This window comes from Lithobates pipiens, unplaced genomic scaffold, assembly GCF_037356315.1.
Source record: "Lithobates pipiens isolate NorthernLeopardFrog02 unplaced genomic scaffold, aLitPip1_a1.2 Scaffold_18, whole genome shotgun sequence".
Lineage (NCBI taxonomy): Eukaryota > Metazoa > Chordata > Amphibia > Anura > Ranidae > Lithobates > Lithobates pipiens.
In genome coordinates, this window is record NW_027507758.1 from 245,345,758 (window position 1) to 245,417,846 (window position 72,089).

A 72,089-nucleotide genomic window follows, 5' to 3' on the forward strand; every position below is an offset into this window, starting at 1 on the left:
TTTCTTCTAAGATTGCCCTGTATTTGGCTTCATCCATCTTCCATCAACTCTGACACACTTCCCTGTCCCTGATGATATGTTAAGGGTGATGTGCAGTGTTAGTTTCCTGCCACACATATAATTTTACTTTTAACCACTTGACCACTGGGCACTTAAACACCCTTAATAACCAGACCAATTTTCATGGACCTACACTGGACCAACACTGGACCTATATGAAATTTTTGTCCTTTTTTTCACACAAATGGAGCTTTCTTTTGGTGGTATTTAATCACCACTCGGTTTTTTATTTTTTGTGCTATAAAAGAAAAAAGACCAACAATTCTGTAAAAAAATGAATTTTTCTTCGTTTCTGTTATAAAATTTAGCAGATTAGTAATTTTTTCTTCATAAATTTTGGCCAAAATTTATACTATTACATATCTTTGGTAAAAATAATTACAAATTGGTGGCTATTATTTGGTCTTTGTGAAAGTTATAGAGTCCACAAGCTATGGTGCCAATATCTGAAAATTGATCACACCTGAAGTACTGATGGCCTATTTCAATTCTTGAGACCCTAACATGCCAGAAAAGTACAAATACCCCCCAAATGACCCCTTTTTGGAAAGAAGACATTCCAAGGTATTTAGTAAGAGGCATGATGAGTTTTTTGAAGTTGTCATTTTTTCCCACAATTCTTTGCAAAATCAAGATTTTTTTTACTTTTTTTTTTCACAAAATTGTCATATGATCAGTTTATTTCTCACACACAGCATATGCATACCACAAATTACACCCCAAAACACATTCTGCTATTACTCCCGAGTACGGCAATACCACATGTGTGAGACTTTTACACAGTGTGGCCACATACAGAGGCCCAACATGCAGGGAGTGCTATCACGCGTTCTGGAGCACCCAGGACAATTCTCACATTTCTCTCCTACATGTAAAAATCATCATTTATTTGCTAGAAAATTACATAAAACCCCAAAACATTATATATGTTTTTTTTAGCAAACACCCTGGAGAATACAATGGTGGTCATTGCAACTTTTTATCTCGCACGGTATTTGCGCAGCAATTTTTCTAATGCTTTTTTTTGGAAAAAAAAATGATTTGTGCTTAAAAAAAAAAACACACAATAAAGTTAGCCCAATTTTTGCATATTGTGAAAGATGAGGTTACGCTGAGTAAATAGATACCTAACATGTCACTCTTCAAAATTGCACACGCTCGTGGAATGGCGCCAAACGTCGCTACTTAAAAATCCCCATAGACGACGCTTTAAATTTTTTTTACTGGTTATATGTTTTGAGTTACAGAGGAGGTCTAGGGCTCTAACGTTCGCAGCGATACCTCACATGTGTGGTTTGAACACAGTTTTCATATGTGGGCGGGACTTACGTATGCGTTCGCTTCTGCCTGAAATAAAAAATAAAAAAAGATTCTGGCTTTGATCGTATTGGCGAGTCGGTAGAAGCACTGGAGGGCGGTGGGAGGGGGGGTGTGTCTATGGCTGGGTATCACCGACGATGGCTGGGTATTGCAGGGTATCTCCGAGTATGGCTGGGTATCTCCGAGTAAGGCTGGGTATCTCCGGGTATGGCAATTTATGGCAGGGTATTGCAGAGTATTGGCTGGAATTGTACTGCAGAGTATTGGCGGGTACTGCAGAGTATTGGAGGGTATTGCAGAGTATTAGCTGGTATTGCAGAGTATTAACGGGTATTGCAGAGTATTGGCGGGTGTTGCAGAGTATTGGGGGTGTTGCAGAGTATTGGGAGTGTTGCAGAGTATTTGCGGGTGTTGCAGAGTATTGGGGGGTATTGCAGAGTATTTGCTGGTACTGTAGAGTATTGGGAGGTATTGCAGAGTATTGGCAGGGAATTGAGGGGTTAAATTTCGGTGAACAGCAATGTGGGCACTGCAGATGCAGCCCACATCGCTGCTGACACCGATCTCTTCCCCCTCCGCTGTACCGATCGGTACAGAGAGGGGAGGGAGGAACCGGCGTCATAACATGTCATTTGACGGAGCGATCACGTGGTAAACACCCGCGATGAGTGGCCGTTTACCGTGATCCGTGATGTGCCGGGTCCTGTGGACCCGGCGGTAACGAATGCTCTCGAGTGCGCGCCCCAGGGGGCGCGCAAGAGCGGAATTCTGGGAGGACGTCATATGATGGCCTCCCAGAGTTAAACAACCGCCCTGTAGCCGTCATTCGGCTATGGGCCGGTTGTTAAGTGGTTAAGCCAAAAAGTTCACTTTTTGTCTCAACTGACCAGAGCATCTTCTTCCACATGTTTGCTGTGTCCCCCACATGGCTTCTCGCAAACTGAAAGCAGAACTTCTTATGGCTTTCTTTCAACAATGGCTTTCTTTTGCCACTTTCCTGAAGGCCAGATTTGTGGAGTGCACGACTATTAGTTGTCCTGTGGACAGATTCTCCCACCTGAGCTGTGGATCTCTGTAGCTTCTTAAGAGTTACCATGGGGCTTTTGGCTGCTTCTCTGATTAATGCTCTCCTTGCCCGGCCTGTTGGTTTAGGTGGATGGCCATGTCTTTTGGTAGGTTTCCAGTTGCCATACACTTTCCATTTTTGGATGATGGATTGAACAGTGCTCCATGAGATGTTCAAAGCTTGGGATATTTTTTTGTAACCTAACCCTACTTTAAACTTCTCCACAACTTTATCCATGACCTGTCTGGTGTGTTCCTTGGCCTTCATGATGCTGTTTGTTCCCTGATGTTCTCTAACAAACCTCTGAGGGCTTCACAGAACAGCTGCATTTACACTGAGATTAAATTACACACAGGTGAACTCTATTTACCAATTAGGTTACTTCTGAAGGCAATTGGTCCTAATAGATTTTATTAAGGGGTATCAGAGTAAAGAAGGTTAAATACAAATGCATGCCACACTTTTCAGGTATTTGTAAAAAATTTGAAAACCATTTATAATTTTCCGTCCACTTCACAATTATGTGCCACTTTGTGTTGGTCTATCACATAAAATCCCAATAAAATACACTTATGTTTTTGGTTGTAACATGACAAAATTGAAAATTTCAAGGGGTATGAATACTTTTTCAAGGCACTGTAAGATACAGTAGAAGATTGCCATGCCATATTTCATGTGAAACATTGGCCTTTGTTCGGGTATAATTGGTTGGTAAAATGCTTCCTGCCAACATTCCAAGTAGGCAATGTTGTTAGTAACAAAATTGAAAATTTCAAGGGGTATAAATACTTTTTCAAGGCATTTTAAACTGGTCTCAAACGTGAGCGAATGAGAGACAATAACTGTAGAATGATGATAAAATGAGATTAGTTTTATTCTGCCATGCTGTGGATCTTTCTGAAGTTTATTTCCACTGTTACATGTGAATATAACATTTAAAAAACATTTATAATATTAACAATATGTACAATACTGTGCCTAGGAGCATGTGTCTTGTGTTTCATTTACACAATGCTATACACTAGACATGTGCATTCGTTTTCGTCCGAATGCATTTTCGTCCGAATTTCAGCTATTTTCGTTTTCGTTTTGCCAAACGATAACGAAAGCACAAAATCCGAAAAACGAAAGATCCGACATAAATAAATGCTTTATTTTCGTTTTCATTGTTACAACAGTTCGATATAGAATAGGAGATTCGACGTGACTCTGACAACGTGTCTATAGAACCTGTGTTCGAATGTGCCTAACCTTACCTCTATTAGTCCAAGATTATATAGAGAAAATATTCGACAGAGAAAAAAGATTTGACAGAGAGAAAAGATTCTGCAAGATACTGTCCTAAAAAGTGTTTGGGGACCCGGGTCCTGCCCCAGGGGACATGTATCAATGCAAAAAAAAGTTTTAAAAACGGCCGTTTTTTCGGGAGCAGTGATTTTAATAATGATTAAAGTGAAACAATAAAAGTGTAATATTCCTTTAAATTTCGTAGGGGGGGGGGGGTTGTCTATAGTATGCCTGTGAAGGGGCGCATGTTTCCCGTGCTTAGAATTGTCCCTGCACAAAGTGTCATTTATGCAGGAAAAAAAGTCCTTTAAAATCACTCGCAGCTATAATGAATTGTCGGCTCCCGTAATACAGAGAACACTCATTGAAAGTCATTGATAAAAAAATAAATAAATAAATAAAAAAAAAAGCGTGGGGGTCCCCCAAATTCAATTACCAGGCCCTTCAGGTCTGGTATGGATATTAAGGGGAACCCTGCCTCAAATTTAAGAAAAAATTTGACGTGGGGTTCCCCCTAAATATCCATAACCAGACCCTTCAGGTCTGGTATGGATATTAAGGGGAACCCCGCGTCAAATTTAAAAAAAAATTGACGTGGGGTTCCCCCTAAAAATCCATACCAGACCCTTTATCCGAGCACGCAACCTGGCAGGCCGCAGGAAAAGAGGGGGGGACGAGAGAGCGGCCCCCCCTCCCTCCTGAACCGTACCAGGCCACATGCCCTCAACATTGGGAGGATGCTTTGGGGGTCTGTGACCCCTCAAAGCACCTTGTCCCCATGTTGATGAGGACAAGGGCCTCATCCCCACAACCCTGGCCGGTGGTTGTGGAGGTCTGCGGGCGGGGGGCTTATCAGAATCTGGAAGCCCCCTTTAACAAGGGGGCCCCCAGATCCCGGCCCCCCCCCCTGTTTGAAATGGTAAGGGGGTACAAAAGTACCCCTACCATTTCACAAAGAAAGTGTAAAAAATGTTTAAATAAAACAAACACACTTTTGAAAAATTCCTTTATTAAAAATAAAAAAATAAAAAAAAGATTCCAGCGGCGGTAATCCACTCTTGCTATCCATCGACGGACGGTCATATCTCCAGCGATGTCTAATATCATCCAGCGCAGCGCAGCATCCTTCTTCTGTCTCCGTGGAGGAGACACTACAGGCATTCCGGCGGCTGACGTTTGTTATATACGGAGGGCGGGGCCACCCGTCACCTGACCCCGCCCCCCTCTGACGCAAGGGGAAACCCGGGGTTCCCCGTGACGTAGGGGTGACCCGCACCCCTCTGATGTAACACAGGCAGGTTTCCGTTACATCAGAGGGGGGCGGGGTCACCCCTACGTCACGGGGAACCCCGGGTTTCCCCTTGCGTCAGAGGGGGGCGGGGTCAGGTGACGGGTGGCCCCGCCCTCCGTATATAACAAACGTCAGCCGCCGGAATGCCTGTAGTGTCTCCTCCACGGAGACAGAAGAAGGATGCTGCGCTGCGCTGGATGATATTAGACATCGCTGGAGATATGACCGTCCGTCGATGGATAGCAAGAGTGGATTACCGCCGCTGGAATCTTTTTTTTATTTTTTTATTTTTAATAAAGGAATTTTTCAAAAGTGTGTTTGTTTTATTTAAACATTTTTTACACTTTCTTTGTGAAATGGTAGGGGTACTTTTGTACCCCCTTACCATTTCAAACAGGGGGGGGGGCGGGATCTGGGGGTCCCCTTGTTAAAGGGGGCTTCCAGATTCTGATAAGCCCCCCGCCCGCAGACCTCCACAACCACCGGCCAGGGTTGTGGGGATGAGGCCCTTGTCCTCATCAACATGGGGACAAGGTGCTTTGAGGGGTCACAGACCCCCAAAGCATCCTCCCAATGTTGAGGGCATGTGGCCTGGTACGGTTCAGGAGGGAGGGGGGGCCGCTCTCTCGTCCCCCCCTCTTTTCCTGCGGCCTGCCAGGTTGCGTGCTCGGATAAAGGGTCTGGTATGGATTTTTAGGGGGAACCCCACGTCAATTTTTTTTTTAATTTGACGCGGGGTTCCCCTTAATATCCATACCAGACCTGAAGGGTCTGGTTATGGATATTTAGGGGGAACCCCACGTCAAATTTTTTCTTAAATTTGAGGCAGGGTTCCCCTTAATATCCATACCAGACCTGAAGGGCCTGGTAATTGAATTTGGGGGACCCCCACGCTTTTTTTTTTATTTATTTATTTATTTTTTTATCAATGACTTTCAATGAGTGTTCTCTGTATTACGGGAGCCGACAATTCATTATAGCTGCGAGTGATTTTAAAGGACTTTTTTTCCTGCATAAATGACACTTTGTGCAGGGACAATTCTAAGCACGGGAAACATGCGCCCCTTCACAGGCATACTATAGACAACCCCCCCCTACGAAATTTAAAGGAATATTACACTTTTATTGTTTCACTTTAATCATTATTAAAATCACTGCTCCCGAAAAAACGGCCGTTTTTAAAACTTTTTTTTGCATTGATCCATGTCCCCTGGGGCAGGACCCGGGTCCCCAAACACTTTTTAGGACAGTAACTTGCAAATTAGCCTTTAAAATGAGCACTTTAGATTTTGAACGTTGGAGTCCCATAGACTTTAATAGGGTTCTAAAGTATGCTATATACTAGCTCCGTCGAATCTTCTTTATACATTCGACAGACACCATAAGCCTTCAAAGACAGATTCGACCGTGATTCATGTGGATTTTCGGACGAATGCAATTTTTGAACGAAAAATGAAATAAATAAAAACGAATTTCGGGAGTAACTAAATAAATTAAGTTTTCAGACGAAAACGAAATTCCGAAACGAAATATTTTACTCTGCACATGTCTACTATACACACTCATAGATAATAAAACAGATTTAAAACAATTGCAGTTGTCATAACTTTTAAATGTGAAATATTTCCTCTTCTTTTGTGCCTCTTGAATGGTGTATTTGGCCATGCAGTATATGGACATGCAAAATGTCAGCAGCCATATACCAAACAGCATAACACACACTAAGGCCTAACTTCTGCATCCATCAGATACATATAATATATTTATATACATCCAGTTGTGAATAAATTACTTTAGGCCTATAGTATGGAAAATTGTTATCGAATACTTACCGTAATTTTCCTTTCCTGGCATACCCTCACATCAGCACACCATAGATTAGTCCTCTGTAGGTAACCCCAAGGACCCCCTCCAATAGATAGAATAAAAGACCCCACCCCCCTAATCCCAGGTGTTCTTTAATTTGATAGTGACAGGCCACCAGGGTGGGAAAGTTGTGCTGACGCGAGGGTACGCCAGGAAAGGAAAATTACAGTAAGTATTCTATAACAATTTTCCATATTCCTGGCTACCTCATGTCAGCACACCATGGAATTTAACTAGCAATAAAGAAGGGTGGGAAAAAGCAAAAGGACACCTAGCCAAGATAAGGAAAAAAACTTTATTTCTCTTGTAAGGCTGCCGAGACCACTGCTGTCCAAAACTTTGCGCATGCTGTTGCCTGAATATCCAGGCTATAATAACGAGCAAAGGTTGTGCAGGAACTCCAACTGGCAGTCCTACAGATGTCTTCTAGTGGAACTTTAGCGTATGCTGCTCAGGAAGCTGCCATCCCTCGCGTTGAATGAGCATGTGTCATTTCCGGAGGAGCCAGACCTTGGTTCTTGTAAGCTAGGGCGATGACCCTTGATACAGAGGAAGAGATCATTCTTGACGTTGCTGCCTCACCCCTTTTAGCACCCACTGGGAAGATAAATAGGTTATCCACCTTCCTAATAGGAACAGATCTCTTCAGATACATGGCCAGCCGTCTCACCAGATCCAGTGAGCCGAAATCCCCTGTTATTGCAAATGAAAGTATTTGGTCAAAATGTGGGAGGATTGCCTTCCAATTCTCATGGAAGCTAGATGCGACCTTAGACCTCAGACTTGGAGCAGATCGAAGAATAGCTTTTTCTGGAAGGATCACACAGTAAGGTTCTTTGCAGGACAGAGCCGCCAATTCTGAAACTCTCCTTGCCAAGACTATGGAGACCAAAAACACAATCTTTAAGGTCAGAGACCATAAGGAGCAAGAATCCGGAGGTATAAATGAAGGTTGTGTGAGTGACCCGAGGACCAAGCTGAGATCCCAGGAAGGTATAAGGCATTTCTTTGGTGTGTTAATCCTAATTGCAGCCTGCAGAAAACGCCTGATTAGGGGATCTTCAGCCCACCTATGCCCGGTGAGAGATGATAGGGCAGAGACCTGCACCCTAATCAAGTTATATTCTAACCCCTTATCTAGGGATGACTGCAGGAAATCCAGTATGTTTGGCCAAGAAGGAGATTCAGGAGAAAAGTGCTCACGTTCAGCGAACTCTACAAATTTCGTCCAAACGCGTTTATACGTGTGGTTGGTTGAGGTCTTTCTGGCCTTCATTAGAGTCTGTACCACCTGTGAGCAAAGTCCCTGAGGCCTTAATCGGGCCGATTCAGCAGCCATACCACTAGTTTTAGTTTTGCCGGGTTGGAGTGTAGCCTTCTGGGTCAAAGGGTCCCTCTTGACTGGAAACGGGATTGGTGGGGCTGACAACATCTGTACGATCAAAGGAAACCAAGGCCTCCTCGGCCACGGAGGAGCCACCAACACTGTGTGGACCTTCTCTGCTCTTATCTTCAACAGGATTCAATAATAACGGGATTGGTGGAAAAATGTACACCATCTGAAAGGCAAAGCAGATCGAAAATGCATCCTGTGTTAGTGCTCCTGCGTAATTGTATCTTGTCACAAACAGGGGAAGCTGAGCATTTTGTGAAGTCACCATCAAATCAACTGTGGGCATGCCCCACTTCCTGAAAACTGTCCGGAGGTACCTCGGTTGGAGTGACCACTTACTGTGTTTGGAAAAATGTCTGCTCAGCTGATCTGCCAGTTGATTCTGCCTTCCTGGGAGATATGCTGCTGTCAGGTCCTGAAGATGCTCCTTTACCCAGGCAAAGATGTCTACAGACAGGTGAAGGAGCATTAGACTCCTTGTCTCCCCTAGGTGGGCAAGATAAGCTACTAGCATCTTGACCCATGCTCCCTGAAGATCTTCCTGAAAGGCCTGTAGAGCAAGAAAGGCTGTCTTGAGTTTCAAATAGTTTGATTGTTTGTATAGTGGGTACAATGGTCTCTCTCTTCCCTGACAATGGGCCCCCCAACCCCGGAGGCTGGCATCCGAGGTGACAATAGTCCAGTCCACTAGATTAAGGGGTACCCCCTGGGATAGGTTTTCTGGCACGGTCCACCAGCCTAGATCTTAACGTACTCCTTCTGGGATATATATCTTTTGGTTCTTGGATAACCCGTCCTATTGGCTCAAGAAGGTTACCTAGAATGCCCTCATGTGCCACCTGGCCCATGGGACTACCAGAATTGTAGCGGTAAACATCCCGATCAGGAACATGCAGTCTTCGGCTGAGAGAAAGGTTGATCTCATTGTGCTTAGGGTACACTGGCACAACTGATAAATCTTCCTGTCTGAGAGATACAATCATCCCTGAAAAGTGGAGAAAATTACCCCCAAATACTCTATTGTTTGGGAGGGATGGAGTTGGCTCTTTTGCTTGATGGCCCCTTTGGAGAAGAGTTCATCTATATAGGTTCGCAAGGACTGTCTCTTCTCGGGATACTCCAGCCACTGAGTTCTCCCAAAGGAATTTGGAGGGTGGTGTAGGAACTCTACAGAGTATCCGATTTCTACAGTGTCCAGGGTCCAGCGATCAGTAACCTTCGCCGCCCAGACCCTCCACTAGGAGCTTAGCCTCGCCCCCACCGGACAAGCCTAGGCGGGCACACCCTCAAAAGGATTTTTCATTTGTCTTGGCTGCCTGTGCTTCCTTAGACTTGATGCCCGAGAGAAAGGAACTTTGAGTCCCTCTCCATTGAGGTCTCTCCTGTCCTGGCCTGTACCATTTTGCCTTCTGGAAGCGTTTGTAGGTTGACTGACTGGGTTGTCCAAGTGGTTTCTTTCAGCCAGGCTGAGGGAGAAGACCCGACTTACCCCCCCATGGCTCTCCTAATTGCATCATAGAAGGTCTTTCCAAACAGTGTGTGAAAAATAGAACAAACCCAGCGCCAAAATATATATATATATATATATATATATATATATATATATAAAACGTAAAAAAAACACTCTAACGCTGCTCCCCTGAAAAAGAGAATACGGTAGTACACTTCTCAATTCAGATTATAGATAACATATAGGGGGCGCTAATTAGCAAACAAATTAATCATCAACGTGAATAATACCCTCTCATTAACAATCAATAATTTGCCATTTTTTAACAAATATCATATGTGCAACTATTCATAGTGCATTCACCATATTATGTACACAAGATAAACTTAAACAACAGTTAACACATTCATGTGAAAACACCTCTGTGACAGCAATTGCTTGGACAACTATAGTGTAAAAGTCCTTGCAATTTAGACTATTCCAAAGAGATTCCTCTATAATGTGATGTGATTGTCACACACAAAACGATGACAAAATTTTTGTGTTAGAAGATTTAGCCACAACCTTCCAAGTGATCCTTCACCACAGCCTCAATCATCCACACCAAATAAGTGATTGTGATATGATTCAGCTTACCAGATTCTATTGACCACTTTATTGAAAAAGTTAGTCAGTGATCGCTTCTGCAGGGTTGTGCCTTCTCACATGCTTTTAACCTGTAGACAGTTTCAGCCTTCCTCCTCACAGACAAGTAGTGTAAGTGTGATATATAGAAAACAGATGGAGAGCCTCCATAGCGTAATTAAATTTTATAAAAAAAATTAAAAAATAACACACAGCCAAATGGCTCCCTACTTGAAAGGTGCCTTTCTCCCGGACACTGGGGCTGCTGGCGTTAATCTCGAATGAGTTGCAATACCGAAGGTATCCACGCTATCCACTACAGATGGCGTGCGTTCCACACACTCGCGCTGTTAGCCAGAACGACCAGATGTACGTCGGAGGCAGTGCAAGGTCAAGTAGGACGTTTCATTAGAATAACGTCTTCAGGGGGGTGTGCCTGGTCACTCTTCGTACTACATTTTATACTTGAATAGATCATACTTGAAAGGTAAGCAGTCCAGGTGGTCACCGGCCGATGTTTTCCATAGCCCAAAGAGGCAATATCTCCAAAGCAGGGAGTAACAAAGTTTTGATTTTGGATGAGAGCTCCAAAGAATATCACATAAACTGAAAAAAGAAAAAGAAGAGGGGGCTCCGGATAATGTAAGTCAAAAATAAACCAGATGGTTTTATTAAAATATAAGCATTTAACAAAAATATAAAAGTGATCACAGAAAGTAAAATCGATTCAAAAAGCAATGTGAGGTGCAAGAAATGCTGCCCAACGCGTTTCGACACAAGCGGTCATCAACAGGGGCATCAACAGGGGCTATGGAAAACATTGGCCGGTAACCACCTGGACCGCTTACCTTTGTCTGAGATTGAGGACGTCTATGGGAGGATTGTTGGTTGAGATCGATTTCCATTAAGAGCTGGAACACAGTCCCTTTGGGATTACACGCACTTTTGACCCACTGTCGTACCACAGGTGGGTCCAACATTTCCGGTAAGGGTATTCAACTTATCTCTATTGATTGCTGTGTCTTCAGACATTACTACAGACAAGCTGATCTCTGTCGGTGGTTTTCCTGTAGCCCTAATCCTGGGTCCCCAAGAGAGAATTGGTTGACTTTGCCTAAATATTATATGAGGACTCTCGTATAGATTGATACACTATTTATTGTTTGAATTGATATCATGTTTTTTCACATATAAGTTGTATGTGTACTCCACTGGGGATTGCACATTATACATATTGTTGTTCACACAGATAAGTGTGAGACTTCCCTGTGGTTTAACACAGGTTGCTTACACTTTTTGTACAAATTGTCTCTAGATTTTTGTACACTCATTTTTTCTTTTAGCGCTACATTTTTTGTTTCACATTTATTGTAACTTTGTTTGTTTGAGTGTTAGCTGCTTGTTGTATTATAGTAGCACAGTGTTTCCCCCCCTCTTTTCATAACTATATACGTTATGAACATTGAACTAGATTTAAATTGTTTCTTGTCTGATGATTAAAATAAATTGAAGTGGGGAGAATAGAGGGTAAAAAGAGGAGAATTCTTAGTAAATGAATGCCACTTGTGTATTAAGAGTCTTTAAATCTGTTCACATGAGCGCTAGTGTGCGCCAGCGCACTGCAGCTGCCATTCAGGGTTGAACTGAGTCAAAGATATTTACACTGCCATCCAGTGTTTAAAAATAGTGGTGAATCTCTAAGAGAAGAGAAAAAAATCTGGAGAAAAAATAGAGTATTAAAATATGCGTTTATTTTGTGTTTTAAAATGTATGAATTGGATACAGGGAAATTAAGTAGTTGTGAGATAAAAGCATGTTCGCAGGAGCTTTGCATTGAGGAATGTAACTGTCGTTTGGAAAGAAAAACAGCTTAAGCAAAATGCAGCAAAATTTTTTTTAATTTTTAATAAGAAGAGAAACAGTTAAATGTATATATATTGTTTATTGTATAAGGGTTTACAGAATGTATTTATTATTATGACTGTTTTGTAATGAAAATTATTGTGGAGAATGAAGTACGAACGTAGTACTGAGTGCCATTCGAATGGCACTGAGGCTGCATATTATAATTAGATAAATGAGAGGCGGATCTATTCAAGTATAAAATGTAGTACGAAGAGTAATCAGGCACGCCCCCCTGAAGACGTTATTCTAACGAAACGTACGTCAGAGGCAGTGCAAGGTCACGTAGGACATCTGGTCGTTCTGGCTAACAGCGCGAGTGTGTGGAATGCACGCCATCTGTAGTGGATAGCATGGATACCTTCGGTATTGCAGCTCGTTTGAGATTAACGCCAGCAGCCCCAGTGGGGGAGAAAGGCACTTTTTCAAGTAAGGAGCCATTTGGCTGTGTATTATTTTTAATTTTTTAAATAAAATTGAATTACACTATGGAGGCTCTCCATCTGTTCTCTATATATCGCACTTACCGTACTTGGAGGAAGGCTGAAACTGTCTAAAGGTTAAAAGCATGTGAGCAGACAACCCTGCAGAAGCGATCACTGACTAACTTTTTCAATAAAGTGTTCAATAGAATCTGGTAAGCTGAATCATATCACAATCACTTATTTGGTGTGGATGATCGAGGCTGTGGTGAAGGATCACGTGGAAGGTTGTGGCTACATCTTTTTACACAAAAATGTTGCCATCGTTTTGTGTGTGACAATCACATCACGTTATAGAGGAATCTCTTTGGAATAGTCTAAATTGCAAGGACTTTTACACTATAGTTGTTCCAGCAATTGCTGTCCCTGGGGTGTTTTCACATTAGGGATGAGCTTCGTGTTCGAGTCGAACATACGTTCGACTCGAACATCGGCTGTTCGAACGTTTTGTTCCGTTTGCGCCAAATTCGTGCGGCGCTCACGGCCCACAATGCACTGCGATGGCGCAGTGCATTGCTGGCTCATGATTGGCCAAGCATGCACTGTGACCCCGCATGCTTGGCCAATTGCAGCGCCAGCAGCGAGGAGAGCCATGATTGGCCACAGGCAGGATGCCTGTGGCCAATCATAGCTCAGGCTGTGTAGTGCACGCCCCATACTATATAAGGCCGCCAGCGCGGCGGCCTTGTGTAGTGTGTTGGCGTCTGAAGCAGTTAGTGGGTGTTCTGTGTACCTTCAACACAGTACACACCGATAGTTTTCTGCCGATTTGCGATCTTGCTGTTGTGTAGTGCTTGTTGTCTGCGTGCCCTGACCGCAGTATACACCGCTATATTCACCTCACCTATATAGCTAGTGATCTATCTTTTATAATAGAGCTTGCAGTCAGTAGTGTTAGGAGCTTGTGCGTGCTGTCTGCGTGCTCTGTACCCAGTACATACCGCTATATCCACCTACATAGCTCTTCTCTATTTGAGCCCACTTGCCATCTGCAGGAGTTATTGAAAGTTGTGTGTGCCTCCAGCACAGCACAGTATACATCTGTATATACCCCTTTATCTCTGGTGTTCTATAATAAAGGCATCTGCAGGAGTTAGTGGGTGTTTTGTGCCTCCAGCACAATATACACCTGTATCTACCCTTTATTGCTGTTCTCTAATGGAGTCACACAACACCCACTAAGCCCTGCAGATGGCTCTATTAGAGAACAGCAATAAAGGGTAGATACAGGTGTATATTGTGCTGGAGGCACAAAACACCCACTAACTCCTGCAGATGCCTTTATTATAGAACACCAGAGATAAAGGGGTATACTGTAATGGAGTCACACAACACCCACTAAGCCCTGCAGATGGCTCTATTACAGTATACCCCTTTATCTCTGGTGTTCTATAATAAAGGCATCTGCAGGAGTTAGTGGGTGTTGTGTGCCTCTAGCACAATTTACACTACCCAACTGCTTTTTTACCCAACTCCCTTCAGGCCATTACCATGTCTGGAAGGCCAGCAAGGAGAGGCAGAAAGGCGCGAGCCGATAAAAGAGGGCAAGCAGGCTCTGTGTCTAAAGACAACAGTGCTGGTCGTGGACGCGGTGCATTGTCATGGCCATGGGACACACTTGTCCTTCTTTTCGGCAGCTGGACATGTTGAGCCGCAACATGCCAACGACTTGGTAGAGTGGATGACCAAGCCCTCTTCATCCTCCTCATCCTCTCTCACCCAGTCTCAGGGTACTAGCAAAGCAGCTGCCAACGCATCGTCTTCCCTCCTCTCAATGTCATCATCAGTGACTCCTTCCCTAGACCCACCACGTCCTCCTGAGGAGTCTCCTGAACTCTTTGAGCACAGTGTTGGGTACATGCTCCAGGAGGATGCCCAGTGTTTTGTAGCCTCTGATGATGACACTCAGCTAGAGGAAGGCAGTAGCGTGAATGCAGAGAGAGGGGATGCTCAAGAAGGACAGCAATCTGGCAGTCATGTGCCACAAGCTGCAGCATACTGCCAGGTTTGCTACAGCAATGAAGAGGGAGGGGATGATGAGGGCACTGACTCCACGTGGGTGCCTGGTAGGAGAGAGGAGGAGGAGGAGGAGGAGGAGGAGGAGGAGGCACATGTCCAACGAGGCAGGATGCCCTCCGGGGGCCAGCTTAGGGGCAGCACACCGACTGAATCACACCGCAGAGCTCCGCCTGTGCAGGGCGCTGCCTCTGCACGTTATTCTAAAAGTTCTTTGGTGTGGGCCTTTTTTGAGACGAGTGCATCAGATCGCACCTGTCACGTACCTGGTGGGAGGAGCCCGGAGTGCAGGGAGCAGCCTCTCGTAAGCCTCTGGCTCGAGATTCCCTGGAAGTGGGGACAGGGATTCTAGAGTTCAGAGGGCACAAGTGCCAAGCAGGTGAAGAGTAGGACTGGCCCTGGAGCTGGCGGCAGACAACGGCAGACTCTGGTAGGTGGTTCTGGAACAACTGGTAAGCAGTCAGCGGCTGTCAGCGGGTACAGATGATCACACTGGAACAGCTGATAGGTAGGCAGCAGACAGCAGCGGCACGGGTGGCAGACTGGAACAGCTGGCAGAACAAGCGGGGTCAAACACAAGCCGGGTCGTCAACAGGCGGGCAGCAGCGGTACACAGGAGAAGGCAGAAGCGAGGTCAAAACAGTCCGAGGGTCAAAAGGCTGGCAGCAGGCAGGGATAGTCAGGAGCAGGCCGGGTAGAACAGAACAGGAACAATCAGGTAAGCAGGAGGCAAAGTAACCGGAACGCTGTAGACTGGACAGCACCGAGGCACTGGAACGGATTCCTTAAGAAGCCCTCTGGGCGCCAAGAACGGTCGCACGGCATGCCTGCGCGCGCCCACGTGAAACCGTGCAGCCGTTCGTGACCCCGCGCACCCGCGTGCGCTCGTTAGCAACAACGCGCACCCGCGTGTGCTCGTTCGCAACCTCGCGCACCCGCGTGCGCCCGTTAGTACCCACTCGCACCCGCGTGCGTCCGTTCACGCCAACCCGCGCCCATGGAAACCTATTAACGCTCAACGAGGGGATTCCGTGGATGGGTCTTCCATGAGCCACTGGATTCCGGAGACGACCATGACATTGCCCCCCCCCCCCAAGGGGCAGCCTCCGGATGCCCAACTGTGCCATCTTACCCGGATGGGCCCTCTCAAAGGCAAGTATCAGTCTTCTGGTGTGAATGTTGGATTCAGGTTCCCAAGAATTTTCTTCAGGCCCGTACCCCTTCCATTTCACCAAAAATTGGACTTGATTGCGTCTACACCTACAGTCCAGGATAGATTCCACCTCGTACTCGACTTCACCGTCGATGATCACAGGTTCAGGTGGAGCAACCTTCCGGTTGTCAAAGGGGTCTGGAACGGCCGGCTTGAGCAAAGCTACATGGAAGACAGGGTGAATCCTGAACGATTCTGGCAATTTCAGCTCGTACACCACGTCATTCACCTTTTTCACGACTGGGAAAGGACCCACGAATCTTGGACCCAACTTTTTAGTTGGACAAGCCATCTTCAGGTTCAACGTGGAGAGCCAAACTTGATCCCCGACTTTGAGTTTAAGCTCTCCCCTTCTCTTCTTGTAAAACACCTATTTATTATACCTCTGGGTTCTTGTCATGGTCTCCTGCAGAAGTCTGTTGTTGGAGCTGAAAAGGTCAATATTTTCCTGAACCGCTGGTACCGGGCTTTCTGGAAGGTCGTTTGACAGAAATGAGGGATGGAAGCCGTAGTTAGCGAAGAACGGGGACTGTTTTGTGGCAGAATGGATGGAGTTATTGTATGCAAATTCCTCTAGTGGAAGCAAAGGAGCCCAGTCATCCTGAGAAAATGACGAGAAACAGCGCAGGTACTGTTCAAACGTCTGGTTCGTTCGTTCAGTTTGCCCATTGGTCTGAGGGTGATAGGCAGAAGAGAAGCAGAGATCGATTTTCAGGGCCCCACAAAGTGCCCTCCAGAATTTGGACGTGAATTGTACTCCTCGATCCGATGTAATATTCGCAGGAATGCCATGTAGTCTCACTATTTCTTTGATGAATATCTTGGCTGTTTCCGCGGCGGAGGGGGTACCCTTCATTGGTAAAAAGTGGGCCATCTTAGATAGCCTGTCCACTACCACAAAGATCATGGAGCAGCCTTCTGAAGGTGGTAGCTCGACAATGAAGTCCATTGAGATCATCCGCCAGGGCCTCTCTGGGACAGGTAGTGGTTTCAACAGACCCCAGGCCCTGGACTTGTTACCTTTGTTCCGGATGCAGGTGACACATGCCTCCACATACCTTTTACAGTCAGACTTTAATTGCGGCCACCAGAAGGTTCGCTGAACCAGTTCGGAGGTCTTAAGGGCTCCAAAATGACCAGCCAGCAGATGATCATGACACGAGCTGAGGACTGGAACTCGAATTTCCTGAGGAACAAAAATTTTGTCTTTATACCAGAGGAGTTCGTCCTTGGCCAGAAGAGTGACGTCAGGTGGGGGAGCAGCACTAGCGGAAGCCTGCTTGATCTGAGACAGCAGATCTTCTTGGAGAAGGAGGAAATTCCCTGAGGTCAGAATGGTATCTGGATGAGGTGAGGTTTCGGGTTCGTTAAACATTCAGGACAGAGCGTCCGGCTTGATATTCTTTGACCCAGGGCGATAAGTTATGTGGAATGAGAATCGGGAGAAGAAAAGAGCCCATCTGGCCTGACGTGGTCTCAGTCTCTTGGCGGACTTCAAGTATTCCAGATTTTTGTGGTCTGTGTAAATGAGGATTGGATGCGCAGCTCCTTCCAGTAGATAGCGCCATTCTTCGAGAGCCACTTTGATGGCTAATAGCTCCCGGTCTCCGACGTCATAATTGGCCTCTGCCTCGGATAGCTTGCGGGAGAAGAACGCGACTGGATGCAGAAGAGATCTCGGTCCGTGTCTTTGTGATAGAACTGCCCCAACCGCTATCTCAGAGGCATCGACCTCCAGAATATAAGGCTGAGGCGGGTCAGGGTGCTTAAGAATAGAGGCCGACACAAACAAATCCTTCAGAATGGTGAAGGCCTCTTGAGCCTCTGGGGACCATTGGAACTTCAGGCCCTGCTTAGTTAATCTCGTGATGGGAGCAATAATGGTAGAAAATCCTCTAATAAACTTTCTATAAAAATGTGCGAATCCGATGAACCGCTGGACCCCTTTTCTGTCCATGGGAGCGGGCCAATCACGAATAGCAGAGATCTTCTGTGGGTCCATCTCGATGCCATCTACGGAAATTATCAGCCCCAGAAACTGAATACTTCGTTATTCGAAGGTACATTTTTCCGGTTTGGCGTATAGCCCGTGAAGTCGAAGTCGGGATAACACATTCCTAACGTGTTCCCGATGTTCAGCCAGGGAGGAGGAGAAGATCAGGATGTCGTCCAGATAGGTGATGACGAACAGATCTAGATAGTCTCTGAAAATGTCGTTGATGAAGTGCTGAAATGTGGCAGGGGCGTTACATAAACCAAAGGGCATAACCAGGTACTCAAAATGCCCAAAGCGAGTATGGAAGGCAGTCTTCCATTCGTCACCATTTCGGATGCGAACAAGATTATAGGCACCCCGAAGATCCAGTTTCGAAAGCACTGCTGCGGACCCCAGTCTTTGAAAAAGTTCCGGCACAAGTGGCAAAGGATAACGGTTCTTAATAGTTATTTTGTTGAGTGCCCGATAGTCAACGCAGGGGCGCAAGGTTTGGTCCTTCTTCTCCACGAAGAAGATTCCCGCGCCCACCGGTGAAGTGGAGGGACGTATGAATCCCTTTCTTAAGTTGTCATCCAGGTAAGTTTTCAAGGCCACCAACTCCGTTTCTGATAGTGGGAAGATTCTCCCAAAGGGAATTTCTGCACCTGGAAGCAGTTATATAGGGCAATCGTATGGCCTGTGAGGGGGTAAGATCTCCGCACCCTTCTTGCTAAAAACATCCAGGAAATCGTGGTAGACAGGAGGTACAGCCTGGCGGGTTTCTGCGTCAACTTCCAGGCAGAGCAAGGAGGAGGAGGCCTGGTCGGTTCCCAACAAGCAGTGCTGGAGACAGTAAGGAGAAAGGAATTTCAATTCTCCAGTGGACCAGTCAATCTGGGGATTGTGTGCCCTCAGCCAGGGCATGCCGAGTATGATAGGGAAAAGAGGGGACGTGATGACATCCAAACACAGCAACTCTTGGTGGATCCCGGCAATGGAAGTCAGTAAGGGCTGAGTCTCCTGGGTTACAGGACCGGACTTGAGAGTGGAGCCATCGGCCAGGTGTATAGAAAGTCCCTTTGCCCTCGGAGGAAGGGGAACGTTATGTCTTGAAGCGAAGGATAAGTCTATAAAGCCACTGCAAGCTCCCGAATCAATAATGGCGTTGGTCCGGACGTTCCCTCCTGGTAGCTGCAAGGAAATGGATAGAGTCAGATGGGAAGTAGTACTTGGTAAGTCAGAAGTAAGGGCAGGAGACACGGAGAGGCACTTACGGAGCTTGGCAGGGCAAGTGCGCACAAAATGTCCTGGTTCTCCACAGTATAAACAGAGGTTTCCCACCCGACGGCGCTGGTGTTCTTCAGGCGTCAAGGAAGGTCTAAGTAGGCCCAGCTGCATGGGTTCGGGAGGATCCTGATTCACCGTAGTGGCAGCAGAAGAGGTTGGATGAGGGGAGTTAGAAACCTGGGGAAGCATCCACACTGGACGAGACCGCTCCAAACGACGTTCTCTTAGGCGTCTGTCTATTTGGATAGCGAGATCCACTAAAGCTTCTAAAGTCTCTGGAATGCCCACTCGGGCTAGCTCGTCTTTCAAGGGTTCCGAAAGACCCATACGGAACTGGTAACGTAGTGCCGCATTGTTCCAATCTGTGTCAGAACTCCAGCGTCGGAACTCCGACACATAGTCTTCTACGAGTCGACGGCCTTGCTGTAGTGAGTGCAGGGCCGCTTCAGCGGTGGCGGTTAATTGTGGATCTTCATATAACCGTGACATGGCCTGAAAGAAGATGTCCAGGGTTTCAAGAGAAGGATCCTTCTTTTCTAGCAAGCGGTGAGCCCAGGACTGAGGTTCACCAGTCAATAGAGAGATGACATATCCCACCTTGGTGGCTTCAAGGGAGAAGGTCCTAGGTTGGAGAGCAAAGAAAAGCTCACAGGAGTTGCGAAAGGTCCGGAATTTTCCACGGTCTCCAGAGAATCTCTCGGGTGTGGGTACCCTAGGTTCAGGGGGCAACATCACCATGGAAGGTGTAACAGAAGTCCCGGAAACAGCTGGAGTGGAAGTAGACAGGGCCTGGACCCGTTCCTCCAGCTGGCTATAGCCCTCCTGTAGATTCTTCACCGCCTGAGTGAGTCCTGCAAGGCGGCGGCAGAGCTCGTCCATAGGAGAGGCTCCCTGCGTGGGCTCGGACATGGCTGTACAGTACTGTCACGTACCTGGTGGAAGGAGCCCGGAGTGCAGGGAGCGGCCTCTCGTAAGCCTCTGGCTCGAGATTCCCTGGAAGTGGGGACAGGGATTCTAGAGTTCAGAGGGCACAAGTGCCAAGCAGGTGAAGAGTAGGACTGGCCCTGGAGCTGGCGGCAGACAACGGCAGACTCTGGTAGGTGGTTCTGGAACAACTGGTAAGCAGTCAGCGGCTGGCAGCGGGTACAGATGATCACACTGGAACAGCTGATAGGTAGGCAGCAGACAGCAGCGGCACGGGTGGCAGACTGGAACAGCTGGCAGGCAGGCAGCAGACAGCAGCAGCACGGATGGCAGACTGGAACAGCTGGCAGAACAAGCGGGGTCAAACACAAGCCAGGTCATCAACAGGCGGGCAGCAGCGGTACACAGGAGAAGGCAGAAGCGAGGTCAAAACAGTCCGAGGGTCAAAAGGCTGGCAGCAGGCAGGGATAGTCAGGAGCAGGCCGGGTAGAACAGAACAGGAACAATCAGGTAAGCAGGAGGCAAAGTAACCCGGAACGCTGTAGACTGGACAGCACCGAGGCACTGGAACGGATTCCTTAAGAAGCCCTCTGGGCGCCAAGAATGGTCGCACGGCGTGCCTGCGCGTGCCCACGTGAAACCGTGCAGCCGTTCGTGACCCCGCGCACCCGCGTGCGCGCGTTCGTACCCACTCGCACCCGCGTGCGTCCGTTCGCGCCAACGTGCGCCCATGGAAACCTATTAACGCTCAACGAGGGGATTCCGTGGATGTGTCTTCCATGAGCCACTGGATTCCGGAGACGACCATGACAGCACCGCTGCTATTTGCAACATATGTCTCCAGCGCATCTCGCGTGGCCAAAACATCAGCCGCTTGGGCACCACATGCTTGACCAGACCTATGTTGACCTGCCATGCAGCTCATTGGCAAGCGTACCTCAAAGACCCACACCAAAGAAAAAAGCGGACCTCTCCTTGCTCCTCATCAGCTGGCATCTCCAACCCCACTAGACCTTCAGTCCTCTCTGAAACCTGCTCTGAGAGGAATGAAGGTGTAGAATTAGGTGTGTCACAGCCAAGTGTTTCCGGGCACTCTGCTAGCAGTACACCCACGTCCGATTATAGCAGGCAAATGTCCCTGCCCCAGCTGCTGGACCGGCGAAAGAAGTTCACTCCCAGCCATCCACATGCCCAGCGGTTGAATGCTAGCTTGGCTAAATTGCTAGCACTTCAACTGCTGCCTTTTCAGTTGGTAGACTCAGCCCCCTTCCGTGAGTTTGTACAATGTGCGGTTCCTCTGTGGCAGGTCCCCAAACGCCACTTTTTCTCACGGAAGGCGATTCCGGCTCTCTACCGGCATGTGGAAGGCAATGTCCTTGCCTCGCTGGAGAGGGCGGTCAGTGGTAAGGTGCATATTACCGCTGACTCATGGTCCAGCAGGCATGGACAGGGACGTTACCTGTCTTTCACGGCCCATTGGGTCACTCTTCTGGCAGCTGGAAAGGATGCAGGACAAGGTGCAGTAGTGTTGGAGGTTGTTCCGCCACCACGCCTCCAAAATGCTACTATTGGTTGTGACACACCTCTCTCCTCCACCCCCACCTCTTCTTCTTCCTCCATGGCCTCTTCCAGTGCTCTGTCCTCAGAACCAGCGGTGCTCCGTAGGCGTTCCAGGGGCTACGCAAGTAAGCAGGCAAAACGATGCCATGCCGTGCTTGCGCTGGTTTGTTTGGGGGACAGGAGCCACACTGAGGTGAATGTTTTGTCAGCTCTGCAGGGGCAGGCCGAGAGGTGGTTGACGCCACGCCAGCTTAAGCCAGGAATGGTGGTTTGCGACAATGGCACCAACCTCCTCTCCGCCCTCCGACAGGGACAACTGACCCATGTGCCCTGTGTAGCTCACGTCCTTAACCTGGTGGTGCAGCGGTTCTTGGGCAGGTACCCTGGCTTACAGGATGTCCTGAAGCAGGCCAGGAAAGTCTGTGTGCATTTCCGCCGATCATTTAATGCCTGTGCTCGGCTGGCTGAGCTCCAAAAGGAGTTGAACCTGCCCAAGAAGCACCTTATATGTGACATGCCCACCAGGTGGAACTCAACGTTGGCCATGCTGCAGTGGCTGCACACGCAGCAGAGGGCCATCAATGAGTACCTGTGCGACTACTGCACCAGGACAGGGTCAGGGGAGCTCGGTTTTTTCTCACCACGCCAGTGGGGCATGATCAGGGATGCATGCACTGTCCTGTCACTGTTTGAGGAGGCCACAAGGATGGTGAGCAGTGACAGTGCATGCATCAGTGACACTGTACCTCTTGTCCACCTCTTGGAGCATACGCTGCATGGAATAATGGACAGGGCACTTGAGGCAGAACAGAGGCAGGAAGAGGAGGACTTCCTTGCCTCTCAAGACCCCCTTTATCCAGACAGTGTTCCTGCTGTGCCACCCATCACACAGGAAGAGGATGAGGAGGAGGAAGAGGAGGAGGAGGAGGAGGATGATTGTGTCAGCATGAAGGTGGAGGCTGGCACTCAGCATCAGCAGCAGCAGCAGTCTTGTAGGTATGATTTACAGTCCCAAGAAACACGTGGACTTATACGTGGCTGGGAGGAGGTAGCTGCGGATCATGTTGTCCTTAGTGACCCAGAGGACTCCGGACCGAATGCCTCAGCTAACCTACGCTGCATGGCCTCCCTGATCCTGCAAAGCCTGCGGAAGGATCCTCGTATTCTTTGGATCAAGGAGAGGAACCATTACTGGCTGGCCACTCTCCTTGAACCACGGTACAAGGGTAAGGTTGCCAACCTTATCTTGCCATCGCAGAGGGAGCAGAGGATGAGACATCTCCAGGAGGCCTTGCAGAAAGGTCTGTGCAACGCGTTTCCAGAGACTGGGAGGTTACAAACTCCTGGTCCTGGACAACGTGTTGCTGAGGCATCAGTCAGAAGGAGCGGTGGAGAAGGTGGCCGTCTGACTGATGCTTTCAGACAATTTTTTAGTCCGCAGCCCCAAGGTATGATCGGTTCCAGCAACCATCACCAGCGTCTGATTTACATGGTGCAGGAATACCTAGGGGAAAGTTCAGACTTGGACACCTTTCCCACCGAAAATCCTCTGGCTTACTGGGTCTTGCGGATGGGTCACTGGCCAGAGCTTGCACAGTATGCAATTGAGCTACTGGCCTGTCCTGCATCCAGCGTTCTTTCGGAACGCACCTTCAGTGCTGCTGGTGGCTTTGTTACCGATCACAGGGTGCGGCTGTCTACCTAATCAGTTGATCGACTGACCTTCATCAAGATGAATCAGTCTTGGATCACCCACAGCTACCAAGCACCTGAAGCTGATGTAACCGAATAATTTTTTTTGAAATATCACATCCCTTCAAGACTGCCTATGCTGATGCTGAGTGACTGTCCTGTTATGTTGATTGTCTATCCTCTTCCTCCTCCGCTGATATGTTGGAAGAACATTTCTGGTTCTGGGTGATGCCATCAGCCCAATTTTTCTGCCCCTGTTTAACAGGGGCGTTTAAGTACAATTTTTGATGCAATGCTTTGCAGCAGGGCTAATTCCTGCAATAAAACAAGAGTATATGGGAGAGGTTGCGGTGTCGTGGCACCAGCACCAGTGCCTAAGGCCCAATTTTTCTGCCCCTGTTTAACAGGGGCATTTAAGTACAATTTTTGATGCAATGCTTTGCAGCAGGGCTAATTCCTGCAATAAAACAAGAGCATATGGGAGAGGTTGCAGTGTGGGGGCACCAGCACCAGTGCCTAAGGCCCAATTTTTCTGCCCCTTTTTAACCGGGACATGTAATTACAATTCTTGATATAATATTTCACAGGAGGGCCCGTTCCTGTGCCCACCCAGAGTAACTGTGAGGACTTATAGTGTTGTGGCACCAGCACCACAACCACCAAAGGTAAATTTTTCTACCACTGTTCAACAATGGCATGTAATTACAATTCTTGATATAATCGTTCACAGCAGGGCGCTCCAGCGCCCACCAAGAGTCACTTTGAGGGCTTACAATGTTGTGGCAAAACCTTGTTTCGCCACACCTTGTTCCGCCATTTCTGCAGAGCATATACTACTTTCAAACATCCAACTTACAAACATCTCCTACTTGCAAACGGAAGGAGACAACAGCAAGTGAGATGAATTAAAAAGATGGACGACAAAACAAATTATACAGGGGTGATAACCCTTCCCTATGTTTTCCAAAAGCTTAAAAATAGTTTTTTTTGACTGGAGCTACACTTAAAAAATGTACCAGTTGAAAATTACAAACAGATTCAACTTAACAAACCTACACAGTCCCTGTCTTGTTTGCACCGCCTGTATACTGCTGTTCTGAGTATATAGGGCCTGGGGGCCACACGCATTTCCTTTTTTTAATATGGGTACGGGGTTCCCCTTAATATGCGTACAAGACCCAAAGGGGCTGGTAATGGGCAGGGAGGGCTACCCATGCCATTTTTCTCAATGATTTTCAACCATATTGCAGGAACCAGATATAACATTAAAACCGCAAGCAGCTTTAAATGACGTTATTTCAGTTAAATGTCATTTTGTGCAGGGACTGTTCTAAACACGGGAAACACGTGGCACTTCACAGGCATACTACAGACACCCCCCAGGCACCATATTTAAAGGAATGTTTCACTTTTTTTTTCCACTTTAATCGTCATTAAAATCAGTGCTCCCGCCAAAACGGCCATTTTTAAAACTTTTTTTTTGCATTGACCCATGTCCCCTGGGGCAGGAGCCAGGTCCCCAAACCCTTTTTAGGACAGTATCTTGCATATTCGTTCGTACGAATTTGGGGTCCGTTCGAAAGTTCTGGTGCGAACCAAACCGGGGGGTGTTCGGCTCATCCCTATTTCACATGAATGTGTTAACTGTTGTTTAAATTTATCTTATGTACATAATATGGTGAATGCACTATAAATAGTTGCATACATGATATTTGTTAAAAAATGGGAAATTATTGATTGTTAATGAGAGGATATTATTCACGCTGATGATTCATTTTTTTGCTAATTAGAGCCCCCTATATGTTTTCTCCTTTCCAAACAGTAGTTTGCCATTGTATGGTTGCGCAAGGCCTGTTTGGAAGTCCGTCTGCCATCAAAAGGCGGAGGCACAGGGCCCTCCTTGCTATAACAGCACTGGCTATAGCATCTGGCTAACAGCTTTACTAAATCTACCAATGCCTCCGCAAGGAAATTCACTGAAATGTTTGGCTCTTCCAATGCTGTACCAATCTTTGAGGGGTCTAGCCCTGCGTTTAAAGCAGTCTCAACGTTGGCCAGCCATGTCTACAAGTCCAACAGGGCAATGGCTGGGCAAAGGGCCGACCCAGCCATGGAATAAATCCTTTTAATATCTGTGTCCACCAAAAAAATTAAGAATCACTGCATGAAACAGGGAGCACAGAGAGAAACACTCTTCCCCCTCCTGTTTTTCTCCTTAATTTTTTTGTGTGCCATGTCCCCTTTAAGCAGCTTACAGTGAGGGAAGGCAGCAGGGTGCAACGGTGGCTTGCTTAGTCCACAGGCAGGTCACTAATCAGTGAAAGACTACAAGAAAAAAAAAAAGAAAGATTACTTATACTACAGTCTCTCTGATAAGAAAAAGGAGGAAGGGACGTGGCTTGGTGCGCAGAGGAAATGGTTGCCTGAGAACGGAGCTCCCGGAGACTCACAGCCCGATAGCAATATCCCTGGCCGAACGCACATCCCACTATGAGCAAACCGGCAAGATACAACTCCGGGACCAGATCGTGGCGACAATCAACCCCGTCCCAGACCCGCAGCATCCAGGTTATATTCCTCACACAGACCCGTTCCCGGCCGCAGCACACCTCACAAGATGGCACAGGCACGAGGAGATGAGGAAAAGCTGAACAACGGCTCTCATTGCACTGCGGTCGATCTGGTAAGCGGGATAAGTAACACTGACTATCCCCTTACGCTGGGTGACATGACATCCATTGCCTCAGACATTAAAAACACGCTCTTTACAGCGATCACAGACCTAAAGGCCAATCTCCTATCTTTAAATTAAAACATTTCCACCCTAGAGAGAGCTGAACATAGGAGAGATAAGGCTGTACACAGACTGGAAGCAACGGCAGTCTCTCACACTGCGCATCTGATCACTATAAACAGACATTTGGAGGACCTTGATAACAGGGGCAGACATTGCAACATCAGGGTGAGAGGGGTCCCTGAGATGGTGGGTCCTGACCAAATACCATCTGCCTTACTCTCCATATTTAATAACCTTTTGAAAAACCCGACTGACACCCCTATTGATTTTGTGCGAGCACACAGAGCCCTACGAGCGAGACCATCGGATGCTGCACCACCTAGGGACATAATATGCTGCCTTCAGAGCTTTCCTCTAAAGGAAGAGATTCTCAGCCAACCAAGGAAGAATGCACGAATCCAGTTTAATGACAGTGAGCTCACATTATATCAAGACCTGTCCCCCATCACCCTGCAAAATAGAAGGGCCTTGCGTACTCTCTTGGAAGTGTTGAGGGAGAGGGGAATCGTTTACAAATGGCGCTTCCCTTTCGCACTCCAGGCAACCCTTAACGGGAGGCAACTAACACTGCGGCTGCCGGAGGAGCTCCCCGATTTTTGCGCGGGCCTGAACCTCCCAGGCATTGACCTCCCCGACTGGTATGCGGAGTTCAAAATCCCTCCATCAGACAACAGTCCGGATGGTTCACCGCATTCTTAACCTGCTAAACGCCCATTGAAGAAAAGCAGGGGCGGAAAACTTGGCGCTTTCTCTGGAGGTCGCCTTCAATTTTCTGCCCAGCAGTCCAGGAGCCGAGATCACACCTGAGGGAGGGACAGGATCTTGTTTACTTTGGTTTACTTTTGTTGGAGCTCATCTTTAACCTCTCACCAGGACGAACTTGCAGTTACATACCTACCCATGATGATGATACCACCCTGAGTGTACTGCATCCCCTAGAATGGTTCCCTGAACCACTTTGAGACCTGGCATTTCCCTTCAGAGGCTTTACCCCCCTTTTTTTTCTCGCCCTCAAGAGGCACCCATGCTGATGCTCACATACGACTGTGCAGCTACTACTGACACGGGAACTTGTAGTACCTTAATTTCCTTTGGTATTCCTAATGTTGGTAGGCTGCTTCCTTTAGCCCGGTATATGTCTTATGATGTTTATCGTAAATCCGAGTCAGAGGTTTAGTGAAGACTGCTTAGTTAATGTCCGGTTGATAATCCCCGGCCAGGGAATATGCATATGCTTTGTTTTAAACTACATTTAGGACTGTGGGTCTCCCTTATGGTGACTCTGGTTTTTGATATTTTGGTTATTTTTTTGTACTTTTATAACTTTACCCATAGCAGCATCTTGAACACCTCCCCCTTCAGTGGAGTTCCTCCCACGACCCCCACAAAAGGGCGGAGCCGTGCTGTTGGTTTTACCGCAGGCACTGCTTACTGCTCCCCCGACAGATTGCGGCATAGAGGTTTGCAGGCAGAAGTCGACGCCTTTGGGTACACCCTGCGATCAGGGAAACCTCCTTAACCCTTCTTACCTCTACCCCTACCCAATACCCTTTTTCTTTTCTGGCCTCATTCTATACCTCTTTTCTTTTCCTTTTTGTGCTTTTTCTTTACAGAGTGAGCTTCCTGCGGAGGGATTAGACACTCCAGCCATGGCGTATTCTTCATTGGGCCATTACCCGACTCTGATCTCTCATAACATCCGTGGTTTGAACTTGCCTGAAAAGCGCACCTCCATTCTCAGGGAACTAAACAAGGTAAAACCAATGTTTGTTTATTTGCAGGTGACACACTTCCAGAGCAATCAAATTCCCAAAATGTCCAATAAGAATTTCCCACGGATGTTTCATGCGACAAACCCCTTGGATAAAACAAAAGGGGCCTCGATCCTCCTCCACAAAGCGGCAGGTTTTGAGGTCACCCAGCAGCTATCAGACTCGGAAAGCAGGTATTTATTTTTAAAAGGAATGTGGGGTAATACACCCTTGACATTGGCTAATGTATATTTCTCCAATAGCGCCCACGTCTCTTTCTGTAAGCAGGTAGTAGAGGATTTAAAGAGCTTTGCTACAGGTTGCATCCTATTAGGAGGGGATTTCAATGTACCGCTCAACCCAGCTCAGGACACCTCCATGGGCAAATCAAGTTTGACTTACCGTACACTGAAACAGATCAAACGTTTGTTGCACTCCTTGACATTGATAGATACCTGGCGAACGTTACACCCGGGGGGCAGGGACTTTACCTGTTACTCGGCACCGCATGACAAATATGCACGCATTGACTATACTTTTATTACACAGAGGGACCTGCTAGAGGTACAGGGATCCCTTATTGGTCTTCAGACTCTCTCGGACCACGCACCTGTTTTGCTCTTGATTGTGCACCCAGACTTGAGATCCAAGCCCTGTATGTGGAGGCTTAACCCCTCCCTATTGACCGACATTGAACTTCTCCCCACACTAACCGAAACTCTACATAACTACTTTCGAGAAAATGATGCGGATGACCTCTCACCCCTGACCATTTGGGAAGCACACAAGTGTGTGACGAGGGGGGAGTTCATTAGAGCTAGTGCATCCCACAAAAGGAAGACAGAACTACAGATCAAAACTTTGACCTCGAAAATTGCCCAGCTCGAAACTCAACACAAGCATTCCATGGCTGCTTTGAAAGCCCAGGAATTGCATCAGGCAAGGTCGGAGCTGCAAAGCATTTTAGAGGCCAAAAGTAAACGTGCCCGCTTTCTAAAAAATAAAATTTATTACGACTGCGGCGACAAAGGGGGGAAATTTTTGGCCAGGGCTTTAAAGGATGCCTCTTTCACTAATAATATCTTAGCAATCAAATCTGCGGATGGCTCCCTGACAAGCCACATAGATAAAATTGCTGACAGCTTTCGCCAGTTTTATGCTAAACTTTACAACATTCCACCTCAGCACAAACCGGGTGGACTGCAGGGGGAGAGAGGTCAAATAATTCAGGACTACTTAAAATAGAGTGGCATGCCTACACTCTCCCTTGAGGATGTGGAGTCCCTGGAAGGCCCAGTCTCCTCGGAGGAACTATTAGCCACGATTAAGAGCCTTAAATCGGGAAAGAGCCCCGGTCCTGATGGGCTGCCAGCACATTATTATAAAGTCTTTTCTGATTTACTAGAAAAACTACTCCTAAGAACACTTAACTCTCTCAGAGAACCCCACCAACTCCCAACCTCCTTCCTGGGGGCTCATATAGCGGTGATCCCCAAACAGGGGAAGGACCCTACAGATTGTATTAGTTATCGCCCCATTTCTTTACATAATTTGGACTTGAAAATCCTGTCAAAAATTATCGTGAACCGTCTACGCCTCTTCTTGCCACAATTAATTGGCCCTGACCAGGCAGGATTTATGCCGGGGAGGGAATCCAGGGACAATGTGACGAAGGCTTTGAACCTGATCCACCATTGCCATAACGCTCAGCTCGAGGGGTTTCTCCTGTCCACAGACGAGGAGAAAGCCTTCGATAGAGTTGCCTGGGACTACCTGTTTGCCACGTGTACACACGCTAGTCTGCAACCTTGCATGCTCTCCTGGATTTCCTCCCTATACCAGAATCCAACGGCACAAATAAAAGTTAATGGGACTCTGTCCGAGCCAGTGAAATTAAGAAATGGGACAAGACAGGGGTGTCCGCTGTCCCTGCTCTTGTTCATCCTTACCCTAGAGCTATTTATCTGCACGGTCAACAAAAACCCCTCGATTAAAGGCTTTCCCGTCGGTCAGAAAATCTACAAAACCTCTGCTTATGCAGATGATTTATTATTTTTTCTGACACACCCACATACGTCAATCCCAAACTTACTGCAGGCCTTCTCAATCTATGGATATGTCTCACACCTCAAGATTAATTATACCAAATCTGAGGCGATGAACCTGACACTCCCAATAGATAACGCAGGCCCAAGCAAATAACTCTTTTAAGTGGGTTATGGGATCTCTGAAGTACTTAGGAATCAAGCTCACCCCCCAGCTAAACAATATTTTTTCACAAAATTTCAGGCCCATGTTGAGACAGATTGAACTAGATCTAGCAAAATGGTACCTCGGTTTCTTTTCATGGTTCGGAAGGGCCGCTATAGTCAAGATGGTAACGCTTCCGCGATTACTCTACCTCTTCCATACCTTACCCATTAAGGTCCCGGCCACTTTCTTTAAACAACTACAATCCTCCCTATGGATATTCCTGTGGGCCCAAAAGCGCCTGTTGATGAACTCAAAAGAGGCAGGTGGGATGGGATTCCCGAATTTTAAACTTTATTATTATGCCACACATCTAGCCAGAATTATAGATTGGAATTGCCACGCGGACAGCAAAGATTGGGTATCGGTGGAAGAGAGTGTGTCAAGGACACCATTACGATTCTCCCTTTGGATTCTGTGGACCAGGTGTCCAACGGAACTGTCACAACATCCTCTCATTGGGGCTTCATTGAAGATCTTTCATAAATTAGCTTCTTATAACAATTTTGCTTCCTCCCCCGGCTCTCCCACACCCCTCCTACGTAACCCAGATTTCCCTCTGGGTATGATCGCAAACATCTTCACATGAGCAGCTAACGACCCCCTTTTAGCCACACAATATGGAATGGACGGATTCTCCCATTTGACGACTTGTAAGGTGTCCTTTTGCCAGGGAAAATGTCCTTTTGGAACTACAGACAGGCATGTCACTACCTACTGGCACCCATAAGAAAGAAGGCCGTACTGAGAGACCCCACGCCCTTTGAGTCGGTCTGTTTTCAGGGAACACGCGTTGAGAAAACAACCTCATTTATATATGCATGTCTCCAGCAGCTGGATTGCACTGAGTCGGATAGATTTAGAGACCAATGGGAGATGGCACTCCACATTCATTTTACTGACGCACAATGGCATAACGCATGCATCCTGGCCCATAAATGTACTATCAGTACTAGGCTACAAGAAAATTCATACAAATTGCTCTCACAGTGGTACGCCACACTGGCTAAAGTGAAACGGTGGTATCCGACGTCCTCAGATATTTGCTGGCGATGCGGGGAAGCTAAGGGAGACATGCTACATATTTGGTGGAGTTGCCCCTGGATATCTAGTTTTTGAAGCCAGGTATGCAGACTAATACTACATGTCACCAACACTAAAATTAAACTTACACCGGCCTGTTGTCTCTTGCACATATCGGACCTACCATTAAGTAGGTAAAATAGATCCTTGACAAAATACCGGCTGATAGCGGCAAAATCCCTGATTCCTAAATACTGGGAACTCACAACGGCACCCACAACCAAGGAATGGGTGCATTCAGTTAACCATATCTTTTCTATGGAAGAAATGCTTGCTACTGCCAAAGATTCGGCTGACAAGTTCCACAAAACATGGTCCCCCTTTGTTCAGTTTAAATTCTCGGATGCTTTTGATAGATTATCTTAGGAGATGGGAACTCATCCTGTGGATAAAGAGCTGAATAAGATGGGGGACTCTGACTCTGGACGGAATGGTGAAGATGTGCCGTTCGACTCCGTGGGTATAGTAAACTTCACACTGCACTATGCTTACTCTCTACTTCTCTACTACCTACCCCTTTTCTACCCCTTCTACATTAATCTCTCCCCCCCTGATCCCTTACCAATCCCCAAAATAATTTGTAAAAGGTTTGTTGTACATTCAAGCGAGCTCAAATGCAGCCTTATTAAGGCTTATAAATCAAAATATAACAGTATTTTAGTCTGAGCTATTCACACTTACTAAACTGTAGTTTGCTTAAGCCTATGAGTGCTGATGTTGTTTAATTTGCGAAATGTTATGGCTAACTACACAACTGTACCTTGATTTTGTTTATGTGACTCTGCATTTGTTCAATAAAAATTTTATTGATAAAAAAAGAAAAAGGAGGAAGAAAGAGACTGTCTTACCTGGAACTAACATGCAGAGAATACAGGAAGCACGGCTGCTCAGGCCATCTGACTCTCTGCCTTTTGTTTAATCAGTTGCCAGGTCATTGGAGGGGAACCACCCTCCAAACAGGATAAGGAAGAGAGAGAAAGCCCCACACGCTGCTAAGGAGACACAGTATGGGAGAAAAACAAGGAGTGCAGCCACAGCATCCCTGAGAAGCACTGATAGGTCAGTAAATAATGTGCTATCTAAGCAACAATGCCCAATACCCAGGCAAAATGGTACCCTGGCTTATGGGGGATTTACTACCCACACACAGTGTCTTCCAACCCAGGAGAGGCAGAGAACCTGGGGGGAGGTGCAGTAGGGGGATACTGCTCACCGACATCCATCCGATCTGGAAACCTTTGGTGGGTGGCCTGGAGCGACCAAAAATGAACAACACCCGGGATTAGAAGGGTGGATCTTTTATTCTACACATAGTGTGCTGACGTGAGGTAGCCAGGAATAGCAATTATACAAACACCTTTGACTGATTTTAAAGTTTAATACTTTTACATCTTGAATTAATCTATTGCTAATAAACTCATAATACTTAATACTGGTGTTTAACATAACATCCATCATTGAGGAGCCATCATGAGTCTTTTACATATAAATTGATGTCATTAAAACTGTTTTGCATACCTGTAGAATGATGATAAAATGAGAGCAATTTTACTCTGCCATGCTATGGATCTTTCTCAACTTTATTTTCACTGTTGGCCAGAACGTCACCTCCCCCCTCATTACAGTAGTGTAATGCAACTGCCCATAATCTGCAGCATCTCTAGCTTTTTTAATACATTGTTTGAATTCTGTGGAAAGGATGTTGGTCCTGAAACTATGTACCTGATCTTGTTATCAATGTATTCACTCCAGCATGCTACCCATCCCTGAAATCGTTGGCCTTTGGTTGGTCTTTTTTTTTGTTATGTACTTTGCAATATAAATAAAAAGGAGTAATGTACTCATCAAAAATGAATATGGGTAACAATGGTTAGAGAAGTACATTTTTACATTGACCAATTTTGAGACCAGGTTATACATGAATTTTTAATAGCAAGTATGATCAGGCAATTGTATGTTTATTTCAGCCACATAGTCAGATTTGTGTAGAAAAACAATGTTGCCTTCCTTGTCACTGGGTTTTATAATTGTACCCTTCATGATCTTTGAGTACTGCAATACACTTCTCTCTCCAGGGGTTAAATTGTTCCTGTCCATTTCTCCTCAGTTCTATTTCCAGAGATCCTTAGCTACACATTCAACAATGTCTGTAGATAATAATACATCTAAACAACAATTGTTGAGTTCTAAGAGTGGATGGGGATCTAATAGAGTTAAGGCTAATCATGTTTCTTTCTAAATGTTTTCTTGTGTATCTAAATGATACATATCTTGTTAACTTATGTTAGTCCACATTTATTTCCATATTACTCTGTTCCTTGTCATAGTACATTTATTTAACATTATCCCTTCATAGAAAGAGAATAGTGTTTTTATATATTTCAAATTGATCTCCTCTACAGGCTTTTAGTGAGGAGGGTAATATAGTAATTTGATATATTGATTTCCGTTAAGTTATTAATATTGTTATTGTAATTCATAGATTCTTTTTTGTTGGATTATATCTATTTTTTGCTTGACCCCCTCAATGTTGATGGCATTTTTTGATTATTGACTGAGTAATCAATAATTAAAAAAGTACACCCACTTCAATCAACATTAGAAAACACACAAAAAATATTCAATATTTCCAGTCTTAAATTCCCAAAATTCCATATTGATATTGACCAGGGTCTACTTATCACAAATAGTACCTACGTACATAGAGTACATTGAGTACCTACTTCAGTACCTAGAGGTAAACGACTACAATATTTACCTATACCTATTTACTTTACCTATTACCCAAGGTACATAAAACAGGGAAAGACCTTATGAAAAGGCCAAACATTTCAAGGATGGGTAGTCCACTTTAAAGAATAGTGAAAATGTAGCGCTAGTGTCACAAAGCCATATGGTAAAGTGAACCCAAAACAAAAAGGTTAGATGCTCTGGTAGAAGTCCAATCGGACGAAACGTGCAGGGACCGGTTTCTCCGCTCCTCAAATTGCATTTAAAAAATTTGTGATCACTTTTATTTTATTTTTGTATAATTTTTGATAATTTTTATGGAAATAAATAGCCATTTTTGCCTTTCGATCTATACCATTGGGAACGTGTGTATTTTGTTTTACATATCACCTGCTCCAAGTGTCCAGTGACCACCTTTGGGTGGCATATCTCCTGCTGGTATCTTCTTTCCTTCCTGAATTCCATCATCCAGAGGCCTCCTGAGGACATCACTGTTTGGCCGTAGTGTCGGAGGATCCACGATCCAGTATATCGTTTCCTCATCACCGAGAGCCTTATATGCCTATATGATCTGGTGTTGATGACACGCAGATCCATCAACTCTGGTAAGAGTATCCATCTATATTATCCTTCTGATGTTATCAACGTAAAGAAGTTTATGCATCTGCTGAGCTCATTCCTTTAGAAGCTGGCTGTCTCTTGTGGTGGATTCTTCTATTACTTTGATGGATACTGTTTGGACTTATTGTTGCATGTTTATTTAGTCACTAATTAGCATTTTTGTTTTGAGTTTACTTTACCATATGGTACTAACATATGGCTTTGTTACACTAGCGCTACATTTTTTTCACTGACCGTTTTCACATGAATACTTGTCAAATTCGTATGTAGCAGCTTTTCCTTTTTTTCTTTTCACAGATTAGCACAGTATTGTTTCTTCTTTTTTTTTAATCAGTGTAAAGAATAGGAAAATACATTGATAAGAAAATCAGAAGAGCAGAGGCACATAGTTTCATAACTAACATCCTTTGGCTTGAATTTGAATGATATACTAAGGAAACTTAGCCTTTGTACACACGGTCGGACATTCTGACGGAAACTGTCCGTTCGGACCGTGTTGTCGGATAATCCGACTGTGTGTAGTCTCAGAGTATCCAACGGACCAAGTTTTCCAACTTGGCTATAAAATTTCCCCACAACATGCTCCGATCAGACATAGTCCGATCATGTGTAGCTGACTTCCGACGGACAAGGTGCCACGAATGCTCACAATCAAATTCGGACACGGAAGCGCTTGCTCGGGTAAAACTACCGCTCGTAATCGATATAGCACAAAAATTTTCATGCAGCGCATTCTCTTGTTCTTTACAATGCTGCAAGAATGAACTTGTTTTGATGCTCATATTCACACACACTTCTCCCGAACGTATTTCTTTATTCGTTTTACTAATTTCAGCAATACAATATTTAAAATCGTCACATCTACACAATCTTTTTTGGTTGTTTTTTTTTTTTTTGTGGTTGGTTTTTTTAATCAACATCTCCTTTTTTGACAGTTTGCTCATCTTTAAAAAATTTTGGGTGTGTTTTGTGTGTCAACTTACCACAACACCATTATTATCTTTTTTTAATTTTGTTTTTCTTTTTTAATCTACAGGAGGTTGTTTGGTGTTTGTGCCCCTTGTTATTTATTTCACTTTATTTGTGAGCAGGCAGGTACATTTCAAAAATACAAACTGTCCTTTTTGAAGTAAAACACATACGTAAGTATTTCTTCAAACAAAAAAAAACTTTATTTAGGTGTCGACAAAAAAAGAGGGAGGCAGCGCTGGAGAAACTTGTTAATTTGGCGAAGCCTTTGGCCCCCAGGGCAGACATGAACTAATTAGAAAATGCAAAATTGGTGGCCTGAGGAGTACATATCTCAGGGAGAGAAGTCTGGTCCAGAAGTCCTAGAGATCAGGAAATCAGATGCCATTTATGTCCCCAGGATGTGGTTCTTCAAGAGGCTGCATCTTCTGGCAGACCAGACTGAACCCAAGCCATCACTCACTCGTCTTCCTTATGCACTTCCCTCCAGGCATCCTTTGAGGCTGTGGCTGGGCTCCTGTAGTTGGGGCAGGAGGAGGAGAAGGAGGGCGATGGTCAACCTCCTGGCTGCCACTTGCCACAGCCCCCCCCCCCCGACTGAGGTCTTCCTGTGTATGAAAAGGGGACATAGTTTTAGTTTTTTGATCACCAATCACACCATTTTGTGCTCATGACTGTTGCAAATTGAATGTTACCAAATAGAACAGACTATCATTCTGAGCCCAGCATTTTTCATTCTTGTCCCAAACATTTTTGGTCACTACTGTCTATTGAGATGTAAACCACTTTGTTAAATCACAACTTACTGATCAATAATAACATCTAGTTAACATCATTAAATGTACGACAAGAAATATGTTCAACAATGCTATACCTGGCTCAAGCTGGGCCCCTCCACATGTTGCCTGGAAGGCCCAGGTTGGACATCAGAAGCCTCAGCTGGGGGTGAAGGAAGCCTTGAAGGAAGACAGTAGAGTGGTGGCGTGGGTTCCAACTGGTCTACCAGAAAATGCAGCCTCTCGTAGTACACCATCCTGGGGACATAAATGGCATCTGGATCGCCTGATCTCAGGGCTTCCTGGTGCTTCTTTCTCTCCCTGAGATATGTACTCTTCATGGCACCAATTTAGGCCATCACATAGGTCATGTCTGCCGTGGGGACCATGATCTTCACCAAAGCAAGAAGTTTCTCCAGCACTGCCTTCCTCTTTCTTCGGTCATTATAAAATGGGTTGTTCATCTGCCACAGGCCCTATCTCCCATCATGGGATATCAATGTACGTGTTTGGTGTAAAGTGGCTGAGATAAAGGGGTTGCACCCCCAAAACATGTACATTGATCCCCCATGATGGGAGATAGCACATGTTGACACACTGTGTGCATCTTCCAATTTTGGCTTTTCCAGAGGTGACACCCCATGTGATGAAGGCAATATCAACCCAGTTTGTACATACTCATGTCTGATATTGTCTTCACTTTTCAAAGTTGAACGTTGTAAGTTCCTGTGTTCTGTATGTTACGCTATGATACATGCCTGTTTACACAAAAATGGCAAGTTACAAAAAAGTTACATAAAATAATGTTTTTGATACACCCAATATGTTGGTTTGTTGTAAAACCCTTTTTACTATTACTATTACTATTACTTTATTAAAAAGTTAAATTATCAACAATGTGTGGCTTCCTTTTTCAATGCGCAAAAGCAGTATTTGGAGTCAAATTGTTGTTTTCGGTGACAATGGGTGTTATTTACTAAAGGCAAATCCACTTTGCACTCCAAGTGCAGTTTCAGGTGCACTTTTGAAGTGCACTTTTAGTGCATAGTGGATGTGCCTTTAGTAAATAACACCCATAGTGATGTGTAAATTTCCCCAATCACGCCATTTTCCTGACCCCACATATTTCTGCCATGGTGCTGAAAATGAGCAATATTTTTGTCAGTAATGCACTACATACATTAGTAACAAAAACAAGGTGTGTGTGTAGCAGACCCACAATATAATAAGATTATCTGAAGAAGAGACTGTCCCCTCATCTCGCTCAGAACTTGGGTTTGCACTGTTGTAGCAAAAATACCTAGGAGACAGCTAAAACCAAGCCAGGCAGTAAATGTTTCAAAGCAAAATGTATTCAAAAAATGCCTCTCAGACATTGTCTGGTATATTAATGGCCCTCCTACCCACAAAGTACTCCATGTATTGGGTTCTGACCTCGTGGGTGCTTTGGGGGGGCAAGCCAGGACGAGCAGCTTCAAGGGCCGTGAGGTTGTCATTTTCAGGCAAGTCTGCATCTGGGCCAACTGAGACCACATAGTTTGCTGAATGTCTTTTCAAGAAATTGTGCAGAACACAGCAGGCAAGCACAATGTGATTGAGTTTATATTCCGCAATGTGGATTGGCGTCAAAAATAGGCAGAACCGGCTGGCCAGTATTCCAAAAGTGTTCTCTCTACTCTTCTGGCTCTGGCCAGCCGGAAATTAAAGATCCTCTGGTCCGGAGTGAGGGTCCTCATCAGGAAAGGCCGCATCAGATGGTTTGCCAGGGCAAACGCCTCATCCGCGACTAATACAAACCGGAGTCCTTCTACATTCTCCTCTGGGGGTGGCAAGCCCAGACTGCCACTCTGGAGAAGCCAGTAGAATTCCGTCTGTGAGAACACTCCACCATCCGACATCCGGGCATTTTGCCCCACGTCCACATACAGGAAGTCATAGGTCGCTGACACCACCGCCAACATCACGATACTATTAAACCCCTTGTAATTATAATAGTAGGACCCCGAGTTGGGGGTGGGACGATGCGGACGTGTTTCCCATCAATTGCACCTCCACAATTGGGAAAGTCCCAACGGCTAGCAAAGTGGGAGGCCACAGTCTGCCATTCCTGTGGCGTTGAAGGAAACTGTGGAGTGAAACAAGAAAAAAATTATTCATTTGGCAGATCAACACTGCAAGCAGCTTAGACACCAACATTTTGGGCCAAGATCAGTATAACATTTTGTGAAATGAGTATTTAAAGCCTAAAGTATAAGGTCCCCTTATCAGAGTCATCATCCCCCCATCCCCCCCATCTGATGGGCCCTTGAAAAAAATGAGGGGGGGGGGTGTTTTGGACAGGTAACCCTCTCCACTTGAGTTAGAGCTGAATGCATAAATAATGCGTGATACTTTGGGCAGCCAGTCCTTACTTACACTATTGGCAGCCCACCAGACAGGTAAGAAGTGTCATAATACCAAAAATAAAACAAAATGGAAGCACATTTTGACATTCTGCTATTATCTATCAAGATAATACTTTCAAATGCTAATTTTTTTGTTTCTCCTATTATTAAGGCAGGCCCTTGCACTACATGCTTTGGTGAATTCCTCCATAAATGTGATCAGAAAAAAAGGTAGGTAGAGTGTGTATTGGGTTTGGTAAAGTCAGCAAATAGAGAATTTCTATCAGCTGACCTAGCAGCTGGGGGGAGGGGGGTTCATAATGAGTTTGGCCCAACCAAAAAAAAAAAATGTCACTCTGCATGAATTGAAGCACACACATAACATTTGTAGACATTTTAGGGGGTGTTTAGGGGAAAGCAATACTATGGAGCTGACAAAAGACATTGGTAAGTGACTAGACTATAGTTTTATGGGCCCAGAAGAGCATGGTGGGGAAGTTAGTGAAGGCAAATATGCATGAAGGACAAAAAAGGAACTTGAAAAGCTTCCAGCATGCATGAGGACAAAGGGGCACAGCATATAAATTAGAGCATATTGCAATCATGATAATTAGGGAATGAGGAAAGAAATCCAAGACATTAGCAATCATTAAATACATAGAATGTGATGTTAAAGGATAAAACTTACCTTCATATAGTCCTTCTGCAGGACCTGAATGATGGCAGAACAGGTCTCTGGAATAATGATCCCCAGAGCCTGGGGGGAGATGCCTGGGGAGAACTTGAGGTCCTGAAGGCTTCTCCCTGTCGCCAAGTAGCGCAACATGGCGATGAGCCTCTGCTCTGGAGTGATGGCTTGCCGCATGCAGGTATCCTGCCTGGTGATATAAGGGTCCGTCATCCGGAGATAATTCCTGAAATTATCAGGATTGTTCTCCCGGATCTCACGAAGCAAAGGCATGTGCGAGAACTGGTCATGCTGGCGCAACCAATTCTTGGTCCACAAACGCCTCCTCTCCCTGTTCATGGACCAGGCTTGTGTGAAAGCTAAAAGCCCAACACCAAGCCCCTGCACAACACAAACTGTATGACGAGTACGTACACGAAACATGGTTTAAAACGGTCGGCTTGTCAGAACGGACAACAGAAAGCACCGATAAACAGCAATGCCTGAAAGAACGACCTGAAAAGCAGAAGGAAACAGACAATAAGCAATGCAAATCAAAGCGTACTATACCAAGATATAGTCCACAATGAGAAACAAATGCTTACTGACTACACGCACTGATAATCAGATACGCAAAGACAAGCACAAACTGAAGAGCAGTACCGAACTGAAGCACAAATCTGAAAAGCGCAAATCGTCTCTCACCAAACTTCTACTAACACGCGATAAACACGAGATCAGCAGAAGGAGCCCAAAGGGTGCCGGACGTGGTGCTGAACTTCCTTTTTATAGTCCCGTCATACGCGGCTTACGTCACCGCGTTCTTGGCAACCGGAACTTCTGACAACTTAGTCCGACCGTGTGTATGCAACATCATTTCCGGACCTCTTCTGGACTAAATCCGTCGGAATTAATCCGACGGATTTGGTTGCCGGAATGTCCGACCGTGTGTACGGGGGCTTAGAGGTGACAAATTCTGGATGTATAGCTGTAGAGTTACATCATTTCAGCATGAGATGAGGATATGAGCAGTTGGCTTAAGGCTGGAAAGAAGATAACCACTGTCTGGAGCCCAGAGTAAATTTCTGATTAAAATGTTGGAAATAGTTTAGTATTTAAACATTATATATTTATTGGGTAGTATTACAGAGAGGGGTGTACCCATGGGCCCTATGTCTCTGTATACTCCCATTCTCAGTGGAGGAAAGCCTAAACAATTTCAAATTGTTTTTTTATAACATTTACAGAACTTACAGAAAAAGGAAATAGGCCCTCCACAATTAGAAAGTCCACAGAGAAAAACATGCTCCTTTATGCTACCTGACATCACCCATGGCAACTGATTAGGGATATCTATATTGGTTGATGTCTGCAGTCACACAGATTGTTGCAAAAAAGGAGATTTCCACATTGAATAAAAATATTTGAAAAAGTGGTTTAAAGAAAGAGGGTATCTTACTAGACTCCTTAAAATGATTAAGGCCAAAACGTTGTGTCAAAATAGGTCAAAGATGCTTAATTCTAAAAGGCAGCAGAAAAAAGTTTTTAGTGGGGATGGTCACAAAGTTTAGATCCCATTGGTATAAATTACATAATTTACTTGAAAAACATTGAGCAATATTGTTGTTGAATAACAAACTGGCAGACGTCCGGAGAGAAAAACTAGACCTTGTGACTTGATGAGGCACAAATCTTAAGGATATCTTAATCTATTGCGAATATTTTCCAACCAATCAACAAACTTGGAATTTTACTATGCCATTAAAAGTGATGTATACGTGTCATCACTGTAAAGTATATACTTAAACAGAGAAAGAGAGAGCAAAAGTATTTTGGGACATTTCCTTTGACATCAGATCTTTCTTTAATTGTACAACCTAGAGTCATCTATATGATCCTGTGCCCATGAAAAAAGATATACATAGGAAAGAACAAAAGGGAATCAAAGAAGAATAGGAGGACATTTATGTGACATACTGAGTTAGGCCGCGTACACACGCGCGGACTGTTTGCCCAACCTTGTTCGTCAAACAGTTTCGGCAAACAGTCCGCTCAAAATTTGCATGAGCGGACTTGCCCACACACGAGCGGACTGTTTGACGAACAAGGTTGGGCAAACAGTTCGCTCAACTTTTGAAATGAACGGACTCGCCCACGTAAGGAGGAGGCAAATCCGCCCATTTCGAGCGCGTGTACAGGTAGGCGGGGCCCGCGAAGGAGACGTCGCGGGCTCCGCCGCCTGGAATGGGCTTAAAGGGGAACCCCAACGCCGAAAAAAATCGGCGTGGGGGTTCCCCCCAAGTCCAGACCAGACCCTTGTCCGAGCACGCTACCCGGCCGGCCAGGAAAGGGGGGCGAGCGAGCGCGCCCCCCCTCCTGAGCCGTACCAGGCCGCGTGCCCTCAACATGGGGGGTGCCTTGGGGAAGGGGGGGCCGCGCGGCCCCCCCACCCCAAAGCACCTTGTCCCCATGTTGATGAGGACAAGGGCCTCTTCCCGACAACCCTGGCCGTTGGTTGTCGGGGTCTGCGGGCGGGGGGCTTATCGGAATCCGGGAGCCCCCTTTAAGAAGGGGGCCCCCGGATACCGGCCCCCCACCCTATGTGAATGAGTATGGGGTACAATGTACCCCTACCCATTCACCTGTGAAATAAAGTACAAAAAAAAACACAACACATGGAAAAAGTATTTTATTGCACAGCTCCGGGGGTCTTCCGTCTTCGGGGGTCTTCTCGCCGGACTCCTCCGCTATGTGTGTGTAGCTCTTTTACTAGCGGAGGAGTCCGACTTTCTTCCTCCCCGCCGCCGGCCTCTTCTCCCGACTTCGGGGGTCTTGTCCCCCTCTTCGGTTCTTCTGCCGGGCCACCGCGCCTGGTCCGGTGGCCCGGTCTTCTGTCGCCGTCTTCCGTTCTTCTGTCGCCGCCTTCGGTTCTTCTGCCGGGCCACCGCGCCTTCTTGTAGCTCTTTTACAGGCGGTGGCCCGGTCTTCTGTCGCCGCCGCTGTCGTCGTCGTCGCCGCCGCCTTCCGTTCTTGTTCTTCTTCTTGTTCTTCTTCTTCTTCTCCTGGAGATGTTGACTCGACGAGCTCTCCGGCCGGAATGCCAGGGACACGCTCCGCTGCCACTTATATAGTGACAATGGGGCGGTGTCACATGGTATATGTCACATGGGTTGGTCACATGGGTTGATGTCACATGGGGACTATGACATCGTAAGGGGGCGGGGTCACCATGTGACCAACCCATGTGACATATACCATGTGACACCGCCCCATTGTCACTATATAAGTGACCGCACAGCGCGGCTCTGGCATTCCGGCCGGAGAGATCGTCGAGTCAACATCTCCAGGAGAAGAACAAGAAGAAGAACAAGAAGAAGAACAAGAACGGAAGGCGGCGGCGGCGACGACGACAGCGGCGGCGACAGAAGACCGGGCCACCGCCTGTAAAAGAGCTACAAGAAGGCGCGGTGGCCCGGCAGAAGAACCGAAGGCGGCGACAGAAGAACGGAAGACGGCGACAGAAGACCGGGCCACCGGACCAGGCGCGGTGGCCCGGCAGAAGAACCGAAGAGGGGGACAAGACCCCCGAAGTCGGGAGAAGAGGCCGGCGGCGGGGAGGAAGAAAGCCGGACTCCTCCGCTAGTAAAAGAGCTACACACACATAGCGGAGGAGTCCGGCGAGAAGACCCCCGAAGACGGAAGACCCCCGGAGCTGTGCAATAAAATACTTTTTCCATGTGTTGTGTTTTTTTTTGTACTTTATTTCACAGGTGAATGGGTAGGGGTACATTGTACCCCATACTCATTCACATAGGGTGGGGGGCCGGTATCCGGGGGCCCCCTTCTTAAAGGGGGCTCCCGGATTCCGATAAGCCCCCCGCCCGCAGACCCCGACAACCAACGGCCAGGGTTGTCGGGAAGAGGCCCTTGTCCTCATCAACATGGGGACAAGGTGCTTTGGGGTGGGGGGGCCGCGCGGCCCCCCCTTCCCCAAGGCACCCCCCATGTTGAGGGCACGCGGCCTGGTACGGCTCAGGAGGGGGGGCGCGCTCGCTCGCCCCCCTTTCCTGGCCGGCCGGGTAGCGTGCTCGGACAAGGGTCTGGTCTGGACTTGGGGGGAACCCCCACGCCGATTTTTTTCGGCGTTGGGGTTCCCCTTTAAGCCCATTCCAGGCGGCGGAGCCCGCGACGTCTCCTTCGCGGGCCCCGCCTACCTGTACACGCGCTCGAAATGGGCGGACTTTCCGAGCGGGAACAGTCCGCTCATTTCGAAAGTACAGCGGACAAGCCCACACACGGGCGGACTGTTCGCTCAAACACAGTTTCAGCGGACAGTTTTTCGGAATTTCCGAAAGACTTTGTCCGTCCAACTGTCCGCTGAAACTGTCCGCTGAAAGCCCACACACGAGCGGACTGTCCGCCCAAACACTGTTCAGCGGACAAGGTTGGGCGAACAGTCCGCCCGTGTGTACGCGGCCTTAGATGTATAAGAGTCTGTTGGCTGAATATTTCAAATTGTTACATAAATCATCAGTAGAACCATTTAAATGTTGTGGTATATACCATCTAAAATTTACTAGCACGCCAAGGGGATAAAGACAAAATACATCTCCAAAAAGAGGCATGCTGGTGTTATATTCTCTTAAATTCTTTATAGATCTTAAACGCTTAAGAGTTTCAACAATGAGTTAATGAGTTTCAACAATGAGTTAAAATTAGAAGCCTTCCTATAATAGGAACCCACTTGCAATTGATTTGGAAATTAAATTATGCATATATTTGAAATGATTTGCTCGTTAGAAGGGAAGCCTGTGATGACTGCACACAGCACACTGCACACAGCACAAGATATCAACAAATACATTTGAATGTTTATACATGTTCCAACTTGTTCAAATTGGTTAGGCCGCTAACTCTGGCCCAATCAAAAGTGAGTGTTGCCGCAATACAGTCACTGAAATTTAAGATGCAGTACTTCTTGAAAAAGTCCTTATTAGATAACATGCATATATGTCACTACCTACACCCCCCCCCCCCCCCCCCCCAGGCTTCGAAAACTCATATGATAAATCATAGAAGGAAATTTCCGGAGGTCCACAGCATAAAACAAAGGGGAAAACCACAAACACTGACATGGTAAAAGGCTAAGAAGTAGCTGTTTTTATGTGTGCACCTGGGAGAGGTAACATTGCAGTCAAAGATTAAAGTCATGGTGATGCCTTAGAACAAAGTTTGGCCAATGACACTGTTAAATATATAAATTTATAAAAGGATGAGTATATATAAATGAACAGCATTGCATAGAGTGAAGGATTTATGAAACACTGCAATTGAAATGGCTTTGATAAGGGGGCATGTGTACCATCTAATAGTACCATTAAGGTTTATTCATAATTGCATGCATTTAAGCCATGATCCCAATTTGTGAACATCGATAAGCTGACCTCAATGCACTATTTAATAATGAAGCTCACCCTCTTTGTAAAAATAATACATTAAAGATGGACATTCTGCCTAAATTGCTTTATTTTTTCCAGAGGGTCCCTAAATCCTTTTTCCATGCCATGCACACTCTCTATCCAATTTATTTGGAACCATGCATTCTCATCTTTACATTATAAACTTCTCATACATGCCAAGCTTCAGAGTGGTGTTGGCCTCCCTGACATTGAATTATATCAGCAGATCTGTGTATGTTAGAATGGTTTTGCTGTCCTTTATCCAAGGCCTCGACTATCGTTGGAACAGCAACTTTCACTTTGCCATATGACTTGTGAGCTCTGCTGTGGGGTTTTAAATACAATTTACCATTATCCAGGCTTCCTCCCCCCTGACCATAGTTACCCTCCGCATGTGGTATAAATCAGGGTTCCTGAATCTTTTCTCATCGGATCTGTCTCTTTTGACTTCCCTATTTAACAACCCTGATTTTCCACAAGGGGAAGGCCTTTCTTCGTTAGGTCCTTATCGTAGGTCTGCCTGGCCGGCGGCACATACCTTTCTCAGAACACAAATTGGTGAGCCCCTCTACCCCCTCCCGCAGAAGCTGAATCCAGGAGATTGGCTTACTAATTCCCATTTGTCAGCTTTTTATGGGAGGCTGCATTTCTCCAGACAAACCACTCTCTCTTTTTCAGAATTTGAGAAGCTATATTCTCTTGGCAAGATGCCTATATATACGTTTTCTACATTATATAAGCTACTTCAAGTTACCTCAATGGCGAACTACCGACTTATACAAGAGCCTGGTCCAATAAATTGCCATGTGAACTTTCAGCTGTTGATTGGTAGACTTCCTTTCTGTCTACCAAAAAGTCTACCATTTCCAGATATGCCCAGATCCTTTTATGTTGGCACAGGGACTCAGTTACTCTCCGTCAAGCCTTCCCTTCCACTTATGGAGCCTTCTGGAGGTGCGGTTTTGAGAGGAGTTCTTATCTGCACATACAGTATGGTGAGAATGCCCAAAGATGAGGCCTTTTTGGTCAACAGTGTTTGCAACATATAACAGGGTCTATGACAAATCCTTTACCTACCCCAGAAATTGCCCTGCTTTCAATTTTACTGGATTAAGTTGCATCTCAAAAACTAAAAATGATACCTCAATTCTGGAAGTCCACCAAAACACCTCTTATCACCTTATGGGTAGCTACTGCATGGAGGAGATGCTGGCGATGGACTCTGATTATTTTGATAAATTTAAGGATCTTTGGTTTATTTAATTTTTTTTTCCTCAGACTCCATACAGCCCTTTCTTTCGTACCCCAGTTCAGAGGGGAACCATGTACCTACCCCCTGTGACAGCTGATTGTGAGGAAACATTTATTTAATATAAATATTTATCTTCTATGGGTTTTTTTTAATCCCCCTTCACTCGGATTTCTGTTTCACTTAGATAGAAGATAATGCACCTTCTAGGATCTACACTACTCTCTTTTTTCTACTGTTTTCTTTCCTATTCTACTCACCTTTGTGACTTATATGTTTGATTTATTCCTGTGCTCTGGTTTCCCTTTTATATTATTTTTCTTTTTTCTTTCCTCTTTTATATTTTATCCTTGGTTCTATGGTACCCTAGAGAACATTGATTTCTGATAGAAATTCGGGTTTTTATAGCTGACACTGGTTGTCACTCATACTCCCTTTTTTTTCTAATTACCTACTAGATATATTATGATAACCTTTGTTGGAATAATACCTTTTATAGTGTTTTTGTGCAGATTAATTGTATACTATGAAACCATATCAAGTTCTCTGTTATTGTTCACTAGCAGGCGCCATCTTTACATGACTCTATATGGTTATTTTTCCTTAATTTCCTATGTTCTTATTATTCATATTTATACTGTAAATCAATAAAAGGCATATGCACCTTTAAATGAATGATGTCTTATATCGTCCAATCCTTAGCAAGCAAAAAATGCTGTTTTTTTTATTTTCCTTGCATGTGATTGGGTATTCTTTGCAAAGTGAAGCTTTACCTCATTTACTAAGCTTTGGATAAATTGCACTTACAGAATGCAGCTGCACTTGCAAAGTGCACAGTCTATTTACTTTTAATAAATCAACCCCCTTGGACCTTCACAGCATCGGTTAATCCTTTGCTTACATTTGTTACAAAACAAAACAAAATGTGGTATCCAGTGAGGTTTAGCAAAAACACTAAACTGGAAATCCCCACAGAACAGCACTGCTGGTTTATTAAGTCCCCCCCCCCCCAGCCAGAAACTGTATTAACACTCTGAGAATGAGATGCAAGAGTTGCAGTTGCCTCCATAAGACCCCTTTCACACTGAGGGAGTTTTCAGGTGTTTTGCAGGCACTAGAAATAGCACCTGTAAAGTGCCTGAAAACCGCCTGAAAAACAACCTCCCATTTATTTCAGTGTGACTTTTCACACACGGGCGGTGCGTTTGCGAGGAAAAGTTCTGCAAAGAGAATCTTTGGGGCAGTTTGAGAGTGCTGTATTTAGCAATCCCAAAATGCCCTGCCCATTGAAATGAATGGGCAGCGCTTACAAAGCGACTGAAAGGCACTTCGGAAGTGCCACAACATGGGCCACAAAAAGCACCGCTTATTCAGCCCTAAAGCACTGCTAAAACAAGCGGCGCATTAGCACTGACTCAGACGCGGCTAAGTGTCAAAGGGATCTAATACTAGAGCTGCACATATTAGAAGTAGCCCTACTTCTTAACCACTTTGCGACTGGCGCACGATGATGTACATCCATTTTTTGAAGAGGGATATCTTGGTAATGGCAGCAGCTGCTGCCACAACCGAGATGTCATCTCTTCAGGCGCCGGTCATGTGTACGATAATGGTGGTCTCCACGGCAGGTTCACCGCAAGATCACCATTATCGGCGGCGGGAGAGGTGCCACCCCCCACCGCTGTCCCGCGCCCTCCGCCGCTTACCGGAGCAGTCAGTAGCAGGGGAGGCGATCGGGACCTGTCATGTCCTGAGTATGTAGACGAGTGAGGCTAAGATGGCCCCCACCTGTCTCTATACCATAGCAGGGCGGAAGCGACATCAAAACATCACTTCCGTCCATACCTCTTAAAGGCACATTTTTTCAATGTAATCTTTTCAAATGGCATTTTTTTTATTGCATTTAAGTCAAAATATGAGATCTGAGGAATTTTTGAGCCCAGATCTCATATTTAAGAGGACTGTCATGCTTTTTTCTATTACAAGGGATGTTTACATTCCTTGTAATAGGAATAAAATTGATCCAATTTTTTTTTAAACAGTGTAAAATTAAATAAAATCAAGTAAAATAAATAAGGAAAAAAATATTTTTTTTAAAAAACACCCTGTCCCGACGAGCTTGCGCACAGAAGTGAACACATGTGAGTAGTCAAACCACACATGTGAGGTATTGCCACGATCGGTAGAGAGAGAGCAATAATTCTAGCCCTAGATCTCCTCTGTAACATAAAACATGCAACCTGTAGAGTTTTTTAAATGTCGCTTATGGAGATTTTTGAGGGTAAAAGTTGAATGCCATTCCATGAGTGGACGCAATTTTGAAGCGTGACGTGTTGGGTATCAATTTACTTGGCGTAACATTATCTTTCACAATATAAAAAAAATTGGGCTAATTTTACTGTTGTCTTATTTTTTTATTCAAAAAAGTAATTTTTTTCCCAAAAAAGTGCGCTTGTAAGACCGCTGCGCAAATACGGTGTGAAAAAAAAGTATTACAATGACCACCATTTTATTCTATAGGGTATTAGAAAAATATATATATAATGTTTGGGGGTTCTAAGTAATTTTCTAGCAAAAAAAAATGTTTTAAACATGTAAACACCGAATGTGAAAAAGAGGCCTGGTCCTTAAGGGGTTAATTATGGTATCTTTTTTAGTGATTCTTTTGAGGTGTCATAAATTATATCTAGCATAAATTATAATAGCATCCTGTCACGTTTCATCATTATTTAAAAATTTTTTTGCTGATATTAAGATTGGTAGTTACTATAATAGTAGTGTTAATATTTGTAGCAATGGTAATGGTTGATATACATCCTTTCTTCTCATTTAATCTAACTCTATAAAATTTTTCAATATTTAACCACTTGCCGACCGCTGCACGTCATTATATACGTCGGCACAATGGCAGCGGTGGGCAAATGGGCGTACCTGTACATCCCCTTTAACTGGCGGGGCCTGCGGACTCAATGTCCCCCGGTGTTACGACGATCATGTCATGGAGCCGCAGAACGGGGAGATGTAAACAAGGCATTTCTCCATTCCGCTTAGCAACATGACAGGGATCTACTGCTCCCTGTCATCGGGAGCAGTGATATCTGTCATTTCAGTGGTAGCCCACCCCCCCCGCAGTTAGAATCCCTCCCTAGGACACACTTAACCCCTTGACCACTGTGTCATTTACAAAGTAATCAGTCCCTTTTTATAGCACTGATCACTGTATAAATGACAATGGTCCCAAAATAGTGTATAAAGTGTCCAATGTGTCTGCCATAATGACCACCGCCATTACTAATAAAAAAATAATAACAAAAATGCCATAAAACTATCCCCTATTTTGTAGACACTCTAACTTTTGTGCAAACCAATCAATATACGCTTATTGCAATTTTTGTTTTACCAAAAATATGTAGAAGAATATATATCGGCCTAAACTGAGGAAAAAATTATTTTTTTTATATATTTTTGGGGGATATTTATTATAGTAAAAAGTGAAAAATTATGTTGTTGTTTTTTTTCAAAATTGTCACTCTTTTTTGTTTATAGCGCAAAAAATAAAAACCACAGAGGTGATCAAATACCACCAAGAGAAAGCTCTATTTGTGGGGAAAAAAGGACGTCAATGTTGTTTGGGTGTATTGTTGCACGGCTGCGCAATTGTCAGTTAATCGAATCGCAAAAGTGCTCTGGTCAGGAAGGGGGGAGGGGGGCGAAATCTTCCAGGGTTGAAGCGGTTAAAAACACTTCACTATACAAAAGTGGGTTAAGTTTATGTAAACCTAGATCACTGTGACATATGCCTCATTTTTCTTACTTGCGGTAACTATATATAAACGCAGATCATTTGATGTGCTATAGGATGATTCAGAACATATGAACCTGTGATAATAAAAATATTTTTTTTTTTTATTTACTAATGTAATGTTAAATCCACAGAAAAGCACATGAAAAAAATATGACTGTTATTTGTGCACACTCTATTTATGAGTATATTACATTACAGTTTAATAGATATTTGCTATAATTTTCCACTGCCATTCTGTGAATTCAACTATTTAGCTTATAAAAGAAAGAATAACAAATGCCACAAAGCAGGAAGCAAACTGAGAGTCTGAAGGTTAATGATTGCTCATGAAAGCTACAGAAATAAATTATCTGCCTAGGGACACTATCACGTGACCAGCACAAAGCTGCAGCAGCCAAAAATGTTTATGTAGAGAAAATAACATTGTCAGCGTCACCAGCCCTTCCCCCCACTGCTAAATTTGAGTCCTCAACCAAACAGCTGCTCCTGACTGAGAACATTAAACTAATTCGTGCTGCAACATTGCAGCTGCTTAATTTTTTTGTCTGAACTTTATCACCGATAAGTGTTAAAATAACGAGTGATATGACAGGATCTCTAAAGAAATATCAATCATTCCCAAAAGCAGTTAATAATATTGTGTACATAAAAGCAAAATAAAAACAGTCGCTACAGAAAATGAAGGAAATGCAGGGCTTCTAAAAGCTTGTGGTTCTTTGCTTCCTGAGACGAGAGCTTTTTGTGTCTAACAAATATCTAAAATCATTTACAAAACATGCGACGGAAATACAACATTAAGCAGAACGCAGTATGTGGTTATTTCTTCTGTGGATAAAATAACAGCGTATATGCAAGCTAGTAAATGTAGTTTTACTACATTCTGCCTGATTATCTGTCTTATGTACAATTCATAGTTACAGAATTAAAAGTGTGGGTGTGTTATGGCAGTGACATTGGAAGGAGAACAACCACAGTCAGCTCCGTGGCCCCAAGAGAGCTTTGCTATGACCTGAATTAAATAATGTTTGCCTGTTTACCCTTCAGCGCACCAGTGGTATGTTAATCATGATGTGTTTAGTAACTGTAAGGAAATAAAAAAGATCAGTTAAAAAGTAACTAAAAACAAATGAAAAAAAAAATGCTAAAAGCATTAACTACTAAGTAGTAAAAGCAAAAACGCAGAGGCCCTGCAAATGTCAAAGTATATTTGATCACTGAAGACAAAAAGTCACATTTGCTAAATGCTTTATTGTGTATGAGCATGGTAATGATATAATTACACATGTATCATAGTTTTTAAAACAGCTGTTTTGCATCTATGAGTTCTTAAAGAGCTTAGGTCAGTTATTTCTAAAACATTGACCTTGGTTTATTAAAAAACTACAGCATTTAGGGGGGCGCATGCGCGAAGCTCGCCATGACGGACGCATCCCGTTAGAGCTCCGCTCTCACCGCCGCGATCCCGAGCTGTAACTCCTTGTCCCAGGCAGCTATCATCTCTCCTATTGTGGACCTCCGTTGCGGATCCCCTCGAGCACCTCCCGGTATGGTTTTGACCGGCCATCGGGGCAAAAATAAGCCAAAACCGATAAAAGAAGCACTGGCGCGTGCTTCCTCCAAGAAGGCCTCCGCGGCCGCCCAACACCCCACCATCCCGCACTATCATGAGAGTAGTGAGGAGGAGGAGGACACTCCGGCAGATTGTGTGGCTACGACGCAGTCTCCCCCACCGGCAGGTATGTCTCAGACTGACTTCCTAAAGCACATGGAGACCATGCTGCATAAGGCCCTTAAAGCCACGTCCGACCAAATTACAGACAGACTCACCGAGAGATCCGTGACCTAGGCCAGCGCACGGCTGACCTCAAGACGAGAGCTGATGACACTGAGCTCACCTTACAAGAGCTGGCCCGTGAACAAGCGAGCCTGCGTGATGACAATGCGGTCCTATTGTCCCGTTTAGAGGACGCCGAAAATCGCTCAAGGAGGTCGAATCTTCACCTCCGGGGCATCCCCGAGACCGTGGACGACCTTCAGTCCTTCACCACAGCACTTTTCTAAGAACTGTCCCCGGTGATACCGATCGAACGACTCGAATTCGATCGAATCCATAGGGCACTGACACGACGCCAATCTGAGCCATGAAACCTCAACTCCAAATCTTAATGCAGCACCAGATAAAGTATGCATGGCGCTTTCCTTTTGCGCTTCACTTCTCCTACCAAGGTCAGCAACATACCTGCTCCACATCCGAAGCCCTACAAAACCTATTGGAGACCCTCCATCTCGCCTCGCCGGAGCTCCAGGAAACGGCTCTCCCTCGTACACCAGCCCGTCCTGCTCCTTACTCCTATACGGCCACACCGAGGAGGAAGCTTCAAGCTACACCGGGCTCTACTTCCGTCAGACGAGGTACACCTAAACGCTCTACCAGTCTAGGCTTCCCTAGCCCGAAGGTATTTGTCCCTCGCTGACTCGAATCAGCTACTGTTTTTGTGTTCTCCGTTTTCTGCCCTGGCGTCCTTTCCAGTTAGAACCGCCAGATTTTGGGACTCAACATATCCTGGCCCTCCCCCAGGACTTTGTCTGTTTTAGCTTTATCATCTCTACCCATCATATACCTATTTGTCTATTTTCAAAGAGTTATGCCGCAGATTTTTTGGGACCCTCTTCCCCCCCCCCTCCCTTTTCTTTTTTTTTTTGTTTGCCCCATAGTCCAAGGATCACCATTCCTCCAGATTTACTACTACTAGGTCCCCCTATGGACATCTCCTGCGAACTTTGCCTCCTCAGGCACCATATCTCTAAGCTCGTTTACTCCTTGTGGACATGATCCTGAAAGCATCTTACTTGACTTGGGAAATTTGCTGTCTACACGATCCCACTATGTTACACTCTCCCCCACTAGTTTACCTCCTCCTCCTCTTCCCCACCCATCCCCTCCCTCATTATCCCCCCCCCTCTTTTTTTTTTTTTTCTCCCCGTATATCCTCTCCCCCCTTCCTCTCCCTCTTCCCTTTCCATTCTCCTTAGGCTCCCATCTACATCATCCCTCCTTTATGTCTTTTGGTTCACTCTTCTTATCAGTAATGTCTATTCTCACGTAGCAATTTTTTCAACGCGACCAATACCCTTTGGTCACCTTTACACATGCTAAAAATGTCTCTTTTATCCGGTAGAGTTTGATGATGTTAAAGTTTATATCTTTTTTGTATTGTTCTTTGATCATTGTACGGGTACGCGGCGGTGAGTTGTCACTGCTCCCCCCTCTTGATGGTGCACACTCCGCCTGACTGGTTGTCGGCCAGGCGGATTGCAACACCTACTGGTTGGGCGGTCCGGTCTTATCCGCACATCCTCACGCTTCTCTTCCTTCCCCCTCACCTATTTCCTTTTTTCTCCCTTTTTCTATTCCCATGCTTTTTCTCTGATACCCTCCTTTATCCCCTTGGTCGGTCGCCTCGCCCGGGACCCCAGTGGCCTGCTAAACTCTCCTTCCCTTCCACACTATGGCCCCCCTGAGCATCCTGTCCTTAAATGTTAAAGGACTAAATTCACCTCCAAAACAGGTCAAGGCTTTCCGCACTTTTCTTTCTCTGAAAGCTGGAATAGTGGCTCTTCAGGAAACTCACTTCTCCTCACATTCCACTCCAAAATTTTTTCACTCTAAATACCCCCAAGTTTTTACAGCCTCCGCATCTACGAAACACAGAGGAGTTCTCCTCGCCTTCCATCATACTCTCCTCTTCACCCCCAAAACTGAAATTAGGGACCCAGAGGGCCAATACATTATAGTCACAGGTTTAATCCACGATACGGAAGTCACAATTGTCTCCTACTATGCCCCCAACACAAACCCTAACCCATTTTTCTCCCACCTCCTACAGACCATTCGAACACACCGGGTAGGTACCCTTTTCATGTGCGGCGACTCTAACTTAGTCCTCTACCCACATTTGGATAAGTCTCCCTATTCTCTGGAACATCTAGCCCCCTCAATTAAACTTCGTAAGCAACTTCAGCAGGCAGCATTAGTAGATACCTGGAGAGAATGTAATCCCCTTAAAAAAACTTCACTTTTTACTCTAATCCCCACAAGTCTTTCTCCAGAATTGATTATATCTTTATACCCGTAACATCTGCCCCCTCTCTCCTTCACTCACGTATACATCCTATCACATGGTCCGACCACTGTGCTACAATCACGACTGTCTCCTCCATTATCCCACAGTCCGCAGATAGAGGATGGAGCATGAATGAAACTCTCCTTTCAAATCAATCGTATTGCCTAGATATTCAGGTAACCCTTACAGAATATCTCACACATAACACTACTCCAGGTATCTCTCCTACCCTCCTCTGGGAAGCTCACAAGCCGGTCATTAGGGGCACCTGCATTTCTGTTGCCTCGCATCTTAAAAGGGCCAGACAGGAGAAATCCTGCCAACTAGAGACTACCCTTCACCAACACTATCTTCAATTCCAATCCAACCCCACAGAATTGAATAGATTGGCACTCGAAAGGACAAAATTGGAGTTGGACCTACTTCTGACCGAAGAGGCTGACAAGCAAATCCGTAGATCTTCCCATATCACCTATACCAAAGCCAACAAGCCCGACACCTTTCTAGCAATGCGCTTAAGAAACCCCGAGAAATCTTTTAAGCCCATCAGACTCCGAATAGCACAAAAGGGACCCACTAGTAACCCCGCCAAAATTCTTACTGAGTTCAGCACTCAATTATCCCAGTTGAAGCCAAGACCCCCTTTCCTGCTCCCCAAGCTGACACTTTGCTCCAGTCTTTGCAGCTCCCCCAGCTATCCTCTGTGAATCACGACTTAATTGAAGCCCCTATCACCGTGGCTGAAGTTCTTGCAGCCATCAAATCCCTCAAACCGCATAAGCGTCCGGGACCTGACGGTCTACCGGCATCCTATTACAAAAAATTTGCTGACACATTAGCTCCTCTTCTTACTAACTCTTTTAACTCTCTTCTACAAGACCACTCCCTTGGCAGGGACTCCTTGACGGCTATTATCTCCATGATCCCCAAACCCAACTCCGATCATACAATATGGTCCAATTTCAGACCCATTTCTTTGCTCAACGTTGACATCAAGATCCTTGCCAAGATATTGGCGCTACGCCTGAACCCACTTATTGGTAGGCTAATCCATAAGGACCAAGTGGGGTTCATCCCCCAGAGGCAGGACAGCGATAACATCCGTCGGGTGATTCTCCTCCAACATATAGCAAAATCCAGAAAAATCCCTATGCACCTGCTCTCTCGATATACGCAAAGCATTTGATACTATATCTTGGCAGTACCTTCACTATATTCTGCAACGCTGGGGTTTTGGCCCCCATTTCCTCCGTTGGATAGACGCTTTGTACACTCAACCCCAAGCCTATGTCAGATACGCGGGTTCGCGCTCAGCGACCTTCCCCATACAAAGGGGGACGAGGCAGGGATGCCCCCTCTCCCCCATTCTATTCGCACTGGCGATAGAACCCCTTGCTGCGCTGATTAGGGCTCACCCCGATATACGCGGCCTTGAACTGGCCTCGACCTCACATAAGCTGTGCTTATTTGCCGATGATGCCCTGCTTTTTATTACTGCCCCCCATACTACTTTACCTAATCTTTGTAAACTTCTAGACAGATTTGCTAACATATCGGGCCTAGAGGTCAATCAGGCCAAATCCAGAGCTCTCAATGTTTCCCTGCCAACGGACGAGTTCACACGCTTACAAACTAACTTCCCCTTTTTATGGTCCTCATCCTCTATCCCTTACCTGGGCATTCGACTGACGAGTGACCCGTCCTCCCTCTATCGATTAAACTATCTCCCTCTACTTAGAAAATTTGCGAATATCTTGGCTTCATGGCGGCCGCTCTGTGTCTCGTGGCTTGGTAGAATTACAGCGGTGAAGATGTCTCTACTACCTAAATTACTCTATCTCTATAGGGTCCTTCCTATCGCGGTACCCCCATATTTTCATCGTATTATACAAAAAAAAACTCTAAAGTATATCTGGGAACCCACTAGACCCAGAATCGCTAAATCTATACTCTTCCGCCACAGGACACAGGGCGGCCCTGGAGTGCCCAATTTTGCACATTACTTTCGTGCGGCTCAGATAGCCCAAATCGCCCTTTACCATGCTAAATCAGAATTTCCATTGTGGGTTAGCATTGAGGCTGTAAACGTTCACCCTATTGCCATTTCCAATCTGCTCTGGTTGCCCCCTTCCAAGAGAGGTACTCTTACAAACCCCGTTACATTGCACTCCCTGAAAATGTGGGATGTAGCCTGCAAATCTTCCCCACTCATTTCCGCGCACACACCACTACTTTCTATGCTTGGTAACCCGCTTTTACCCCCGGCTATCTCGGGGCCAGGTTCATTTGCGGCCTGGTCCCGAGCAGGTGTGGACAAGGTCTCGGACCTCCTGAAGGGTGGTACACCAAAATCCTTCCAAGACCTTCATGCCCAGTACCACATTTTGCATACAGAATACTTCCGTCACCTCCAAATCCTACATTTTCTGCACTCATTGCCCAAGCCCAGTCCCACTCAGAATCATATATCATTTTACGAAAAAATATGTGACTCAGACCCACACGCGCCAGGCATTATCTCGCAATTATATGCCCACTTTACACTTCCCTCCCCTTCCCTCCCAGCTTACGTGACGAGGTGGTCGGCCGATTTAGCTATAGATCTAGACACTGAGACCTGGAACGAGATTTGGGCTAATACCAAGAACGCGACCCAAAATGTTGTTGCCTCTGAGGCTAATTTTAAAGTTCTAATGCGTTGGTACCTAGTTCCAGCTAGAATAGCCAAATATGTTCCGGGATACTCAGCGATGTGCTTTAGGGGCTGTACAGATGTTGGCACTCATCTACACATCTGGTGGACGTGCCCGATAGTTCGGCAATTTTGGGAGGCAGTGTTCCATATGGCATCAACACTATTTAGGTTCACACTACACCCAGATCCTACCTTCGCCATACTTAACAAATCACCCGAATGTTGTTCCAGCAATCAGCTAAGATTATTCCTCCAACTCACCACAGCAGCTAAGCAAACTATAGCACAGGCTTGGAAGTCTGCCACTCTACCCTTGCCCGCATTTAAGAACAGGGTAACACAGGCCATGATCCACTGTAGGATCGAGGCCAAAACTCTTGACCGCCTCCCCAAATATAATAAAATTTGGCAACCGTGGGTAGATCACTTTTTACCTCTTGATGTAGACTTAGACACATTGGATTGTTGAAACAATCTGATACGCATCACTTGAACCTTCACTGGTTCTAAGCCCACGGGCCCAGGTGGGCCGGCCGACCTTTCCCCCCCCCCCTTTTTTTCCCAGCCCTATCTCCCTCCTCTTCTACCCCCAATTCACCTTTCTTGTTTCCTTTTTCCTTCCTTTTCCCTCCTATACCCTTGCCTCATAAAAATAACCCGCTACGCAGTACTAGGATCCCTACTCGGGATCAAACCTCCTATTTGGGAAGGCACCATTTAGTGGGCGGCACAGTGGTGTAGTGGTTAGCACTCTCACCTAGCAGTAAGAAGGTCACTGGTTCAAATCCCAACCATGACACTACCTGCCTGGAGTTTGCATGTTGTTCTCCCTGTGCCTGCGTGGGTTTCCTCCGGCTACTCCGGTTTCCTCCCACAATCCAAAGACATGCAGGTAGGTTAATTGGCTTCTGTCCAAAATTGGCCCTAGTATATGAATGCAGACCTTGGATTGTGGATTGTGCGGACTCCTTGAGGATAGGGACCAATGTGGGTGCAGTAATGTACAGGGAAAGGGACCATTGTAGACACTCACTCAGGTTGAACTGGATGGACTGGTGTCTTTATTCAACCTAACTAACTATGAAACTATGAAACCATACCCCTTTTCTATGCACCTTTTAGTCCATAACCTTCCTCATTAACCATTTGTTGTGCATCTTTTCTATAATGCATCCTTCTGTTACCATTTTGTTTTACTGTTCGTGTCCTGTCGCCCGCCACGAATGTATCGCATTTGTTACTTTAGCACTTAATGGTCTGTAATTCTGCACACCAACATGTGTTTTGTACTGTGTAATTGCTATACTGCATGTTACTAAAATATGTTTAAAGAAAAAACTACAGCATTTAAAATTATGTTTTCTCTTTGCAAAGGAATTGCCACTTAGCTTAGAGAATGCAGGGAAAATCCCCTTTGCAAAAAATACTAAATCACATGCAGAAAAAAAATGTACACTGGATTATTGTTTGCACATGAATAGATGATTGACATCAGCACACCTTTTCCTCATTCACTAAGGTAACTAAAAATTCCTACCCAAAACTACCCAATATGATCAGAAGATGATTTAGAGCTACCTGGGTATGGAGAGGCAGTCACACAGCTGCAGCAGCAATCATAAGAAAAGATGATCCACAACTCCTTGCTTGCTCTTTAAAGTGGTTGTAAACCCCTTACAACCACTTTAAACTACAGGCAAGCCTATAATTAGGCTTACCTGTAGCTGCACTGGATATCTCCTAAACCTGCACAATTTAGGAGATATCCTTGCATTTGCATGTGCCGATGTCATGCGGCACATGCGCACTAAAGCCAACTGAAGCAGTGGCACGTATGTGCCATTACTTCAGTTGTACTGTGCTGTTCCCGGTGGCTCCTGCGCATGTGCGGGAGCGATGTCATCGCGGCTCCAGCCAATCACAGCGTGGGATCCGCGATGCCTGGAAGTAATCTCTGGGATAGATGTCGCTGGCCAGAGGGGGAGACAAGGACGGCTGTGGGGGGCTTCGTTCTCAGGAAAGTGATTCATAATGACCTAGTAGTCTATGCATACTAGCTCATTATGCCTTTATTTTGCAGGGTGTTTTTTTTTTTTTCCAGGAGGGTTTACAACCACTTTAAACTCTTCAAAATTTATTAATTCTCCATAAAAGACACAAACAGGAGATGTAAATGCGTTTCAACTTTGCAGGCCTTGTTTACTATCACTAAATAAAATATTCCCTTTGCAAACAGAAAATGCACTTAGCTTGGTGAATGAGGTAAAGTTTTGCTTACTTCAATAATCCAATTGTGTGTAAAAATGTATTTAAACTGTTCTGGTATTTATTTGTAAAGTGAATGTTTTGCTTTGTTTCACCTCATTCACTAGGATAAGTTAAAATTCCTTTGCAAAGTGAAAATCTTCAACTCCTTTAGTAAATTATTATTATTATTATACAGGATTTATGTAGAATTTATATAGCATAATAGTTTACGCAGCTCTTTACAATTTGAGGGTAGACAGTACAAATACAATACACTTTAATACAGTAGGAATCAGAGGGCCCTGTTCATTAGAGCTTACAATCTAATGCCTTGTACACACGGTTGGGCGTTCCGACAACAAAATCCATCTAATTTTTTCAGGCGGATTTTGGCCGAAACTTGTGTTGCATACACACGGTCAGACAAAGTTGTCAGAAAATCTGATCGTTCGGAATGAGGTGACTTTGGTTGCGTATGACGGTACTACGCAGAGGCTAGTAGCCAATAGCTTTGGTCTTGTCATTTAATCTTAGCATGCGTGGCACTTTATCCGTCGGAATTCTCTACAAACGATCAGAAAAAGTCCGATCTGATTTTTTTGACGGAACATTTTAAATCAAGCTCTCAAATTTTTTTCAGTCCAATACCAGTGCCTGACCTCACAAATGTGCTTCTGGAAGAATGGTCAAACATTCACATAGACACACTCCTAAACCGTGTGGTAAGTCTTCCCAGAAGTGTTGAAGCTGTTATAGCTGCAAATGGTGCGCCATCTCAATATTTAACCCTACAGGCTAAGACTGGGATGCAATTAAATTCATGTGCGTGTAAAGGCATTTGACAATATAGTGTATATACAAATAAAAATTTAGATATTAACCCAGTAATTAAAAATCATTGTAACAAGTTTAACAAACTTATAAAGTAGAACCCCAGAAATTTTTTTTAATTCACCTTCCACCAACCCCCTAAATACAAAAAAATTATATCAATCCTCACTTATCCTTACTACATTTGGTGCAGTCCCCAACTTGCTTCTTGGTCCAGTGCCAATGGTCCTCTTCCCAATTCCTGTGAGCCCAGTGTGTCATTTACATACCATTCCTAGGGGGCACGTCTTCATGAAGGCCGGGCTCATATTAATCCAGTACTTAGTGACACTCACACATTATAACAGGGAAATTCTGGACTTCCAGTGAATGGAATCCTGTAAAGGGGAGGAGCTGTGTATGTACTGTATTATGTATCATATCCCAAAATTATTTGGGAATTTGGAATGTCTATCTTTAGATGTCCAATAAATACATAAAGTGATCCTGTCACCGGTCTCAAAATTCAAATAGGGAAGCTTCCTATGAAAAGAAGAATGGAAATGCTTACAGTACCTCTTTTGTTGCCCACACCAATGAGCGCCAGTCCATTGAAGAAAAATAATCCTTCAAAGTCTGCTGGAAAACCAATGCATTAAGGAATGTCAATCTCCTGTGTCCCCTGCAGCACTCACTGGTTCCTCTTACTGGCCTTTATGTCAATACTGTATCCTGTAGTGAGGTGGAGGTCAGGGGGGAAGAACCAGTGCTGCAGGGGACACAGGAGATTGACATTCCTTAAAATGTTAGATTCCTGGTAGAAACTTCAGGGAAATTACTTTTCACTTGAGCAGTGTTCACTGGCATTGCAGGGTTATGTATTTACACCTTTCTTTACAGTGGGCTTTTTTCAATTTTGAGATCAGCAATAGGATTACTTTAAGGTTGTTAAATTAGAAGATTCAGGGAATATAAAACTGCCTAAAAGTCAACATAAGGTGTACTAAAATCCATTTCTAATATTGTGAATGGTATAAGGTAATAAGCATTTTATCTTTTTTCGTTAGTTTTATTTATCTACAATAATATTGATTCCAAAATTATATACTATTCAAGATAAAAGGAATTGTGCTTTTGCAGATGGCAAAAATGTTGATTACAATGTAAAATGATTTAAAAGCAGACCTAGACATTCCAAATATACAAGTAGCTACATAGCAGTTGAAGTTTCATATAGATTTATCCACTCAACGTATTGGGGTTGATTTACTGGAGGAAAAATTGATTGTGCACTTCTCAAGTGCAGTTGCACTCTGCAAGTGCAGTTACTCTGTAAGTTGAATCCTGATGTGATTTACAAAGCTCCAAAGAATACCCAATCACATGCAAGGAAAATAAAAAAAAAGCATTTTTGCCTGCACATGATTGTATGATGAAAGTCAACAGAGCCTTCTCTTGTTTACTAAGCAGTGGAGTAACTTCACTTGCAAAGTGCAGTCTGTTTGCCTTCAGTAATTCAACCCCATTGATTCAGTGATGGAGAAGGATCTGGGAGTTTGCAGCTTGTAATCTTAGCAAGATATACACATATATATATATATATATATATATATATAAAATACACATAATACAATAATAGACAATAGCTAAAATAATAAACACATAATTGTGATGCTATACCATACAATATCAGAATAGCTACATTTTGAAAACACAGTTTAGTTATGCAAAAACATCCTGGTAATAAAAAATTGCAAAGAAGGGCAATTGTGTTAACAAGATTATAAAGAAAAAGTAAAAGGATTGAGCTGGCAACTGTGTAGTCCATATAACGATTTTAATGGTTGAGTACAAAAAGCGACAAGCAAAGCACCTGACGCATTTCGGCAATAGCCGTAGTCATAGCATAAAGAAAAAGTATCACCACATTTTAACAATCTGAATTGAAATTCCCAAAGTGACCAAGTGCTTATATCACTTGGTCCCATTCAGATCTGTGCTGTAGTTGCTATTATAGTAGCATGTTCCCTCTCCCCCCCACTGCTGTCCTACCATGCTGCTTTAAAGGGGGTGAATATTTAGGTCCTGAATAATGCCCTGTACACACAGTCGGACATTCCGACAGATTTTGGCTCAAACTTGTCTTGCATACACACGGTCGCACAAAGTTGCCAGAAAATCCGATCATTCAGAACGAGGTGACGTACAACACGTACGACAGTACTATAAAGAGGCCAGTAGCCAATAGCTTTCGTCTCGTAATTTATTCTGAGCATGCGTGGCACTTTGTGTGTCGGACATTGGAATTTAAACGATCGGATTTTATTGTCGGAAAATTTTAGATCCAGTTCTCAAACTTTGTGTGTCGGAAATTCTGACGGAAAAAGTCTGATGGAGCCTACACGCGATCAGAATTTCCGACAACACAATCCGATCGCACATTTTCCGTCGGAAAGTCCGACCGTGTGTACAGGGCATAACAGTGCTCTTCTCTGGCAGCAGGAACACACTTATGATGAGCGCTGACATTCAGTACTCCATAGAGGGAAGATCAGCATTTATCAAAATACAAGCACAAGAGTAAATTTTCAGCCAGCCACTAGTAAACATTTAGCATTCCCTGTTACCTAGAGGCACCTCAGAGAATTTGTGCCACAGTCAGCGCATGTTTGCTAACAGCTGGTGTGTGTCAAAAATAGCTTGTATAAGTTCCTGGAGGCTTATCCAGGCAACTGAGAATGAACAATGTTTACTAGCAGCAGGCTGATTGCACAGCTCTGACAGTGCTGACTTTGTCAGACTGGCTTGTTTAACTTCCTTAAGGCACATCCAGGCAACTGAGGATGCCACATCCACTGCATCCTCAGTTGCCTGGATGTGCTTTGGGAAAGTATACAGACTATTTTAACTGTACAAGGGGCAGCAGGTGAATCTACTGGAACAACGTTACACAAACTATTCTGAAACAGTTAGCACTGTGTAAGGGACAGCAGGTGAGGCTGGTGGAACAGTGCTATACAAAGTACCCTGATACAGTCAGAACTATGTAAGGGGCAGCAGGAGAGGTTGCTTGAACACTGTTAAAAAAAAAACTATTCTGACACAGCAGGTGTAAGGAGCAGCAGGTGAGGTAGCTGGAACACAGTGCACAATCCTTTTTAGATAGAAATTGAAAGGGGGCATGGCTACAGTGCTTTGCTGATGCTCTCTCTTAGGAATGCCCACACATTGGGCTTTAACCTGGGGTGGAGCTACAGAAAGCTATATAAAATAGAAATCGACTTTCAATGCACAACATGGCCACAAATTGGAACCAGTGCTACATGTTTTTGTGCCTTTGGAGGAACAAAGATATTTCATGTTGTGGCAATACGTCTTCTTTAAGCTTGTGCAACTAGGGCCTGTCTCTCATTTTTAAAATTATAATTGGTATACATGTTTTTACAATACAACTGTACACACTTTCTGTTGACAAATGTTATCTGTTAAGCTGTTTATTTTAGAGTTACAACCAAATACACAAAGACACCCTTTGTTGTAGGAAAGGGGTGTTTTACCTAAAACAACACTGTTGTCACCCAAAAAATCCTAAAAGCAGTTCCCCACAAAAGAAAATGTAATATTTGTATAATAACAATGTTCAGCTTCCATTGAAGTCTTCAGCATTTGTTACTTGAAGTCACTGAAAGTGTTGGATGCCCATGCCCCCTGCTGCATGATGTTGTTCTGTCTGCTGAGTCTTGCACTACTACTGTGTTCTGAAGTGATGTAGGCTGTGGATGGAAAAATCCAATTGATGGATGCTGATGTGAACTCTGATGGAAGTTTTTTTTTTTTTTTTTTTTTTTTGCAGAGCACTGCTTTTGGCATTTTTGGGGGATTTTTTTTGTGACAAAAGGTGTTGCTTTAAACCTTTTGCTGCCGCTGACATAGGGGAACAGTACCATTTGTAGCTGGCCTGCTCAGTATCCCTTTCTTTGGCTGCACGCCTAACTATGCTATAAGCTCAAGGTTGCTTTAGTTATAGATGCAATTATAGTAGAGTGATCTCCTTAACAGTGCTTAGTAACTGAATAGCTGTGATCAGTGGCTGATAAAATGATCCCTTTTTTATCACTGATATATATATATATATATATATATATATATATATATATATATATATATATATACCAATGGTCATAGTATTAGATATTCCAGAAATGCATTGGGAAAATATATCAAAGACTACTTGACTATTACAAAGTTACAACATGTTACTCATGCCCTCACTAAAAAGCCCAGATATTGTTTAATCACCCCAAATCACCCAAAATCATCAAAAATGCATGTACGTACATTTGTGAGAAATCCCTTCTGTCTTACTTCATTACAATTTTGGAGGTAAAGGGAAGACAATGAAGACTAGGAAAAGTGTACATCTGCATGCTGAATTCACTGTAGTATTCACTTGAGCCATGACAGATTTAGTGAAAACATGTAAATTCCTCATGTCCAAACACTCTTTTCTTAATTCAAGAGAATCTGGCACTAAGTTGTATATCATCAGCGTATATGAAACTTTCAGCTTTTATTGAAACATTTACCTGAATTAAATTTTTCATTATTTAAAAATATTTCTTGGTTGATGCACCATATGTTGATCATATTTCACATACATATTGGTAGGGGCATCCCCTAGTAAATAAATCTGGTTATGCAACTGTGCTTTGAGACACATTTGTTGACAATTAAAATCATGGCTACTTCTTATAATAAACTTGTCATGAAGCAGGGGAATTTAATCTGAACATATGGAGAACAAATGCATATCAAACATTTTGCAGATCCAGAGAAATAAACACCTAAAATTATATTTAAATGTAACTTTTTCATTTAAAACTTAAGCCCACCTCACTACCTCTGCCCTTCTTTTTATTGGTCAGAGGGGCCTCTTAATATTAGACATGTGCGATTAGTTTTGTACAAAACGAAAATTCATATGAATTTCCAGAAATTCATACATTCGTACAAATCCGAAATATGAATTTTTATGCATACGAATTCTGTTTGAAATACGAAATTTCATTTATGAATTTCAGATCCAAATTCATAATGAAAATTTGTAATTGTTACGAAAAGTTAACAAACCTAAAAGTTAAAACCCTAGTGGCTGGCTGAAGTCAGCACAGCACAGGGATGGTGGGAACCCTTCATAAAGATAAATTCATCACAACGAACATTCATAATTGTTATGAAAACTTAACAAAACTAAACGTTAAAAACCCAGGAAGTCAGCACAGCACAGGGATGGTGGGAGCCCATCATAATGATAAATTCATCATAACAAACTTTCATTATTTTAACGAAAAGTTTACAAATCTAACGGAAATTTGTATTTTTTTTACTACAAAATGGAACGGAATGAAACTAAACACATTTTTTGACGGTGCCCATGTCTAATATTAATTGAACAATAATGAAGATCAGGGAACAGAAAAAGATGGGACCAAGTTGAATTTACAAAAATATTATATTTACAACAATGCACATATTTAAGAGTCCATTTACACCCACTGTGTGCATTGAACACACTATAACACATGTACAATAACATATGTTTTTATGATGCATTTTAAATTTCGCTAAGCTTTATTTGTAAACACATGTACAATAACATATGTTTTTTTTTTTTTAAAACTTCGCTAAGCTTTATTTGTAAATAAAATGTCAAATGACTGTTTGGACTTTTTACATGCAATATATATGTTCTGGCATGCGTTGATCAACGCATGCCAGCACATCTGGTGTGAATGGAACCTTAGGGTCAGCTTACTTAAAGTGGAAGCTATGGGGGAGATTAGTGGACTTAGCTTCCACTTAGCTTCCAAAATGTTATATGCCTTGAATACTCCAACAGATAGATATCTTTGCTATAATTCTTACCCTTGTTCCTGTGCACCTGATAGTTTTAAATGATTTTTGCACTTTCTGGTGTGCTCCCTCTCTTGCAATTTCTATAGTTAAAAAAAATAAAAAAAAACGAATAAAAAAACAACAACATGCAGAGTGGAAACCACAATTAATATTCACAACAGGTGTGCAGATGTTATCAAACAGAATCTACATGAAAATGTTGTAAGGTGGTTTAACAACCTAACAAAATATCAGTTCGGGTGGGTGCTCTTGTGGTATTTTTTTCAAAAAGGAAATTCTATGAAATTAATTGCAAAGCAATGGATACAAAACTCTAAAAATAACAGCATGTTTTTGTATGTTTTTTTAACTGCTTGCGGACCAGCCAACGCAGTTTTACTGCGGCAGGTTGGCTCTGCTGTGTGAAATCATGTTAATGTTATCTTGCGAGGTCTGTATAGCAGGCGTGCGAGCGTGCCCGCCGCAAGCTCCGTGAATCAGACCGTGGGATACCTGCGATCGTCTCACAGAGAGGAAGAACGGGAAGATGCTAATGTAAACAAGAATTTCCCTGTTCTGCCTACTGACACTGTCACTGATCACAGCTCCCTGTAATCGTGAGCGGTGATCAATGATGTGTCACACGTAGCCCACCCCCCCCGACAGTTAGAATCACTCCCTAAGACACACGTAACCCCTACAGCGCCATCTAGTGGTAACCCCTTCACTGCCAGTCACTTTTACACAGTAATCAGTGCATTTTTAATCGCACTGATTGCTGTATAAATGTGAATGGTCCCAAAATATCGCCAAAAGTGTCCGATGTGTCCACTGTCCCAATAAAAATCACTGGTCGCCCCATTACTAGTAAAAAACATGATTCATTAAAAAGCCATAAAACTATCCCCTATTTTGTAGACACTATAACTTTTGTGCAAACCAATCAATAAATGCTTATTGCATTTTTTTTTACCAAAAATATGTAGATGAATACGTATCAGCCTAAACTGAGGGGAAAAAATGTGTTTTTATATATTTTTGGGGGATATTTATTATAGCAAAAAGTAAAAAATAATGAATTTTTTTCAAAATCGAGGCTCTTTTTTTGTTTATAGCGTAAAAAATTAAAACCGCAGAGGTGATCAAATACCATCAAAAGAAAGCTCTATTTGTGGGAAAAAAAGAAGTCAATTTTGTTTGGGAGCCACGTTGCACGACCACGTAATTGTCAGTTAAAGCGGCGCAGTGTCAAATTGCAAAAGGTGCTCTGGTGAGGAAGGTGGTAAATCCTTCCGGGGCTGAAGTAGTTAAACATATGCAATCACACAACATAAACATGCATTAAACATACAAGTTCAGAGAGTTCAAAAACTGCAGAAAATGTTCTAATTAGGCTTTTGTTATTATTGTATGGGTGGCAGGAAAATGAATAAATCCAGATCGTTATTTTCCCTACAGAAAGGAGTAGACATGCTTGAATAATGTAATATATTGCTTGTGAAGTCTAAAATACTATTGTCAGCTCACATGTTCCTTCTGTTTGTTCTTTATCTCTTTATCCATCTCACCCTGTGCCTATTTTGCTGAAGCAAACACTGACCTGAACTTGTGGTAATTCCTGCCAAATATGCAGACTGTTTTTGCTACATTTTGGAATTTGACTTAGAACATGTGTCAAACATTTGCTTTTACTCAGCGAGCCAGAATGCCGCAATCCAAGCACATTTTTTGTTTGGTATGCAAAGAAACAGTTCCTCTTACAGTTTTAATTAGTTTTAACTGCTTTGAAAATTATAAGTTATTGTGTGTTTGAGATTTTTAGATTATATGGAATTATGCAGTGCATGAAAGTATTTTTACATTATAAGGTTACAATTGTATGTGTTTTTTTCTACTGTTGCATGATTATGGTGATAATTATACAGTGTTTATGAAGTGCTGTAAGTTTATATTGTGTTGTACAATTCCTAAGAGCATTAGACATACATTACAAAAACAACATTTAAAATTATCTAGATACTGATCTTATTTTTTATTTTTTTGTTTAATATATGTTTATTGAATGAAAAGAAAAGACAGGTAGCACAGAAACATTAATAGAAAGCTTGGCACAAGTATCATCAAGTGCAAAATAGGACAGGGATTGCAGAGGTTATGTTACACGGTCAATGACATATGGGCTCTTCACAGCTCACAAACAGAAAAAAAGAATAATAAAAATAAATAAATAATATACAAAATAACCGAGTATGTTCTAAGCCTACCAGCGTAACACGAGAAGCCTCTACCTCCCCACATGTGGGGTTGCGGCTGTTAGACCGCAAGGTCCCCAAATGCAGCAGCCAAACGCTGTTGTACCAAGTAACTGATAGAAAAGCGTGGGGAGAAAAAAGTGGAAAGAGCAGCATAAGAAGAAAAGAACAGAAACCAGGAAAAAAGAGAGAGGGGGAAAGAGAGGAAGAGGGAAGGGTCTACCTCGGTCCTGTACCCATCAGTAAAAAAAGGGAACCTATGAGGGTACATTTACTTTATCCACCGGTGACATAATGTCCGCGTACGCCTTTGTACATTTGAAGGCTAACCAGCAGGACCAAATCCCTTTCCCCAAATCCGATTTATTTTGTAAAGAATAGGTGAGATCCTCTAAATAGTACACACGGTCCACCTCCATCAACCACTGTCGCAAAGAGGGAGCCGCGGATTGCTTCCAACCACGGGGAATGAGAGCCTTTGCCGCATTGAGCAGATGCGGAGTCAAGGACTTCCTGTATGGCCCTGCCGGAGAGCCTGCACTATGAAAGAGTACGACCCACGGGTCATTAGGTAACTCACGTCCCAAAATAACATTAATCCAATATAAAATAGTTAGCCAGTACGGCCGTATAAGAGGACAGAACCACCATATATGAGCATGAGTGGCACGTTCCCCACAGCCTCTCCAACAAAGATCCGAGGCCTGAGGGAACAGCTTATGTAGAGCGGCTGGGGTGTAGTGCCAACGTGTAAGTAATTTATAGTTCACTTCAGCCGCTTGGGATGCTGAGGATGATAGATGAGCCATCGACAGAATAGTTGACTTTTGTGCCTCTGAAATCTCGCTACGCAAGTCTTTCTCCCAGTTGGACAAGAAGGAGGGAAAGTTCTTAATCATCATAAGTTGCAGGGCATGGTAAAAAAAGGATAATGGTCTTTCAACTGGCTGATCCTCAACGAAAGCCGATTCAACCAGCGTCAACTCAGCCATTGAGCGCAATGGCTTCGGCAAGGAGCTAACAAAGGCAGCTAATTGGCGGTAAGTCCAGTGGTCCATAGGTGTCGTCCGAGCGGGAGGAATCAATTGAGGTAATGGCACAATGCCATCTTGGTTGGTAACGTGGTGTAGCAAAGGAGTTACTCCTAAGTTCCATGAGTAAATTCTGGGGTCCGTATTGCCTGGCGGAAAGTAATTGTGTCCCGTTAGGGGCATAATGGGAGAGAGAAACAACTCTCTATGCTGTTTGCATATCGAGTCCCATATCCGCAGAGTAGAGTAGGTAAGTGGCGAGGAACTGGAAGCCAGTGACCTATATTTTCTGGGAACCCATACCTGGGTGTAAAGGTCCGTGCCACTGAGAGCCAGTTCAAGCGCAACCCAGAGTTTAGAGTGTCTATGATATTTCCAGTCTGATATCCTGTTTAACACAACAGCTAAAAAATACAATTTCACATTAGGTAAAGCCAAGCCACCCATCCGTTTAGGTCTGGACAGGAGTGCTCGGGACAATCTCGGACGCTTTCTGCTCCACACGTATTTGCAGATCATTGAATCTATGAGCCTAAAAAAACTAGCCGGGATACCCACAGGAATCATCTGGAATAGAAACAAGATGCGAGGTAAAATATTCATTTTAATCACGCTGATTTTCCCTAGCCAGGAATGCGCAACTTGGGACCATTTCTGTAAATCAGTGCGAATAGCGTTAAGGAGGGGCATATAATTAACTCGAAATAACTTCAGTGGGTTTGATGTGAGAAATATGCCTAAGTATTTCATTTTGTGCGGTTGCCAACTAAAAGGGAAGGATTCTTTAAGATGAGCTACGGTTGCCCTGGGGATCGAAACATTAAGGATCTCTGATTTAGACATGTTAATTTTAAAATTCGAGATACACCCAAATTGCGAGAAGGCAGACATCAGGTTGGGGAGTGTAATCCGAGGCTGCTGTACGTAGAACAGAATATCATCTGCGTAAGCAGCATATTTATGTTCTCGAGCGCCAACTGTGATCCCATGGATATTTGGATTGTGTCTAATTGTAGAGAGGAAGGGTTCAAGAGAGAGGGCAAATACAATAGGTGAAAGGGGGCAACCCTGGCGAGTACCATTATGGAGTGTAAAGGAGTCACTTAGAGTGCCGTTCACACGGATCTGAGCTGTCGGGGAATGGTATAGCGCTGAAATGTGGGACAGAAAGGTCTGACTGATGCCCAAATGTGCCAGGGTCGCCATAAGATACTCCCAACCCACCCTGTCAAACGCTTTTTCTGCATCCGTGGAGAGTAACAGGGTGGGTTGGGCAGACCCCCTAGCACAAGCCATCAAGGACAGAGTTCGGAGAGCATTGTCGCGCGCCTCCCGACCCGGGATAAACCCTGTCTGGTCACTAGAAACCCAGTGTGGGAGTAGGGGAAGTAGCCTATTCGCTAAAACCTTGGCGTATAATTTGGCGTCTAAATTCAGGAGGGATATAGGTTGGTAACTCCCGCAAAGACTGGGGTCCTTCCCAGGCTTGGGCAGCACCGAGATGTGAGCATGCAACGTCTCCGGGCGAAATGTTCCCCCCCGAGAGATCGCATTGGCATAAGAAGCGAGGCGCGGGAGCAAGGTCTCCGCGAAGGACTTATAATAAAGTGCCGTCAGGCCATCCGGTCCCGGGGCCTTGCCACCAGCCATAGCCTTCAAAGCTACCTTGAACTCCCGGACCGAGAACTCCCCGTCCAGTGAGGCAAGGGTCTCCGAGTCCAGCGCGGGCAAATTTGCCTGCATCAGGTACTCCTGAATCAGGGTTCGTCTAACCCCGGAGTCAGATACTGCAGGGGTGACATGGTACAAGCGTTGGTAAAAGGCGTGAAATTCCCTGGCAATAGACGAGGTTTCATGCGTGAGTGTGTCCGAAGCTGTCTTAATTTTCTCAATGAAAGCCCTGGTTTTTGCCTGCTGTAAGGAACGAGCCAGAAGCTTACCCGGCTTGTTACCCCATTCGTGGTACTTTTGTGACACCCTGCTAGCCTCCCGCTTCCATTGTGCATGGTACATAGCCTTCAGCTCCTCCCTCTTAAGTGTTAGAGTATGCAATGTTGCGTGGGCGAGACTGGCCTTGCGTTGCGATTCAAGAGAACTAATTTCCGCCAACAAGTTAGAATGTTGTTGCGCCAATTCCTTTTTCCTTCTGGAACCAAATTCTATAAATTTACCTCTCCTATGGGCTTTATGGGCCTCCCATAACACTCCCGGGGAAATGTCCGGGTGGGTGTTATCCAGAAAATATTGATTTAGTTCCCCTTGCATGTATGTTTTGTCTGCCTCCTCACATATCAGGTTCTCGTTCAACTTCCAGGAAGTCGGTTTACGGGGCAACGAGGAGATATTAATAGTGAGCAAGATGGGAGCATGATCCGAGATAGGAGATGAAGCAATTTCGGAGCATGATACTAGGAAGAGGTGATGGTGGTCTAGAAAAAAAAAATCAATCCTGGAGTAGGAGTGGTGAACGCTTGAATAGTGCGTATAGTCCCTCGCTCTCGGATGCATTATCCTCCATACGTCCATCAATTGGGCGTCATGCAGGCGCTTGCGAATATATGCAAGACGCCTGCAGGAGACCGAAGACCTACCTAGAGACGTATCAAACACTGGTTAAAAAGGGACATTAAAGTCACCCGCCAGGACAACACATCCGGTAGCAAAGTCCCGCAGCCTCCCAAGCGTAGCAGCAATAAAAGAGGCCTGATCTCTATTAGGAGCATAAAGGGTCACCAACGTGCATTGCATTCCACCTAGGCTGCCATTGAGAAACAGAAAGCGCCCGAGAGGGTCACTCAACATCTCAACCATATTAAACGGGGTACCTCTTCGGAACCCAATGGCCACGCCCTTAGCCTTGTGCACATCAGAGAGACTATAGTACCAGGTTGGGTAATGGGGGGAGTATAACTTCACCGACGTGGTGTGGGTAAGGTGGGTCTCCTGCAGAAAGACAACATCCCCCCGCAGGCGACCCAGCTCCCTATAAAGGTTATGTCGTTTGCCCGGGGCATGGAGGCCCCGCACATTCAATGATAATAATTCCACCGCAGCCATGGGGATCCGACAGAGAATTCAAAATACAA